Source organism: Dendropsophus ebraccatus, chromosome 1 (genome assembly GCF_027789765.1).
Source record: "Dendropsophus ebraccatus isolate aDenEbr1 chromosome 1, aDenEbr1.pat, whole genome shotgun sequence".
Classification (NCBI taxonomy): Eukaryota; Metazoa; Chordata; class Amphibia; order Anura; family Hylidae; genus Dendropsophus; species Dendropsophus ebraccatus.
The window spans coordinates 147,180,236-147,248,940 of NC_091454.1; the positions used below are offsets into that span (position 1 = coordinate 147,180,236).

Genomic DNA, 68,705 nt, shown 5'->3' on the forward strand with positions numbered 1-68,705 from the left:
TCAGCCTCACTGCTCAATGTTGTTATATCAGATCCATCACAAGGCAAAGGGGACAACACATCATTACTATCTGCTATTTCTTCTGAGTTTGGCTGGGATATTGCAGACTGATCATTCTCATTTGTCATAGAATTTAAGCTGACTTGATTAATTTCATTTTCAAATGAATCAGAAAGCACTTGAAGACCAGCAGCAGATGTAGCAAGGTTTGAGAGGGAACCATCATTGACTTTCTGGTCAGTTTGCATTATTGGTGAGTGACGTGAAGGTGTCATGCAAACTCTGGTGTTAGCAGACAGCTGATATGCTGAGTCTTCTTCTTCCCTATCTTTCTCTTCAAACACAGGAAAAGATGGACTAGTAACTTCTTGGGATTCAGGGTTAGCGATATCATCCTTAAGATCATTGTTACTGTCCATAGAAATCAGTTCAATTGTAACATTATGCATCTTCTTGTGATCATCATCGATGTCCTACAACAACCAAGCACATTATTCATGAGAGATATCAAGTTGTACTACATTTTCTCAAAACTAGCAGGTTCCATTACAAAGGACCATGTCAAACAATGTAATCCTCTTGTCTTAAATGCAATACACAAATGTTCTTTTTTCTTAATCTCTTTTCATTTCTTGATTGTATTTTTTTTTACTTCATCTTTTATACATTACTACGGGGAAAGCCATTTTGCCCGAGCTGTTTTTGGTAGCTTTTTGAGATATGCTTTACAGCAAGCCCCATTGCCATGAAAGGGAAATGTTACTGGGCACATTCTGTGACTTTTGATAAGGTAATATAACAGGAAGGCGGAGTTGCTGTGGTCTTATACTGGTGCTATCTATATAGTGGTACCATCTTTTACTGTAATGCTGTACAGATCACTTTACAGAAGTCTCCTCCTTATCAACACAGACAGAACAGGAGCTCTCAGCTTAGGTTTAGTCTTAGTGATGAGAAGATTTAAGGATTATTTTAAAATATAGATAGATGGAAATATTGAATCAATGGCATTTGGATGCCTGAATATCCAGAGCAAAATTTCCCCTTTGGACTGTCATACTGACATACATACACACACTGGATATATTTTAATCTTAATTTTTTTTATTTATTTTTTTTACCAGAGAAATGTATATCCCCTAAAAATACCCACCCTTTATCAGATATATCAATGAATGCTAAATATGTGCAGTTTGCTCCACCTGCTCCACCTAAAAGTCCTAATTTTTACTGTAGGCATGGAGTCAGATAGAGTTGGAGCTATGAAGACAAAATATAGTGACAGATAATTTTGATTTGATATAACATACAGAAGAATTGCACAAGCATAAGAATCTAAGTCGAATCATAGTCAAAAGTAAACTATGTTTGGTCTATTGAACCCTATGGCAACACCTCACTGCAGTACACATCAGAATACCTTTTTGATGGTATCCTAGTGTACACAGAAATCTACTTTCTATTGTCTGTTGACAGTATTATGGCAGATCACTGCTATCCTATGGACTCATGCCACTGTTTAGTTGCACGTAGGACTGTTCCCTTCCCAGCACTTCTGCAAGCCAGGCCACTCCTTCCCCAGCATTTATGTGGTATCTAGTATCAGTCAAGTATAATGCAGTAAAAAAGTCCTAAATTCCTTTCAGTTTTTTGGATACGCTGTTGTGCCATGTAGGGTGTGAAGAAAACCCAGTCATAAAGTATGAAACAGTATCTGCCAGAGACGGACCTTAAAGCGTAACTGTCATGTTTTTTTTTTATTGCAGAAATCAGTAGTATAAGCGATTTTAAGAAACTCTGTAATAGGTTTCATCAGCCAAAAAAGCCTCCTTCTGTACTCAAGAAGCAATCTCCCAGCCTCCCCCCCCCCCCCCGACTTCTTATCTGTGCATTATCAGGCAAACACGTCTTCATTACAGAGAAGCCAGTGAAGACGGGTTCTGCTCTCTCCATTCTATCCTTATGGAGGGGGGAGGGGCTGAGGGAGATGAGGGAGCAGGAAGAGGTGACATGAAGGTCAGCTGTTTGTAGACTCTCTGGGCACCTAAAACGCTGGATTCTGGGTCAGAAAGGTCAGTGCTTATCTATGAACTTACTGAGAGAAGATTGCAGGGTGTTGTGCTGTGCAGAAATCCTCCGTGCTCAGTCACTCCTAACAGCCCCTCCCGTCTCCATAGCCACATAATGGAGACAGAAATCCTGCTGCTTCTGAAGTGAGGGGGGAGGCTGGGAGATTGCTTTTTCAGTACAGAAGGAAACTCTTTTAGTACATAAAACCTATTACAGAGTTTCTTAAAATCGCTTGTACTGTTGATATTTAATGTTTTCAGAAAAATGACCCTGAAATGACAGTTACGCTTTAACATCTGAACCATAGGGAAATTACTACTTACTGTGGACTGTAGACAAGGTCTGGTGAAGGGTGCACCAAACATTTTATCTTGTGTTGATGTATCGCTTGACTTACTATCTAATTAAAAAGACTTACAGTTCCTAAAGTATCTGTGTTACTTACTTTAAGGGTTGTTTCTTCATCTGGAGCTGTTTCCATAGATTCCTCTAAGAGGTTCACTTCTTTGTTATTGACTGTAATGTCATTATCACATTCACAATCTATTATTTCCCACTATCAGGGGAAAAATAAAATATCACAAAACCATGCTTTTTGAAACAAAATGCGCCCGCATCAGAACACTACAACCATAAAGATCATCTGGCCGGTACTGCAGGGATGATCTGTGCAGATACCGGCCATTTCGGGACCCGGCCGGGGTCACGGAACGGCCGGTCGTTCACGTTGTGTGAACATAGCCTTAAAGGAGAAGTCCGGCCAAAATTTATTTTTTTATATGTTATTACTTATGGAAAGTTATACAATTTTCTAATGTACATTAATTATGGGAAATGCTCATATACTGCTATTTCCCTTAATTTAGTGTATCAGGAAGTGTTAGAATTCTCTCAGAAGCAGTGACGTCACAACGAAGGGTGTGATTCCTATGGAGTGTCCAGCAGGGGGCGCTCTATATATAGAAGTCAATGAGTACCATTGACTTCTATATATAGTGCGCCCCTGCTGGACACTCCATTGGAATTACAATGGATGTGTGTATGTAATGTAATGTACTGTACTTTGCGATTGAATACATTTATGGAATACTTTGGGGAGCAAGTGTCCTTGCTCCCCAAAGTATCCCATAAATGTATTCAATGAATACATTTGCTGGGCTCCGAGCAGGGAGGGAGAGAAGTGCTATCTACCTCCCCCCTCCCTCCCTGCTCGGTGCTGGGCACATATACAAAGTACTACTCCCCCATTATCTGCAGATAATAGGGAAGTAGTACCTGTGCTATCTTATCGACGCCCGCGCCGCCGCTCACAGAGGTGCCCTCTCCTCCTCCTCGTAACACTATGGTCGCGCTGACTCCCCGCCGCCACTCACACTATCCGGCCATCCGCCGCTCTCTGCTCCTGCAGGCCGGCCGCGTCAGCCCTCACCCACCCCGGCCGGGAGCACGGCGCTCCTGGTGCTTCCTGGTGTCCCAGGCCAAGGTGGGTGAGGGCTGACACGGCCGGCCTGCAGGAGCAGAGAGCGGCGGATGGCCGGATAGTGTGAGTGGCGGCGGGGAGTCAGCGGGACCATAGTGTTTCGAGGAGGGGGAGCGGAGGAGGAGAGGGCACTTCTGTGAGCGGCGGCGGAGCGGGCAGCCCTTGTGTGAGCGGCGGCGGCGATAAGATGGCACAGGTACGACTCCCCCATTATCTGCAGATAATGGGGGAGTAGTACTGTGTATATGTTCCCAGCACCGAGCAAGGAGGGGGGAAGTAGATGGCACTTCTCTCCCTCCCTGCTCGGTGCCCAGCAAATGTATTTATTGAATACATTTATAGGATACTTTGGGGAGCAAGGACACTTGCTCCCCAAAGTATCCCATAAATGTATTCAATCGCAAAGTACAGTACAGTACATTACATACACACATCCATTGTAATTCCAATGGAGTGTTCAGCAGGGGCGCACTATATATAGAAGTCAATGGTACTCATTGACTTCTATATATAGAGCGCCCCCTGCTGGACACTCCATAGGAATTACACCCTTCGTCGTGACGTCACTGGTTCTGAGAGAATTCTAACACTTCCTGATACACTAAATTAAGGGAAATAGTATATGAGCATTTTCCATAAATAATGTACATTAGAAAATTGTATAACTTTCCATAAGTAATAACATATAAAAAATACATTTTGGCCGGACTTCTCCTTTAATGTGCAGTTCAGGTACATAGGTAAAAATTGTTGGGTACTGACTAGAGACTACAAAAAAAATCCTGATTCATCCAAATTTTAATCTTTTGGTATTCGTTTTAGGCAAATCATTTTAAAAAGTCCCTGGACCTACAGTATATACCGACCAGTGATGTGTACACTTTATGTCACTGAGCTGACTTCGACAAGGGTCCCTGCTCAGCTGGAAATAAGCCCAAAAAAACATATGATTTATTATCACTGGAGTCATGCTCTTCAGACACCGCAAAAACAGGTTACATTTTTTTTCTTCAGATATCTCTCATGACCTATCAAAAATATGTAGATTTAATTTTTAATCAGTGAGGGTAAAGTTATAAAATTAATAATTAAAAAAAATGGTGGAAAGGCTCAGTTTGGATGGAATGGCCCAGAAGAAATTTACAAGTTTTTACTTATCACTACATTTAAAATAAAACAAATTGATGGTAATAAATGGGAACATAAATAATGTGGTAATAAACATCAATTTTTAAGAGAACAGAATATAGCTTCACTTACCTGAGTACTAGAGTCAGTAAGCTGTTCTCCTTTAAGAACCTTTTCACGTTCAGTTCTTTCCAACTGTTCAGCTTGTCTCCTAATTTCAGCCTCTAGAAGTGAGCATTGCATTTCTGCTTCCTCTTGTAGATTTTGCACACTTTTCTGGGAAAAAAATAATGTCAAATATCCAAAAGTAACCAAACTACCAAAGCTCACTGGAAGATAACCAACAACTGTATATTGCCTTGTAGTTTGTAATCCAGTAAGGATACTTGATGAGACTTCTTTCCTTGCCTAGCCAATTATAGCACAACACTCAGTTCCGGCCGACATAAGGATTATGTGGGTCCTTGAGTGACAGAACAACTCAGAGCAACTAACGCATCGGCAGTATGTGTACACTACGGAATATCCGCGGAGACATGTCCATTTCTTAGGGCGGAAGGCGGAATTCGCTGGCAAATATCATTGAGCCTATGGGACCATCTGAGCTTCAAGGCCGCCCGGTGGAATCCACTTGAAGTCTCTGCGGATATTCCGTAGTGAGCACATACCCTAAAACAGAAGAAACTACTGACACCAATTGTAATTACTGGGCACCTGCTGTAATCACACCACATCCCCTGCAGCTTTCAACCTTTTCATTACAGAATAGCTTTAATGCTAGGACATAAAACCTGCTGTATGGGTTACCTTACACTGTAGCAGCATGTGGATAAGATGTGTTACAATTTGATCCACTACACTGCTACTATCGATTACAGAAGATTAGTTGCTGCCAAATGCAGTACACCAAGACCAGTATCACCAATAATACCAGTATACAAGGGACAAATAATAGCATCATACTATACTGTTATTAAATATAGCCCTTTACTATACTAAGACCAATAACCCCCTGTACAGTGACCATCTAGTGGTAGAGTCCAGTTCTATGCAGGCTACGCAGATTGTATCATGACAGTGCTCTTATTTTTAGTCACTCACAGGTGATGTTTTCTCTGATTTCATTTGTTTAGTTTTCTTTTTCATCTGGCCAGGGCCACGATAGGGCCATGTAGAATCTCCCAGAGAAACACATTTGGTTCCTTGCTCTAGCATTTTTAATATTAGGCCTCCTCTGTGCCCCCATATAGTAATTTGGTGCCCCTGTGTCAAATATTGTAGTTGGGTCTCCTCTGTGGTTCTACATAGTAGTTAGGTCTCACCGTGCCCCCATATAGTATTTAAGTCCTCCCGATGCATATAATAATTAGGTCTCCTTTGTGCCACCATATAATAGTCATGCCCTTCTGTGCCCCCATATAGTAGTTAGGTCCTTTCTGTACCCCCAATATAGTAGTTAGGCCTCTCTGTGCAGGAAGGCTCCTAGTAGATACTAAGTTAAACTCCCTTTGTGCAATCATATAGTAGAAATGTCCCCCCTGTGCCCTTATATATGGCAGTTTGGTCCCTTTGTGCCCCCATATAGTAATTAGGCCTCTCTGTGCAAGTAGGCCCCTAGTAGATAGTATCCCCCATGAAGCTAGATCCCTGGTAGATACACCCCATGAAGCTAGATCACCGGTAGTTACACCCCGTAGTAAATAGCATTCCTCATGCAGATAATCGCCTGCGTAACCTCCGATAATGTAGACAAATCCCCTACTGTAATATTAAAAACAAAAAAACACCCATACTCACCCGACTGTAATGCAGTCTACCACTGTGTCCTTTTCCTCTTTGCTCTGCAGCACATGAGTGACCTCACTTGAGTGCCAGTGCAATCAACAACTAAAACGTTACATAAATGACTTTTTTTTTTTAACTGTGACCCTGATCTGCCAGTTTAGTCTGGTGTATTAATGGTTGGTCCAACCATATTAATGTATGTGCTCTTTTGTGGCCAATCCTTAAGAAGCTAGTTACTTTAGCTGAGACAAGCATAATAAGAAACCTTATTCCACAAGCATCTAACAAGTAGAACATTCAGTCTATTTAATCGTTGTTTCTGCTGACAGACATTTGAGTGCCCCCTAGACATAAGGTTGTCATCAAAACGCTGGTTGAATCTGTGGACTCAAAATGAATGTCGCAGGCCCGTTCTAGCATGTACTTTTTTACTTCTATAAAGCATTACATTTCTTCACTAAGTATAATTTATACAAAAACTTGGACCTCATTATTATAAAGCTAATACATCTGCATTGCAAACAGAAACTGGTGACAGAACGACCTAACTGCACAATGCACGTTATCAAACCTTTATTATAAGCTTTCTTACTAATAATAATGAAATAATATTTCTTTTACCATGTTAATACTTGGTAATAATTTAAGACGTTTGTAAATAAGGAACCTTGACCTGCTCACTGTATTTTTATTTGTTCATGTTGTAGCCAATTCTTTCTAAATATAAACTACATCCATCATAATAGAAAAAGGTTTTCACGTCTTATCTGTCTTACCCTATTCTATGCACACCTATAGTAGTGCTCCAACCAAATGAGATTACTCAGTGTGATTACATGTGTACAACCGATCATTTCATCTTGGATATTTACCTTTGTGACTTCCATTTGGCTTTTAACTTGATGAATCTCCATTACTCTAATTTCATTCTGCTTCTGAAGATCCTTCATTTGATGATCTTTTAATATTAGATCTAAATAGAATTAGAAGAGAAGGAAACTATTTAATAAACAATGTTATCGCATTAACATGGCCTTTAATTTAAAGGGAATGTACCCCTAGTATATTGCTTTGTGTTTTTTTACATGAGTAGACTCAAAGGTGTAACTAGAAATGGCTGGGCCCCATAGCACAGTGGTAGTTACGCCCCTGAGTAGACTGCAGTCTGGTTTCAATGCACGGTGCCCGTTAATTTCAAGGCACCGGCCCAGCATGAAGCACTGCAGGCGGGCCCGCCAGCCTCAGGTGTGATGATCTCCCCTCTGTGATGCGGCTCCACTGATTCTAATGGAGCAGCATCACAGAAAGTAGGGTGTTTCATCAAAGTGGGGGCGTTACCAAATGCTGCATATAAGGTCCTATTTCACAGACAGATTATCTGAGAGATCATTGAAGCCAAAGCCAGGAACAGACTATAAACAAAGAACAGGTCACAAAGGAAAGACTGAGATTTCTCCTCTTTTCAAATCCATTCCTGGCTTTGGCTTCAAGAATCTGTCAGACAAATCTTTAGGCATTGCCTAAATAAGTAATCCACCTTTCTGTAATAATAATTTAAAAAAAGCAAAACGCTGCTTACCTTCCTGTGTCTGTAGCAGATGATCAGTCAGATGTGCAATATCTTGTCTTGCTTGGTTTAACAATTTCTCTAGCTTCTTCCTGCCCCTGTAGGGCAATGACCATGTTCAGAAGTATGTAGGTAATAGTATAACATGTGTTATATCATTATCACATTTAAACACTACTGATATATTTGGATTGACCTCCACTGTGTTTGCCTTAACCTTTACAGTTAAGTTGCATACCTGTCATCCGGAGGCTTCCTATAAAACATAAGCAGGGACACAGATCTATTAATGCTTATTCCGATACAATATCACAGTTTGTTAATATGCCATGAATTGCTTGTGCAAGCTAAAATATCTACTTGTTACTGCTGAATAGTATGCCTAGTGTTAAGACTGAATGTAAATTGCCTGCATAGCACTGCACAATAATTGTTATAGCTGATTACAAATTCATTTTAAAGAGAATCTGTTGGGTCAGTACAAGGTACAGAGCTGCAGACGCACAGATAGGTGATTAGGAGATAAAACTAATGATGCCTTTGTATTTGTTTGTGGCCATTTGAAGAGTTATAAAATTGCATTTTTCTTTGTAAGCTCAAGTGCCACAGAAGTGATGCTGAGCCCCAGCAAGTATGCATCCTCCCTCTGCCACCTCTCCATTACTTGTCTAATTGACATATGCATATCTATTGTCTCTTGTGGTCAGCTCACCAATCCTTACTTCCAGTCTGGTGCTCGGAAAGACCCAGAACATGGCCCATCTATTGTTGTACAGGGCTGGAGGCTCAGCCCTGTATATCAATCATTCAAGACATGAAGGCTGTGGGAGGGAAGAGGTGTGCATGCTGTGGCACAGCATCACATCTGTATCACTTCAGCTTCCAAGGAAAAATCAAATTTTATAACTCTGCAAAACATCAGCTGCAAAGATAAAGGCACCATTAGATTAATCTAATCTATCAGCTATCTGCCTGCGTCTGCAGATTTGTTCTTGGTACAGACAGATTCCTTTGAGGTACCAGTTGGGAAATTTGCACTCGCCTAGTTCCATGAAAAGGTACATAACTACAATTTTTGAATATAGCAATTTAATATCCAGACTTATTCCTTGCATTTTTATAACACAGTCTTTAATTGAAGATGCCATATTTTGGCTGAAACTGAAGTGAAATTTCCTAATTGTAATGGGAACTATTTTTTTTCACACTGTGATCCTATGTAATGGTTTCATTGTGGTTTTCCCCCTTGCATTGTTTTATGCTTTGAAAAATGCATGTGGCTGACGTTTTACAAATGTCATCCATGTGCTGCACATTTCTTCTGCATAACGGCTGAACTGCACTGTGGATTTTTAAAACACAGAATATAATTTTTTTTCAGCAAATTTTAACTGCAGATTTTACCCTTAGGCTGGAAACACACATGGTTGTTTTATACCAAAACCAGAAAATCCAATAGAGAAGAAAAGTACAAGTTCCCCTATTATATTTTCCATCCCATTTTGAATCCACTTCTGGTTTTGGCGCAAAAACTGCAGTGACAGTTGAAAAAAAAAAACTGCCATGTGTGAAAGCAGCCTTAGAGGTGAAGTAGTAACACATGGTGTAGATTTAGGTTTTTTTCCTTTATATTTTCACCAATATTACAGCTTCATATCCCGGCCCGAACACAGGTCCAGTCTTACTACATCATAGGGATTTATTATACTTTCTGTTCAGGTCATTAAAACTGCAGTCAGCTGGAACTTGAAGCTGTGATACAAATGCAAAATATCTTCCATATTACTCTTGACAGCTTTATGATAGTCACTAACGAACTATAATTACACAATGAATCAATTGCATGTGCATTATATTTAGTGTCACAATTTATAATGTTCTGTAGACATCATTGTCATAGCAAAGTGCTTCAGGGAGACAAAGAAAAAATTGTTAATTAAATACACCAACACCTAATATACAGTCAACACCTATTATACTGTATAAAAATAAATCACAATATCTTATAATCAATAGGATCATACAGAACTGTTGCCCACTGCCCCTTAGGAGGCTACACCCTTACCGTTTAGCCTGTGATGCTGCAGATACTGCTTGACTCATTTGGTTCATAAGCACTTTGTGAAGCTCTGTAAGACGAAACATTGCAGCTTGTGCAGATCTCACTGCTCCAGTTACCTGTACACAGTGGAAGCATTCAGTTTAAAGGGGAACTCCGGATATGAAAAACTTGTTTTCTATTAAAAGTACATTAAAAGTTATATAGATGTGTCTATACAATGTATTACTGTATCTGTATGGTTCTGCCACACTGGTAGCTGATAGAAATCCAGGAAGTGAAAAAAATGGCCCCTGTGCAAATCCACATTGTCTCCTGCTCCTTCTGCTACACCCCCTTAGGAGACAAATGGTCCATGCCTCTGTCTCACATTGTGTGTGTTTGCTGAGATCAGGCTGATAATACAGACAGGGGGCAGGGCGTGATGTCACAGGAGGCTCGGCTGGATCCCCCAATTCCCTGAGTGATTCACTATCTCTGACCGGCCAGAAGCAGGTGTTGCACTGATTTCTCTGATTGTGCTGAAGTCTGCAGTGAAATTAGGGCTGTGTTCACACATGTTGGAGTGTCATTGCAGTACTGCAGCGTATTCACAAAAATGATTCAGTAACACAAGTACATGATGCTAAACGGCAGAGAGGATCAGAGCCTTATTGTGGGGCTCAACTTCAAAGATAACAGATGCTTGATCATAATATGTGTGTGGAAATGAAAAGAAAAAAAATTCAAAAAGTTCTTTACATTATTCCAATATCAGCGTTACAGGTAGAGAATACAGTGTGCTGTGTGGTGTTACAGGTAGAGAATACAGCGTGCTGTGTGGTGTTACAGGTAGAGAATACAGCGTGCTGTGTGGTGTTACAGGTAGAGAATACAGCATGCTGTGTGGTATTACAGGCAGAGAATACAGTGTGCTGTGTGGTGTTACAGGTAGAGAATACAGTGTGATGTTACAGGTACAGAATACAGCGTGCTGTGTTACAGGTAGAGAATACAGCATGCTGTGTGGTGTTACAGGTAGAGAATACAGCGGGCTGTGTGGTGTTACAGGCAGAGAATACAGCGTGCTGTGTGGTGTTACAGGTAGAGAATACAGCGTGCTGTGTGGTGTTACAGGTAGAGAATACAGTGTGCTGTGTGGTGTTACAGGTAGAGAATACAGTGTGATGTTACAGGTACAGAATACAGCGTGCTGTGTTACAGGTAGAGAATACAGCATGCTGTGTGGTGTTAAAGGTAGAGAATACAGCGGGCTGTGTGGTGTTACAGGTACAGAATACAGTGGACTGTGTGGTGTTACAGGTAGAGAATACAGCGTGCTGTGTAGTGTTACAGGTAGAGAATACAGCGTGCTGTGTGGTGTTACAGGTAGATAATACAGTGTGTTGTGTGGTGTTACAGGTACATAATACAGCGTGCTGTGTGGTGTTACAGGTAGAGAATACAGTGTGCTGTGTGGTGTTACAGGTAGAGAATACAGCGTGCTGTGTGGTGTTACAGGTAGAGAATACAGCGTGCTGTGTGGTGTTACAGGTAGAGAACACAGCGTGCTGTGTGGTGTTACAGGTAGAGAATACAGTGTGCTGTGTGGCGTTACAGGTAGAGAATAAAGCGCGTTGTGTGGTGTTACAGGTAGAGAATACAGTGTGCTGTGTGGTATTACAGGTAGAGAATACAGCATGCTGTGTGGTATTACAGGTAGAGAATACAGTGTGCTGTGTGGTGTTACAGGTAGAGAATACAGCGTGCTGTGTGGTGTTACAGGTAGAGAATACAGCATGCTGTGTGGTGTTACAGGTACATTATACAGCGTGCTGTTACAGGTAGAGAATACAGCGTGCTGTGTGGTGTTACAGGCAGAGAATACAGCGTGCTGTGTGGTGTTACAGGCAGAGAATACAGCGTGCTGTGTGGTGTTACAGGTAGAGAATACAGTGTGCTGTGTGGTGTTACAGGTAGAGAATACAGCGTGCTGTGTGGTGTTACAGGTAGAGAATACAGTGTGCTGTGTGGTGTTACAGGTAGAGAATACAGCGTGCTGTGTGGTGTTACAGGTAGAGAATACAGTGCTGTGTAGTGTTACAGGTAGAGAATACAGCGTGCTGTGTAGTGTTACAGGTAGAGAATACAGCGTGCTGTGTGGTGTTACAGGTAGAGAATACAGCGTGCTGTGTGGTGTTACAGGTAGAGAATACAGTGCAGTGTGTGGTGTTACAGGTAGAGAATACAGTGCAGTGTGTGGTGTTACAGGTAGAGAATAAAGCGCGTTGTGTGGTGTTACAGGTAGAGTTCTGGCCAGATAGAGTTCTGGCCATTCCCCATCATAGAACAACAGATTTTCTGGTGGTCTTCCAAATGTTGTTAATCTCAGCAATAGTTGTCCCTCATATCTTGCCGCTGCACAAATTCCGTGCTTTAACTTGATCCCCGTCATCACATTGATAACTAAAACATACAAATATATAATTATGAGATACACACTCGACACAAAGGACAAAGAACAAAGGTGTGTATCTCATAATTATATATTTGTATGTTTTAGTTATCAATATGATGACGGGGATCAAGTTAAAGCACAGGGTTTGTGCAGCGGCAAGATATGAGGGACAACTATTGCTGAGATTAACAACATTTGGAAGACCACCAGAAAATCTCTTGTTGTATGATGGGGAATGGCCAGAACTGTGGGGAGGATGGGATGTGTATAATATATTTACGTAAATTAGTCACAACGCACTTTATTATGAATTTATTTTTACATATGTACACAAATTAAGTGTGGTTTTTGTTATAGTGTTGTTTTATTACTTTTTATTATTATATAATATAATTGTTATAGGCACTTTAGTATATGCATATTTATGTATACTTATATATTAATAATTGAGTTTTTAGACACGTTGTTGATTTATATGAAATGTACACTAAATAATTGCTATAGGGTACAAACCCACTTGACGTATTTGCTGCGTGAATCAGTCTTAAAAACAAGCAGGCAAAACGCAGGTTGGCTTTATACAATTGTTCTGCGTTAAAATACGCAATTGCGTATTTTTGAAGCGTGAAGCTACATGCGTTTTTCGCACAGGTTGTTAACAACTGATGCTTTGCTAACAACAAGCTTCACGCTTAAAAAATACGCAATTGCGTATTTTAACGCATTCAAAAATACGCAATTGCGTATTTTAACGCATTCAAAAATACGCAATTGCGTATTTTAACGCAGAACAATTGTATAAAGCCAACCTGCGTTTTGCCTGCTTATTTTTAAGACTGATTCACGCAGCAAATACGTCAAGTGGGTTTGTACCCATAATCATTTTTTACACTTCACGTATATTTAGATTTTACTATTGTGTGATTATGGGTTTTTACCTGTTAATTGTGCACATTGGCACTTCATATTAAGAATTAGATGTGTTCGAGCGCTCACACTACCCGTCTTTGTTCAATACGAGCAGGCCCCCCATAGATGAGATAATTTATAGTGGTTTTCTTTCTAAGTCCCCATTTGCGGCTGTGCGCATGCCCTGGGATTCAGGCCAAGGACATCAGTTCCGGCCGGCCTCTGAATCGCTGTGCGCATGTCCATGTGCGTTCCACGCCATGGATGTGCGTTCCAGCGATGAGTGCCGGGAGGATGTGACGTGATTTCCGGCCCTCCCATGACACGCGCCGATACCCCGGAAGTGGTTATTTTATACGATATATAAAGCACGAAGGACAGGGTGATAGACACGCCCCCTGAGGAAGCGTAGCCACGCGAAACGTGCGTAGGGGTCAAGAACTACCACACTGCCATGGGTGAGTCAATATGATTTGATAGATTTGTGTTTACAGATAGTGGCCAGAATTATGTTTTATTCCTATTTTGGGAGGCCTTCTATTATGTACTAGAGATAGTAACACACAATTGACTCCGGACAATAGGCATTTTTAACCAAGTATTTCATGAGTAGAGGCGGTGTGTTTGTAGGACGCCATTTTGAAATCTTTTGCAATCTTTTTGAATTATGTGATATATGTTGTTTTTAAATTTTTATGTGAAAATTAAATTATGAATTTCAGCTGAAGCCTTGTTTTTGTTCTTTTTGTATACTATAATTTTTAACATAATAGGCTTTTTTATCGGATATTTTTGTATTGGGTTAAGAAAGATATGGGTATAAAGGAATAGACCCATAATTGACAATTAATTGCTGGTACCCATTGGAACGTGTGTTTCTAATAATAACACTTATGTATACTTGGAACTTAGTCAACTTCTGGTTTTGGCTCCAGAAACTAATGGATAACTGCCTGATTTCTTTCCCAAAACACCATTTCTGAAACTCCCTTTACATGCCCTGCTGCACCTCTGTGGCAGATATGCAGCAAAATAATATTTTACATGGCTACGAATGGAATTCATAAAATACATTTGCATGCGACAGGTTTACACTCCACTGTATCTGTATAGCAGAGTGAACTGATATGGTTTTAACACAACATATATAGTCAGGACAGTAAATTCTGAGCAGTCAGAACCTGGGCAGAGACACATTCAAAGACCATTTGTGGAATTTGTATGGAAGGATTATTTCTGTACTTCTATACCTTCTTTATATCTCCTTTGTTGTTTTCCTTCTTACCTAGTGGTTGGTCTTAGGGTCCTTTAACACGAGCTCATGACTGGCTGGCATGAGCGCTCACGATCAATAATCGGCTGATTCCAAAGGGCCAGTGATCAGCCAATAAATGAGAAATTAATAGTTTGTCAGCTGATCACATCTTTTGTGTGGACATTTTAACCATTGTAAGGGTGCCTTTACACAGAGAGATTCATCTGACAGATTATTGAAGCCATGAACAGGCTATAAACAGGGAACAGGTCATAAAGGAAAGATTGAGATTTCTCCTCCTTTCATATCCCTGGCTTTGGCTTCAAAAATCTGTCAGATAAATCTCTCTGTGTAAAGGCATCTTTAGTCAACTGCACATCTTGCCATGTAAATGGGAACTAGTAGCTAACTATGCTGTGGATCAGCACTTTTTGCAGCGCTGCATCCGGTCATGTAAAAGGGTCCTTACTTGTCCACTGGATATTTCAATACTTGAGCACTGCTGAGGCATCTGTTCAGGGTGAATCACATTTTCAATATCTGACCACAGGATAGGGGACAAGTAAGAGATTGCAGGGGGTCTGACCTCCATACCCTCTGGTGATCTCCATATCGGCCCCTAGCCCCAGTTGTGGGTACAGCACGTGACCTGCGACTCTATTTATTCTCTATGGAACCACCGGAAAGAGCCAAGTGCTGTACTTAGTTTTAAGTTGGAATGCCCCTTTAAGCTAATCGGGACAGGCTGATGTAAGATTTCATAGCTAAGTACAGGGTTAGCAAAAAAAAGTGTTCTGCTGCTCCAAATGAAACAAAAATCGAACAACAGGTACTTCAGATGATATGCTCTTTATTTTATTAAAGCTTATCAAAGCGACTCTTCATCCACACTCAGATTGTAGGTACCGAGTCGTTTTAAATCAATTTTTTTGTTAGAAAAGTACATCAATTATAACCCTATGGGTTTGGGGAGTTTAATTTCAATAACCCCCTGCATTTGTTTATTTCTTTGTATCTTGATGAACATTTTTCTCTAACTTTGTATGTGGTTTCTTGCACTTTTTGCATTTACTTTTTATTTCACTATATCTATTCACGTTATTTGTGCAATTCAAGAATTCATTGTAATACAACATTACACAGCAAAATAGATGTTGAATGTCAAAATCTCATGCACTTTGCTGCTAGTGTGATACACTGTGGAAGACATACACAGCGTATCGGCCATGTATGATGATTTCCTTACATTAATATTTACATTTACACCCTCACCTGCAATGCTGTCCCATCCAGATCCACACAAGATTGCCCGGAATATTGATCCCCCTCCACTTCACTCATGTTGGAATAAATACTGAAAAACTGGACAGATAATATATTTGCTTACTCATTATACCACTAATGCATCTAATACTAACCAGACATGATGATTCCAAAGTGTACATTTTTCTTGCTTTTGACATTAGGAAATACTGTAGATATTTAATTAGAATTTTCATTTAAGATCACACACACGTTATACTGAGCCATATCTAATAATTTTAATATAATATAGTTGTGACTACATTTAGTATATTCTTTAGATGTGAACATAGCCCAACACTGCTCAGTACTGCTCTATAATGTTCCCCACACTGCTGTAGAGGGTATTCTGCAGAGATATAGAGAATCAAGGTCTCCTGATTCTCTATAGTGACAGCTGAAAATTAGGGGGAAACCGATGAAAAATTCCACATACAAGTCATATAGTGGCAAGAAATAGGGGTACTCATAATGTACACACATGGCAGCTTATGCTGAAAACGTTTTTGAAAGATTAATGGCCATTTACTACTTTCAATTACCTCTTGTAATTGGGTCAGGAGAGTCCTCTGCTGTCCACAGTTCTCTTGAAATCCCATAATAAAGACAGTCAACTTTTGCTGATATTTTCTCTTCTGGTTCTGATCATTCAAGATGTTCTCTAGCTCACCCTGTTCACAAGATACAGCATAACACAGCAGAAAGGTCAAGTTACCCATGGGATAACAAGTAATGCCTAGTTTGGGCATTACAGTTTAAAAAAAAAAAATTTAAAGGAGAAGTCTGGCCATTTGAAAAATTTTACAGCTGGCAGGGGGGAACATAAACTATCCAAACTCACCTCTCACCGTGCCACAGCTGTACGGGACTATCCCTCTGGGCTCGGGGATTGCCTGCACTGCCGACGTCACAACCCGGTTGATGGACAGCTTGCTCAGCCAGTCACTAGGGCAGGACATGGCTGCAGTCACTGATATGCTGAAGAATGCATTCTGGTGGAGGTCCTGGAGCTTGTATACCCGCGTTGCGTGGGCAGGAGGAGAGGTAAGTAATGATTGTTATGTTCCCCCTGGCGGCTGTGTAATTTTTCAAATTGCCAGACTTGTCCTTTAAAGTTCTCTATAGTATACTGCCCACACAGTAATGGAAGCTGAATAGTAGCAACAATACAGAAAATCAACCAAACAAATCCCTTATAAAAGTGTGTCAGTGTAAAATACAGCTGATGTTGTATTAATGCTCATGGAGTAGTCCCATGTTGAAAAAGCCCAATGTAATGCACACTGCAAAAGAACTCTAGAATATGTGCCAATCACAACAACACCTGTATAAGTGTACAAACCATATATCATCCTGTTACAGTTGTAACCCCAAAAAAGTCATTTGTAGAGTTAGCTAGCTTTTTATTTTACAGAGTCAGTGCCAGGAATCCTGAATGCGTGAGAGGCATGTAATGTCAGGTGTTCTTAGCAATAGATATAGTCAACATGATGGCTTGGTAAAAAGCTCAACCTTAGGCAGGCATGCCATTTCATGCTCTGGTGCACATAATAGTTCTGCTCAATATTGGTCCTTGGATACTACTCCTGGTACCTGTGATGCTATTCCTGGTCCAGATTCTTAGCTACTACTATGTTCTGGCTCTGGGTTTCTATCTTGTCTTAATCCTTGGTCTTTGGCTTACTCACTACTCTCTGGTGATGAGAGGAGTCAGGGAATCATTCCTGACCACAGCCAGCTCCTGGATTCTATGTTGTTTTCCTGGTACCCCCTGCTTTTGTCTATGACCTTGTTCTTGCCATTGCTTCTGATACTCCCTGATTCTATTTAAGACTAAGCTATAGTCACTTTTCATTTATCTTCTAGTTCCATTTGGGGCCTTGTTCCTTGATGATGCTCCGGGTATCTCCTGATTCTGACCCTGGTTTTGATCCTAGCCTGTCCCTAGACCATGTTCCTTGTATCTCCTTGTTTCATCTCCCAGCTTGTTCTTGGAGTCCATACTCCTGTCCTTGACCATGTCCAAGTCTTTTGACCATGTTCCTCGGCTGTGACCACATTTCAGTGTCATGACTGCCTGATTTATATCTTCTTTGTTGTTTTCCTTCTTACCTAGTGGTTGGTCTTAGGGTCCTTTAACACGGGCTGATGACTGGCTGGCATGAGCGCTCACGATCAATAATCGGCTGATTCCGAAGGGCCAGTGATCAGCCAATAAATGAGAAATTAATAGTTTGTCAGCTGATCACATCTTTTGTGTGGACATTTTAAGCCAGGAACAGACTATAAACAGGGAAAAGGTCATAAAGGAAAGATTGAGATTTCTCCTCCTCTCATATCCCTGGCTTTGGCTTCAAAAATCTGTCCTTGGTCTTTGGCTTACTCACTACTCTCTGGTGATGAGAGGAGTCAGGGAATCATTCCTGACCACAGCCAGCTCCTGGATTCTATGTTGTTTTCCTGGTACCCCCTGCTTTTGTCTATGACCTTGTTCTTGCCATTGCTTCTGATACTCTGATTCTATTTAAGACTAAGCTATAGTCACTTTTCATTTATCTTCTAGTTCCATTTGGGGCCTTGTTCCTTGATGATGCTTCAGGTATCTCCTGATTCCGACCCTGGTTTTGATCCTAGCCTGTCCCTAGACCATGTTCCTTGTATCTCCTTGTTTCATCTCCCAGCTTGTTCCTGGAGTCCATACTCCTGCCCTTGACCATGTCCAAGTCTTTTGACCATGTTCCTCGGCTGTGACCACATTTCAGTGTCATGACCATGCCCAATCATCAATACTGCCTCCAACTATCAACTTATCTGGGGACTGTATCCTGGGTATCACTGTACAGCAAAATCCAAACCTGCTTTGTGTGTGTGTGTGTGTGTAATCTCAGAGGAAGACAGTGGAAGACAAAAGTATACTTCTCGCTCCTCAAGTTCACGACCACCTGACTGATGTCTCAGCACACCCACTACTCTAAAAGCAGGGAACCTGGGCAATGAGCTATCACTACGGGTAGAAAAGAAAGCCAAGCTTCAAGAGAAAGCAATTTAGCTAAGGCAACCCATTTTGCTTTCTTTTGCATTCCCTATCACCTAAAGATTATGAAAATACCCCTTTAATATTACTAAATCATACTTTAGTCTTTCCAAATGGACTATTACTCACCATATTTTCAATTATTTCCACATCAGGCCCTTGACTGCTTCTTACAACTCCATGGGTTCTTTCAAAAGTATGAATGATCTGATTGAGGATAAAACATGATATGCTTGTATTGTATTGTATTTGCTTCTTATTGTTTCTGTGTTGTCTATGCAAGCGGGTTGTCATGTAAGCAAAATGAGTTACCAAAACTGTTAACACATAATTAACGGTAGAGAATGGCATATGGCTAGAAGTTGCTGAGTGCCAAACCAATATCTGCCATCAGTTGACAGGTAAGCAAACAATACTTGGCAACTGGATGCACATTAATTTTGAATGCATTCACTCACCATGATCTTGGCTTCTGACCACTATATACTTACATATTGCCCTATCAAATGGTAAAATGTTATCACTCTTAGTTGCATAGTTTACATAATACATAATTCTCTTCTTTTATTATGTCTACATATTACAGTGGATCCTTACTGAGAAAACTTACTCTGTCCACCCTCTGTTTTATCTTGGTCACTTCCTCTGCGATCTGATTAGCTCTTCGTGCCATTTTGGATACATTGTTAGATACTAGAACAGCTACTGCTGGTTCATCAACACCATCCATCCAGTCAGGTCTGTAATCCATTCCAATGTGATCTATTTAACACATAAACACAACTACATTCTACACAACATTTTACACTAAGCTGAACATCTACCAGACGTTGCTACTGAGGAGGCAGTGGCACTTGGATGAGCACTGCAGCCAATTCAAGCAGCTGATCTGTGTGTGTGTGTGTGTGTGTGGAGGGGGGGGGGGCTCACTATTATAAAACCACTTTAATGTCAGATGCCAGTTTATTAAAATGATGCTATTATAATTTGGAAGCTGCATTTCATAAATGATAGGTCTTAAGCAGAATAAAACATGAAAAACATTATACTGTACTAGCATTTCAATAATCAATTATGAGAAGATAATAAAAAAGGTAAAAGTTATGATTTTGTTTCAAGTAAGAGTGAGAGTTGGGTGCTTGATGATATAAGCATGATCTCATCTTCCCATTACTACTGCATAAAGATTGGAAAGAATAGTTTAGAAGAGAGCTCTTCCTCAGCACTTACCTGTGGATGTGCATCTGTGAATAGGAAAGCTGTGCCCTGCACGTTACTATAAACAGGTTTGTTGTAACCTTGCTATTCTGTCAACTAGCGGCTTTTATCCAACACACACCCTCAACTGTATGATTCATGATAGGGCATCGGTTCATAGGGAGTCTTAATTTAGAGAAGCAGCCAAAGTAGATTGTTCAGTAATAACACTTAGCGGAAGTGGACACCTTTATCATACATTGGTGGTTACCTTAGTTAAAAAGTTGCATTAAGTTTGAGTTTGTAATCTTTATGTCTTCATTCATTTGTAGACCCCCTGATATGCAGTTTGTAACCTGCTCCTAGTTTCAGACTTTTCTCATCTGGTTGTCTCCCTTCAAATAAGACATGCCGATGTGAGATCTTTGCTTCCAGGACGCTGCTGCCATCACTAGTGGGGTGGCAATTGTATCTTAGCTAGGGGGGCCCACAAATCACCCAAGACATATGTTGAACTGTATTCCATTTTATTAGTGTCCCGAAAAGGGTACATGAAGTGCCTCTTGCCCTGCCTACTCCCCTCCCACAGAATTCCTGCCAGTTCCCTGTCCAGAACATCTCATTTCACAACAGACTATTTGCACAGTCAGTGATGTTGCAGCACCTGCTGTATTCACTCAATTTGCTTTTTATATGACAGGGAGATAGTGGTATAGGCTGGAGGGGCTGGTCAGAGATGATGACATCAGTCAGGGAGAGGGGCTAGAGCTCAGAGACAAGATTCAGCCAAGCTAGAAGCTTTATTGTCTTGGGACAAAGGGAGGAGCCAGGGGAGTAAGAGACAATATAACCATGTGTAGTTTTACCATTATCAACTTCCTGTCAGTGTTAAAGTGACTCTGTACCCACAATCTGCCCCCCGAAAACCGCTTGTACCTTCGGATAGCTGCTTTGAATCCAAGATCTGTTCTGGTGTCTGCTTGGCAGATGATGCAGTTATTGTCCCAAAAAAACAACTTTTAAACTTGCAGCCCTGTGGCCTAGTGTCTGTGGATTAGACTGAACACTGCACAGGTGAAGGATCGTTAAGGCACCTCTGTGCAGTGTTCAGACAGGTAATGAATAGAAAAAAACCTGTCATGGGGCACTCCTAATGGTGAAGAGGGCAGGGAGGAGGGACAGAGGGGTGGTGCAAGCCTAGGGCATAGACACTCTAGGCCACGCCAATTTTGCACAGGGCTGCAAGTTTAAAGGTTGTTTTATTTAAAGGGGTTGTCCGGCGATAAAAAATTATTCACAGAATAACACACATTACAAAGTTATACAACTTTGTAATGTATGTTATGTCTGTGAATGGCCCCCTTCCCCGTGTTCCCCGACCCCCGCCCGTGTACCCGGAAGTGTGGTGCGCTATACATACCTGTCACGTGCCGACCACGGTTTCCGATCCTCAGCAGTGACGTCTTCTTCGGGCGGCCAGCGGATCTTCCCGAGTGCTGGCCGCCCTCTGCAGCGTCATCCGAAGCTCAGCCGCGATTGGCTGAGCATAACTGCCAATCGCGGCTGATGACGCGGCCACGTCAGTATGGAAGTCAGTCATACCTTCTGAACGTCCTCTATATTTTATATTGCATTTGTATTGTATTTTTTTTTTTTGAAAATTGCCAGATGCCATAGCATACAGAATGCTGAAAACATAGTTTTCTTATCTTAATCGCTAAATCTTCATTTTAATATGTAATTTTTGCAGTTTGGTGATTTATCATACTTTGCAATGACAGACTTAATTTTTGCATAAAATATGCTGCCAAACTAGAAAAATTATATGTGTGGTGAAATTGAAAATAAAACAGATTTTTTTACGTGTTTACGCCATTCACCCTATGGTAAAACTGACATGTTATACATGTTCCTCAAGTTGTTCCGATTACAATGATATGCAACTTACATAGCTTTTATTTTATCTGACTGCTCTTAAAAAATTAAAATCTTTAAAAAAAAAAAATGTTCCTTAAAATTGCTCTATTCCCATCCTTATACCACTTTTAACCTTTGGTCTATGGGGCTATGTGAGGTTTTATTTTTTTTATGCCATGACCTGTACTTTCCATCGGTACCTTGTTTGCATATATACAACTTTTTGATCCCTTATTACAATTTTTCTGGATTTGATGTCACCAAAAATGCGCATTTTTCAACTTCAGAATTTTTTTGTGTTTACGCCATTTACTGTGAAAGATCAGGAATGGTATAATTTAATAGGTCAGGTTATTACGGACGTGGCGATACCAATTTTTACCAAATTTTATTTTTTATTTATTAAATAGGAAAAGAAGGGCGATTTAAATTTATTAGGGGATGGGATTTTTTTTTTATTAATAAATAAACTTTTAATTAATACATTTTATTTTTCAACATTCATTTTAATTAGAAGTCCCCTTGGGGACTTCTATATACACAGCACTGATCTCTCATAAAGATCAATGCTGTGTATATAATAGAGCACTGATCAATTAGATCAGTGCTTTATTACTCTGGTCCCCCACTAGACCACCATGGAGGGGCTACAGCAGGGCATTTAAAGGGAACCAATCACTTAAAAACGCATGTAAAGCTATGGGAATGTGCTGTAGCAGCACCCAGCACACTTCCCAAACATGCTTTTATACCCCCCGTCCCTGCAATGTACAAGACAAAAACGTACTTTATAAACTCGGTGCCCTGTATGTAAATTACCCCCAAGTAGTCCTCTGGGCGGGGAGCTGCGGGCAAGTAGTCACGGTCCCTGGGCGTTCTGCAGTGCTAATCACGCCCCTCTGGCCGTGATTAGCCTGCATAATTGTGGCGGCGTCATCGGAGGCGCGCTGTCTCTAACGTTAGCACGCCTATGTTCTTGCTGTGACGCTCATGCGCAGTACAGCAGGTCCGGTCTGCGCCGTACTGCGCACGTGCAGAAAGCCTCAAACTCATTGCTGGAGATCCGGCAATGAGTTCGAGGCTATTTTGCACCTGGGCAGTACGGCGCAGACCGGACCCGCTGTACTGCGCATGAGCGGCACAGAAAGAACGTAGGCGTGCTGACGTTAGAGACAGCGCGCCTCCGATGACGCCGCCAATTATGCAGGCTAATCACGCCTAGAGGGGCGTGATTAGCACTGCAGAACGCTCAGGGACCGTGACTACTTGCCCGCAGCTCCCCGCCCAGAGGACTACTTGGGGGTAATTTACATACAGGGCGCCGATTTTATAAAGTACGTTTTTGTCTTGTACATTGCAGGGACGGGTGGTATAAAAGCATGTTTGGGAAGTGTGCTGGGTGCTGCTACAGCACATTCCCATAGTTTTACATGCGTTTTTTAAGTGATTGGTTCCCTTTAAATGGGTATGTCTGACAGTGCATTTAAGTGCCCTTACTAGCAGCCCCAGCGATCAGCCACACCCGCTAATAGCCGTGGTCCCGAGCTGCACAAAGCAGCCGGGATCACAGCAGTTCAGAGCGGGGGCAGTTCAAGCTTTCGTGTCAACCATGGGTGCGATGTGCAGCCATTTCTGTCTTGTGCATATTTTATGTATTGTCCCTTTTTCATTTTGGCCAGCACTCATGCTTTGCAAAACCAATGTGATCCAAATTAACAGGAAGCACCTGTGTACATATGGGGAGGACCTCATAGTGTCCTCCCATTCTACCTGCAGGAGCAATGGAGAGAGGTAAGAGCCTGTTCACATTTGTGTCGCTTGGCGTCCACTCTCTGCCGGCGGTGCCTGCAGGGTTCAGGGGGGGGCGCTTAGGTGTTTGGTCCTATGACATTGGGGTTGCAGGGCCATTCTTTGGCCCCTCTTCTCTGCTTATGCACGCTTTGCAGGGATTGTGTTCACTGACTGGCAGTGTGATGTTTTTTTGTTAGGGACTCATGTGTTTCAGAGACCTGCACGTTAGTACATGAGGAAATATGGTTTGATCAAATTATATACTAACTTCTGATGTTGGTTTTCAAATGTAGCTGAACAAGCTTTCGTGTTAACCATGGGTGCGATGTACAGCCATTTCTGTCTTTTTGGCTTGTGCATATATACTTGGTGTACTATCATTTTTACCCCCTTTGCAAATTAGGCCACTCCAGAAGTTTACATTACTACAAATTAAGGTTTATGGACCAGGCAAGCCAGGGTCCCCAAAAGGTGCACCAGAGGGTAAGTTCTCTTCTGGAACACTTCAGGGCCTATAAAGTCTCTACACAGCTTTTGGCACTCTTCTATAACTGCATTCATCTCCTTTAGGTTTTCCTTACTGGATTATTGATTTGAACATGTGTCATGTATACCCTTAGGCTGCATTCCCACGTTCCATGATCCTGACGGATCACGGACGTGGAATCCATGTACCGGAGTCCCCCCGCGGCCGGACAGCATCTGTAATTAGATGCTGGGAGCGGGGGAGACTGTATTCATAAGTGCTGTGCTGTAGTAACAGCATTGCACGGCTGATTCATTACAGCGTGGCGCTTATGAATACAGTCTCCCCGCTCCCAGCATCTAATTACAGATGCTGTCCGGGTGCGGGGGGACTCCGGTACATGCATTCCACGTCCGTGATCCGTCAGGATCACAGAACGTGGGAATGCAGCCTAACACATCTCCTCCAACTGGACCCACAGAACAAGTTATACATCAACAGGTATTTATTTAGTGATGTGATTTCCATAGGACCCCCTTTAATATTTTAAAATGATACTTCTAAAGCCCCATGCATACATTTTTTGCAATCTGCAGTCACAGGACCCATTGTCCGCAAGCTTTCTGTACAGCATACAGACGGTAAACCATTGTGCCATCCCCATTTTTCATAGACTATTGACTCCTCTTTTCTGCAAATATGAACCATATAAACGTAAATCCTTTTTTTACAAAACCAGATCTACAAAAAAAAATGAATAGAAATGCATGGGCACATTGATAAATGTGGGCCTGTATGCAGACCCATTAATGTCTGTCAAAAATGTGACATTTTTGTCTCAAATCACAACAAATCACAGCTCAGTAGACTGATTGACATTTGACAATTTGACATTTTTCCAGGTTGATAAATCTGGCCCACTGTCTACAAACAAACAGAATACAGACTCAGTTGAGCATGAGGTTCAACTGTACTATAACCAGAAGGAATTTCTTCATGTGAGCAGAAAACTGTATCGTGTACAGGGTACATGTAGATGGCAGAAAGAACAGCAAGCTTGTGAGGTCTAGCTTTAATTACTAGTAGATACTGCAGAATTTATGTCAGAAAGGGGAGCCTTAGGTGCGCTAGGACTTCCATAGAGGTATGCGCCTCTGTATAAACCTGGCATGCATGTGTGCTAGCAAAAGAGATGTGACTCTTCGCATATGTGGTACAAACTACAAATCACAGTGCAAAGAATAAGCCCCCCCACATAGCTCCAAAGGTCCAAAAAGTTATAGGGGTGAAAGCATGGTAATGCTTTTTTTACCCATTCTTTTTAATAGTAAAACAAGAAGCTATCCAAGCTTGATACTGTTTGATTCATACAGACATGTAGAAATTCATCATATTGTGAGAACCTAAGGTGTCCCACAAGTTTGTGTAATTGCCCTACAAATAGTTTTCTGCCTTAATAAATGGTAAAGTAAAAATACATCTTTACAAAATATTTTTCCACTGACCTTATTAAGTCCCTCCATAATATCTACGTTGCTACATTGCACTCTGAAATTTCGCTTAATATATTTAGGTGTAAATTACTGCAGTCACGATTGCATCTAAGTGCCTAGACAGAGTAATGTTGCTTACCGTTGAATTATATAGGCTTTTATAAAATGCAAAAAAATTTAAAATGCCGAAAAACTACATAGTGGTCCCCCTTTCAATAAGATCAGTAACTAGAGATGAGTGAATTTACAGTACATACAAGAAAATCACTTCATTAGCTTGGCAATCTGCTTATCAGCCACTTTATGCTGATTCATCCCAGGTGCCTGGAAAAGTTGGATCCAGTCCTGGGAAACTTCTTGGACTGAATCAGGCTTTTCCAATTACCTGGAACAGAGCAGTACAGACTTTAAAGGGAGCAGGCTGATAGACTGCCAAGCTAATGCAGGGATTGGCTATGTACTGTAAATTCATTCATTTCTATCAGTAACTTAACTGAGCACTTGTGCTTTAAACATACTGAAGCAGATGTCTTTCAACCTGTATTTAGCATCCATTAACAGTGTTAGCTTACTGAAGCGCTGGAACCGTTCTACCTTTTGCTTGTTCTGTAACAATGGTAGTCAGTGTGTCTTGAAGAATTTCAGAGTAAAACTTTTCAGGGTTCAAGAAGAGTAAAGAAGCCACTTGCACAAGCATTTGGTTTTCCCAAGTTTATTGGAAATTGTATGATACAAACATTTAAACAGCCCCCCGTGGCGTTTTGAAGTTCATCCCAACAGTGGGCTGGGTCACCTGCAGATTGGACAGGCCGCCAAAGTCCTGGAATTTAGAAAGAGGGGGAGAAAAAAAGAAAAAAAGTTAAACATGCATTAAACTTCAGCGTGCATTTTGGCAAATACCTTTTCCTCCTGAAACACCCACCTCTAAACAGTTCCAGCAGTAATAATTTTAAACGGTCGTGACTTAATGTAAGGGCCCATTTACACTGAGCAAACGTAGCGAAATTTCAAGCAAAGCCTGCGCTGTGGACACCACTTAAAATTCTGCTTGTCCCATTGATTCAATGGGATTCTCGCGTGCCTCCGCTCAAAGTATTGACATGTCAATTCTTTAGGTGAGAGAAGAGGCGCACAATATATCCCATTGAAACAATGTGACTGGCAGAATTTCAAGCGACAGCTGCAGCACAGGCTCCGCTTTAAATTGCACCACTTTTGCTTAGTGAGAACGGGCCCTTAAGGGAACAGAGAATTCAATTCATGAGATACACAGATCAGGCATTTATAGAGAGGGCTGAGAAAAAGATATGGTTTCCCTGGTTTACAAATAAAAACAAGGGTAAGTATTAACCTTTTCACCAAACATAAAAAGATGACTGCTGTAAGGAAACTATACATACAAGTTCTATAAAAGTGTGTACATGCATAGTGTTTTAGCTCTTGGAACATATGTTTGAAAAGGTCAAGTGAGATCATAGCCACACTGCTAGTGGGCTTGGGCAATAAAATCATGCACTATATTTTCTATACCAGGCTCAAATACGTCAAGTGTTTAACAGAGTTTAGCATGGATTCCAGATTGTAGCCTGCCTCCCACATCCAAAATTACTACACCGTTTTAGTTCATATCACAAAGCCTAAAAAAACTTATGACTACAGAGACCTCAGAGTTTGCATGTTTTTTTTCATGCTGTTTGAAAGGAACAGGGTTTGGGATGTACAGTGACAGCCAAACACGGGAAAATCTTTCATATGCTTTCCCTGCAGTATCAATGACTGGGTCACTGATCAAACCACAATCACTTTCGATGCAGGTGCTGGGGTGGATTCTTTGGAAAATCTGCACAAATGCCTACCAGCAGCTTCAGCATTTCCTTGGTGTCAGGGTCAACCTCAATGATCTCTTGGTCCAGGGCTGAAACCTAAAAAATAAAAATTAAGGTTACAAATCTGTTAAACTGTATTCTTCAAAAAATACTTTTTGTATAGTTTAAGTCTTTCAAGCACAGTAAACTAAGTACCCATTAATCCAAATTCAATAACATGTAGCCAATTACTACCATCACTAAGCATGCTGGCAATTCTCTGAGTGTACCAACCAGGGCTGTGGAGTCAGACCTAGTTTTGGCTAGAGTCCCCAGCTCTGTCACTACAGTGTCGGCAGATTCAAACAGTTTTCCTGCTCCCGGCATGATATGGTTACATCACGTTGCGTGGGGAAACAGTCCATGACAGGCATTTACCATCCTAGTTGTCTGCGATTCATTCACTTTGATGGGACGGGGGTGGCTGAGGAAAAAGACGTCCACTCACCTCCCCGGTTCCAGCGGCGGGTCCCACATCACGGCGCTTCGGTCCCCGGCCGCTTCCTGGTGTCTGACGCTGCCCGAGACGCTATGTCTCAGGTCCGCTCAGTGAATGAGGCGGGATCCGTGTCAAGTCTGCTCAGATCCCGCCTCCTTCACTGAATGGCTGAGCAGACCCGAGACGTAGCGTCTCGGGTGGCGTCAGACACCAGGAAGCGGCCGGGAACCAGGGACCAGAGCGCCGCAATGGGGGACCCACCGCTGCAACCGGGGAGGTGAGTGGACGTCTTTTTCCTTAGCCACCCCCTCCCCGGTCCCATCAAAAAAGTGCACCCCACCGGAGTACCCCTTTAAGAACAGATGGCAATGACAAGCTGATAATGTGAAGAGGAAAACAAAATTCCCCTTGCAGAACTCAATCCCATTTTGGAGCAGTCACATGGAATGATAAGGACATGTTAATAAAATCTTATTAACTCTGCCACACAGATCTAATTAACTGGCAAACTGGAAAGAAACCGCAGCAAGACATCCAGGAGGTATGGAAAAAACAGGAATATGGACTGGTGCCACAGCTACAAACCCACAGTTATAGTGGACTTAGTCATCTACTCAAACACTTTGCCAATTAAAAAGGTTTTATAACATAGTTGCCTTTAAAAATCAGTAGCGCAAAGTGAAGGGACAGAAGAGTTGAGACTGTCAGAAACAGAGGCACAACACTTGAGTGATCCTGTCAGTGTGGACCAGCAGCTGGGGCCCCATTACCCAAAACATCTGACATCAATTTTATTAAATGAGGGCCACACTTTAAAGGCATTTCCCCATGAACATCTAAACCCAGTAAGACCCACATTATTCTGTAAAAAAAAAAGTGGGTCCCAATGCACTACCAAATTGATAGGCACGATCAAGGGGACCCCATCTATTAAGGGCCTTTTACATGGGCTGATAACTGTCCAGGAGCGTCACTAGAATCGCTCCTGCGGCCGTTAATCAGCCTTTGTAAAAGTGACCGTGATAAGCTGAAGATTAGATAAACTCGATTATCGGCCAATCTGTTTAGAACATGCTTTAAAATGTATCTTTATCTGCCACACGTGTAAACAGGGGTTTGCGTAGCCTATAAATATAAAGGGAAACTGACAGCACAGATATGTATCCATACTTACCATCCACTGCTTGTGATACAGCATCTGGCTTCTCTAGAAGGAGGCGGGGCCTGAGGACACAGTCGGCAGCAAGAGAATTTGGAGAAGCCGGATACCGGATCACAAGCAGCATGTTAAGTATAGACTGCTTGTTATCTGAAAACTGACAGCACTGATATATACATATCTGTGGTGTCAATTTATTGAGCTGTACAAACAATACAAGGATTGTCTGTGCAGCCCAGCCCGCTCGATTTGTTATGCAGTGTAAAGGCACAGCAAACGAACTGCCAATCTCACTGATCATCCCTCGTTTGTGGCCGCGTGGCAGACAAATCTGTAGGTATTAAAGGACCCTTAGTCTGTTGTGAGCAGGTTCCATGTGTGCCATTAACTGCTTTTATATTGATTCTAACTTTGCATCAATATTATATTTTACTCTCATATACATATGGCCGTGATTTGGTTCGGTACAATCACTACCTGTTAGAAAGGTCACTTGGTGATAAGCTGATCACAAAGTTCCCGCCACTGGGAAACTGCTGATTAGCTGTAACCTGTTTTGAAAACTGGCAGTAAGGGTAAATTTACCTGCGGCACTAACTTAAGGCACACAAAGCATCACAGAGTGCCTATCTGTATCAACAGGTTGTCTGTAATGGACAAGGCAAGTCCTAACTGAGATTTGTAAACTCAACCACTGTAAACCACCATTAACAGTATTGGACCGGGTACACTCTGACACTTCACTGACAAGGAGAATAGTAACACTCAGTTACCAAATAAATGATCAGAAGAGACTGTGCATTTTAGTCTCCAGTGTGCAAAAAAAAAACAAAAAAAAAAAACACAAAAAAAAACACTGCAGGCTCAGATTCAAGACAACCAATACACAAGGCCCATGTTGAAGCAAGACAAATGTTTGTGTCCCCTTTCAATGGCATGATCTTACCTCTGGGACGTAATTGTCCCTTCTCTCCCTCTCCTCCTCCTGCAGTTTGATAGAGATGCCTCTGACAGGGCCTCTCTGGATACGCTTCATTAGATGTGTGACATACCTGCAAAGAAATTTACAGTACACAATTTAACAATGCACACCAAGTCGATAAACACATGATCCAAAATTAAGTGCTGTGTGAACGTTACAGGGTTTGAAAAGGTACCACATAACCCACAAACACGGGAAATCGTTCACTTTACTTTTCCTGCATTATCAATGACTGGGTCACAAGCAGAGCCACAGTCACTTTCGAGGCAGGTTGTACAATATGTGGCATTAGGAAAAATAAAATTAAACTTGAGTCACATTGTAAATTTCAGATGCTTCCTGCATGGGTAGTTCTAAACAGTTTTACTAATGACCCTAAAAAAAGGTGTGGACCTGTGGAAGACACTTCTAAGGGGCCACACTGTGCAATGTCAGAATGGGTGGGAGATGCATTATTGTCACCAACTTTTGACATGTCAGGCATGTTATGTCATCCACTGTAATGAAGCCAAGGAGAAAGCACTGAATTCCTCTCCTGAGCAGTCAATAAAATCAGACACTTTATCATGGTCTATGTAGGGAAAGCAGGATGTTTGGTCAGACAAATCAATAATTATGACATGCGATTGGCAATGCGACTCGTGATCATTTACCATCTTCACTTTTAGATTGCAAAACGGATCCTTCCCCTTTCAACTCTGCTAGCAATGCCATGATACATCTGCACAGCATCATCTCTGCCTACTGGAAGGTCATTGTAATAGCCCTAATTTATATATCTCAAAATAAGCTGTGAAACTATAGGTATGACTGTCAGGAAGGCTGAACGGGCATCAAGTGTGTTATAACTATGTGATGGGAACTGCATAATCATGAGTAACTAATGGGAGTTTGTCTTCCCCCATGTGAAGAGCTTGTGTGGAACAGTCCCTACAGCATGACAACATAAGCTGCTCTGGCAGAAACTGTGACCCCAGTGAGTACAAAAAGACATGTATATACCAGGGGGGTCACAATGAGATCACATGACCCAACTACAGGAAAGGACTGCGATTATATCTTGGCTGACTAACTGCATAATGAGTAATAAACAAAATAGTGGGACTGTTTCTTTATCATCAGGCCCTCACAACTGCAATTATTGGAAGAGCCTCCCTTCTACAGTGTACTAGTTGTCATCTTCCCCATCCAGTAGGTGGGACCAGTGCATCATCCCAACACATGGATCTACAAGAGACCCCAGATCAAGTGTCATCACATCAAGACACTTCATTACTTATCTTGAACAGCTGTGAAGATTATCGATTAAAAACAAATGCAACATGAAACTTCAGATTTTCTTTTTTTATCCAGCTTCCCCTTGGTGCCGGGCTTATAAAGTCACATGACAAAAACTGCTGTTATTGAACAGAGCTCAAAACCACCAATATGAAACTAAATGTCCAATTTACAGCTTCCCCCCCACTTGTTCACATTTGAAGTTTGCCTCTCGGCAGCAGCTCTTACCCAGCGATCTTGTTGCGCAACTTTTTACTAGGGATGATGGCGATCTCCTCACACACGCGCTTGTTGGTGTGGAAGTCATTGCCCAGCCGGGTGTAGTACTTTTCAATGATGACCCGAGCGGCCTTCTTCACGGTCTTTGTTCTGACGCGTCCCTAAATTAAGAGGCAAAAGTTAATAAAAGATATATTTAAGGGTTTCTTCACCTGTCCAATTCTGTTGGGATGCAGCACAGAGGCAACACAGATGTGAACAAAGTGAAACACAAGGGCACTGTGCAATACAAGACAGTGACTACATCCAATGGATGCAATTTACCACCTGCAGATACTACAGGCCACAAACAGCCCAGAAGCTATACAGGGTGTGTGAAAGTCACAGGGTTTGGCAGCTATTGTGAACAGTCTCCAAACACGGGAAAAGCTTTCACAGGATTCTCTACCTGCAGTATCAATGACCGGGCCACCAACAGAACCACAATCACTTTCGATGCAGGATTGTTGAGAGAAAATTGCAGTTTACAACCCGTACTGACAAAGCTAGGGACACATACATTACATACACTGCTCAGGTAGCTCAAGGGGCAATCAAGAGCTCATAATATTTAGGAATATGGCCGGACAAAGGAATTTATAGGACTGTATCCCCAGAAGCCACATAGCAAACCCTAACGGACATACCTGATCCAAGCATACAGGCCAGCGCTGTAAGCAGCACTCCATAGCTGTATAGGCCACCGCATCATAAGCCACATACAGTGTACAGCACAAGGAGCCACATACAGTATACAGCACAGTCCTCATACACAACACAAGGAGCCGCATACAGGGTGTACAGCACAGCCCTCATACACAGCACTAGGAGCTGTACAGTATACAGCACACCCCTCTTACACAGCACTAGGAGCCACATAGTGTACAGCACAGCCCTCATACACAGCACTAGAAGCCACATACAGTATACAGCACAGCCCTCATACACAGCACTAGGAGCCGCATACAGGGTTTACAGCACAGCCCTCATACACAGCACTAGAAGCCACATACAGTATACAGCACACCCCTCATACACAGCACTAGGAGCCACATAGTGTACAGCACAGCCCTCATACACAGCACTAGGAGCCACATACAGTATACAGCACAGCCCTCATACACAGCACTAGGAGCCACATAGTGTACAGCACAGCCCTCATACACAGCACTAGAAGCCACATAGTGTACAGCACAGCCCTCATACACAGCACTAGAAGCCACATAGTGTACAGCACAGCCCTCATACACAGCACTAGGAGCCACATAGTGTACAGCACAGCCCTCATACACAGCACTAGAAGCCACATAGTGTACAGCACAGCCCTCATACACAGCACTAGGAGCCGCATACAGGGTGTACAGCACAGCCCTCATACACAGTACACCCCTCATACACAGTATACAGCACAAGGAGCCCTCATACACAGTACACCCCTCATACACAGTATACAGCACAAGGAGCCCTCATACACAGTATACAGCACAGCCCTCATACACAGTATACAGCACAGCCCTCACACACAGTATACACAAGGAGCCGCATACACCGCACAAGGAGCCGCATACAGGGTGTAGGCCACAAGCCCCGGCCTGTGCTGCAGCCACGACCCGGAAAAGCTCTTCACACCGCCGCCCGGAGGACACCGCCTCACCGAGGTGACCGACATTCCGGCATCACCAATAACTAACAAGCGGCTTTACTGCGCGCCAGCGGCCGGAGCCCTGAGACGACAAGCGGGCCTCCGTGACACCCTCACAGGCTCGGGCACCAATGCAGGTAAGCTCCGCCAGGATCGGCAGAGGCGGCTAATATCCGATGCCGCCACATCATGAGGGCGTCTAGCTGCCTGCGCTGGGTCGAACAGGGTGATAACCACAGAACAAGGAGAGGATGATGAAAGATTGTACGGGAGACAGACTAAGATTATAGACCCACCATGTTGGACCGAGCTGGTAGAAGAGGGCAAAGGATGCCGGGAGCGAGGCTATAAACAGGCGGAAGCGAGACTCGGGAGGACTCTGACGCTGGCGGCCTCTAGCGGCTTGGAGGGAAATTGCAGCTATAATTGATTGCAATACAAGACGATAGAAAGGCGAGATACAGGGTGTGCAGTGTGGCCTTTTTCTTTTCTCGTGGACTATTGTTTCACTGTTGTAAAATCTACAGTATGTACATAGACACAGTTGGACTGAACTAGATGCAACTGCTTGTAGTGGGGTGGGACATTTCTCCTAGATCTTCCATAGAAGCTGTGACTGCTAATGTGTTTAGGAGCACAGCAACTCAGTCAGCAAGTGGAGACCACATAAAGTTACACAATGGGGTGACATAAAACGGTGTATTAGAAGCTTAAGGGTGCGTTCACACCTACAGGATCTGCAGCAGATTTGATGCTGTGTTCAGTTATTTAAATGAAATCTGCTGCAGAAAATCAGCTGCAGATCCTGTAGGTGTGAACGCACCATAAGGGTGCCTTCACACCTACCGTAACCGCAGCGGATCTCACTTCTGCGAATTCGGAGCGAGATCCACTGCGGATCCGGTACCATTCACCCTAATGATAGCACATACCCGCAGCGGGATTGACATCCCGCTGTGAGTATAAGCTTTAACCCCCTGGTGCCCGCATCACACTACGTATATTTCAGTCAGTATTGTGGTCCTCATATTGCAACCAAAACCAGGAGTGGATTAAAAACACAGAAAGACTCTGTTCACACAATGTTGAAATTGAGTGGATGGCCGCCATATAACAGTAAATAACTGCCATTATATCAATATAACAGCCGTTGTTCTAAAATAACAGCAAATATTTGCCAAATATTAAATGGCGGCCATCCACTCAATTACAACATTGTGTGAACAGATCCTTTCTGTGTTTTCAATCCACTCCTGGTTTTGGTTGCAATACTGACTGAAATATACTGACTGAAATATACATATACTGACTGAAATATACGTAGTGTGAACGCAGCCTCAAGGGGTATTCCACTCAAACATGACTTTTAATATGTTGCTGCCCATGGTGAGACTAACAGTTCATTCATTTCTTGTTCTCATTGGTGGAAAATGCAAGGCATTATGACATCACAGCCATCTTATTGTAGTTATATTTGGACAGTGCTTGCTGCTTTCTGATTGGTGGAAAATGCAGGGCATTATGACATCACAGCCATCTTATTGTAGTTATATTTGGGCAGTGCTTGCTGCTTTCTGATTGGTGGAAAATGCAGGGCATCACTATATGACCTCATGGCAGATCTATGCGGGCAGAGCTTGCTGTGATTTATTAATATTGTGTCTTTTTGTTTTATTGGGTAAGACATTAGTTGTGTCAAACAACGGCAGATGTTCTCAGACGGTGTGAACATGGCCTTATTGTGCGAAACATCTTGCCCACATAGTTAAGTGGACAGGGACATGTTAACTGGTAGATTACTCCTTCTGTGGAACAGTTTGCAATACTCCTCATTTTAAGCTCTTCACCTGTACTAGCGCTTACAAATATTTTTCCAACCGACATGTACTTGCACATAGTGCACTTACCACATTTGTGCATGCCCAGGCCCCTCTTTTTTTCTCCACTGGGGGAGGGGGGTAAATGGCTATGAGTCAAGTGATCCTTCAGGTTGCGTCTTCTACGATAAGTTACGAGTGGACGTTCAGACATCACACGAGAGATCGCATGGTCCAATATTAACACTTCCCAGTAGAGTTAGAGTATCTTTTTCACCTCCCATGATTTGACATCATAGGTGACCAGCTAGTATCCCCAATTTCAAGGGCTTTAGGTGACAGCTATGCCATTTCAATAAGGAGTTGTTTCCTTTAGATGGATTATGATCATAAGCCCTAGGTCCTCAGCGACCCAGATTTTTTGGTCCAGGAATACTATCTTGCTGGCACCTATGGTCTCGGTAAACTTTAAACCAAAGTAATTTTTATTAAGTGCATCAACAATTAGGTCAAATTTCTCCACAGTTGAGGTCCAGATGAGCAGCACGTCAGCCATGAACCTCAACCATAGATGAACACAGCTTGTCCACTCCGACTTCTCCTCCCTGAAGATGACCCCATCCTTTCAGCAGCCAACGTACAGGTTAGCATAAGTTCGGGTGCAGGGACTCCCATCGATGTGCCCCGCTGCTGGTGAATGAAGTCATCTCTGAACAGGAAACAATTTCTGGTGAGCCACAAAATCCAATTACTGCAGCACAAACTATTATGGGCTTGATATTGGTTGCCCTGCATACCCAAATAATGTTTAACTGCCTGTTTACTGCCTTCACATGGATTAGATGAGTATAGCGACTCCACATTTAGTGACGCCAGATAGGCCCCTTCCTTCAGATGAAGCTTGTCAATTCTTTATAAGACAACGGAGGTATCCCTCACATAGGATGGGAGCGCTTCCACAAAGACCTTAAAATGGTTTCCACATATTTGCTCACATTTTAAGTTAAATCGTTAATTCTGGCCACTACAGGACAACCTTGAGGGGTTACCCTTATGCACTTTCAGAGTTCTATAAAAGTTCGCTATTTTAGTGTTGTCAGGTCTCAAATACATATACTCCACCATATCTATCAGTTTTGACGTATTTGCTTCATCCAGTATCTCCACACGCGACTTACTGAATATCTCTGTGGGCTCCGCCTTTAATATTTTGTAGTACTTAAAGGAGAAGTCTGTCAAAATTTTTTATTAAAGCATTGTATTGCCCCCCCCCCCCCAAAGTTATACAAATCCCCAATATACACTTATTACGGGAAATGCTTATAAATTGCTTTTTTCCCTGCACTTACTACTGCATCAAGGCTTCACTTCCTGGATAAAATGGTGATGTCACTTACTGGATAACATGGTGATGTCACAACCCGACTCCCAGAGCTGTGCGGGCTGTGGCTGCTGGAGAGGATGATGGCAGAGGGATGCTCAGTGTCCCTCCAGTGCCCTGTGTCCCTCAGTGTCCCCCTGCCATCATCCTCTCCAGCAGCCACAGCCCGCACAGCTCTGGGAGTCGGGTTGTGACATCACCATGTTATCCAGTAAGTGACATCACCATTTTATCCAGGAAGTGAAGCCTTGATGCAGTAGTAAGTGCAGGGAAAAAAGTACTTTATAAGCACTTTCCCTAATAAGTGTATATTGGGGATTTGTATAACTTTTGGGGAGCAATACAATACTTAAATAAAATTTTTCGCCAGACTTCTCCTTTAATGTCCTTTAGGAGGTCCAGACATACACAGTCATATTCCTCCCTGGCCATCAAAACAATATTACCCCCTTTGTCAAAGGGTTTGATGACCAGGGAGGAATCCTGCTCCAAGGACACCAATGCTTCCCTTTCTTCAGCGACTAGTTTCTGTTCTCTTAATATTTTTTCTTCCAGATGTCAAAGGGCCTATGTAAGTAGGTCAACAAACAGGTCTATATGTGCATAGTCACCTACTGGTATTTTAAAGGAGAACTCTGGCCAAAATCTATTTTTAATGTGCTGTTTCCTAAACAAATGTACACTAATTATGGAAAATCCACATATAATGCTATTTCCCTCAATATAGTAGTTTAGGCAGTCTTCAATTCCCCTGGAGAAAAAGTGACATCTCAACCTCCTCCATATACCTGAAGTGTCCAGCAGGGGGTACAGTATATGTAGGGATTACATGGTAAATTCAGCTACTGTGCCCCCTTCCCCTGACAGGAGCCCCATAGTGCAAACATTCCCCCCCAAAGACCCCCCAACTGCCGCTTTTCCACCAGGCCGCCCGATCTCATCTCAAGTACCAGCAGCCCCGTCCTATGTGCAGTGTATGCTGTGTGATGTGGTTGGGGCGGCCCAGGGGGGGGTCTTTGGGGGGGAATGTTTGCACTACAGGGTTCCTGTCAGGGCAGAGCAGGTTGGGAGGGGGGCCACGGTATCTACATTTTGTGACTAAAGCACAGGAAAGGCCCCAGTTGTTTTTACCATGTAGTGTCTACATATACTGCACCCCCAATTATTACCTCTATGCACAGCTCTCTAAGGCCCCCTTCACATGACCAGAAAATCCTGGTAATAAATGCTGATAGATTTCCGGACCCATAGGGTTATATTAGTCGCAGAAACCCTTCAGGGTGTCTGCTCTGAAAAATAGGTCTGGTTTTATAGATCCTGTCCTATTTTTGTCCGGAATTCCAGCACGGATACCCCCTAGAAGTTTATGGGAGTGTCCGGTATTCCTCACACTTTCCTGATGCACATCAGGAAAGTGTCCGGAATTCTGAATTAGCTGCCATCAGTTTTTCTCTGAGGAAGGAAAGGAAGGCCTTGCTCACTGCCTCCAGCTGTCCGCCTGGGATCTCTGAGTGGCAACTCGCAAACCTTACTATATCTGTATCCTATACTATGGAGGGGGGGATGCTGCACAGAGGAGACCTATACATCTATACTATAGGGGGGATGCTGCACAGAGGAGACCTATACATCTATACTATAGGGGGGAGGCTGCACAGAGAAGACCTATATAAGGGAGGAGAGATTATTATGCATACCACTGGAATTATGCATATGGTATACTAACTGCTGGTACACGTGTGGTGGTCAATGCAGATATGTATCAGGAAATCCTGATGGCAATTCCTGAAGATTTCCTGAACATATGAAGTGATTACTGTCAGGAAATCCTTATGGTTTAGTAAAGCCTTTTCAGGCCTCCTGCTCAGGATTTCCTGACAGAAAAAATTGACATGGTTGTGTAAAGGGGCCCTAAGGGCCCTATTATATGGGGCAGTAATCTGCAGAATCAGGCCAATTCAGCTGATCATTGCTCCATGTAATAAAGACAACAATCAGCAGATGACAATGATCATTGGCTCATTGTGTCTTTTGATTCTGCAATAAATTAATCTGCCGCTGACCGTGCATTGCTACATATAATAGCAATGCGTGGCTGACGGCTGATGAATGTGTAAAAAATAAATAAATAAATAAAAACTTATACATACCTTTCCATGCTCCCTGATGTCCTGCTAGCTTTGGCCCACTCCCAGCAGTGTCTGAAGTGCACAGGCCCCTCAGCCAATCACTGGCCGCGGCACTGTCACAGTGATTGGCTGAGTGGCTTTCAGACACTGCCGGGAGGGGCCGCAGCTAGCAGGAAATCAGGGACCACGGACAGGTATGTATGGTTTAATATTTTACAAGGGCTGTATGATTATCAGGCTGTATATAGGGATGAGCGAACCGGCCGAGGTTCGTATGAACCTGAACTATTGGCTTCTGATCCCCGCTGTCTGCCCACTCTGTGGATAGGGTGGATACAGCCTAAGGACCGCCTAGAAAACTGGGACACAGCCTATGGCTATGGCTCAGAAGCAAGCACCGATCTAGCAAATACACCAAGTCATGGGGCTTTATAATACTCCCCTTAGTATGCTTTCCATCCTTTGGGGGCAATAATTACACAAAAGAAAGAAGTATTGAGGTTATTCCTGCAGGCGGCAAGAGTTATCTCTACACAATGGAAATCCATTGTATAATGGTTTAATAAATTTGCATATGGAGGAACTATATAATAACTTGGTGAAAGAGAGAAAGTATGATGTCACTTAGAGGGAATGAGTTCTATTCAAAGGAATATTAGAGTATTATGATGGCTTGCTGGTTTGAACAGCTGTCCTGTGGGTGATTCTGACTGTGTTGCACTATTTCTTTTGTTGTTCATGGCCCTCACTATACCCTATTGGGGAGAGTATAATATCTACAACTGTAGTTTAAATACCATGTGTAATGTTAACTATACTACAACACAGAGCTGGCATATTGCTGTAATCCCTACTGTGTGGTGTTCTAAATTGATCAATGGAAGCAGATTAAACATAAAATTCAGATTTTAATGGACAAGTTCTATAAGCAAAATGGAACTGATATGTCTTATCATTTGTAACACATGCTTCTTCCTATATTGGTAGATAATGTTTAATTGAACCATATGCAGTCTTGTGTTTAGCTGGAATCGCATGTCCCGACGTTACTCTATAAGTGGCTTATGATCAGGACTTCTCACTACAGACCATTCATGGGCCTCTTCTGAGGATATATGACAAGGGATTCTGGACTGCTGTTGGCGTCTATTTCTGAGAGCTCTGGGCTCTTATTTTTTGTCTCTTCTTCATCATCATCATAGTTAGTTTTCTTGGATCCTGGAAGTGACATATCCTGGCTACTATATACATTTTGCCTATCTGAAACATCTTCTCTGAGGAAGGATGTTACTGGTGTATGTGAATGCCTTACTGCTGTTGGGCTTATACTAGATTCTTGAGAAGAAGGGTTATGGCCTCGATATACGGTCTGTGTATTTGATATCTTTAGTTTGTGTGAGGATCCTACTGGACCCTCTACACTTCTTAGCGATGTTGAGCTAGCACTTGCCATCCTTGTTTTGAGGTTAATGCTTACACTTGACAGAGTTTCTGACATTGCTGAAGAGAGTGAGGAACAGGAAGAGTTCTCCTTAAAGCTTTTGAATGAATAGCAAGAACTGGTATCGGACTCCTCCTGAATACTGTTTAAGGTTTCAGCTGAATTTTCATAGGTCATCAGTGTTTTCCTTGAATTTTTCGGTTTTGTTCCTTGTTCATCACCTGGGTGGGATTTTTTGCTTTTACTTTCTTCCTGAGAGCTGTCCTTTTGTTCTGTAAAATCATCTTGCTCTCTTCCTCCATAGATCTCTTCAGCCAAACATTTTGCACAGGTTTTGGATTTACTAAAGGACTTGTGATCTGATGGATATTTTGCCTGATCTATATAGTTAGTTTTCCCCAATGTTGTGGTGATGACTGTATCTTTTTTACAGTACCGGTATGAACACCCCTGTGTGCAATAAGCTTTATCTTCAAATTCAGCCTCGGCTAGCTTTTCAGTCTGTATTGGAGTCAGTCCTTTACTGATATCTATGAGATTTGAGTGTTCTTTTTTCCTATGATGATATGTTCTTTTTGGGATGCTGTCAAGTTTTACTGTGGATCCTACAGAAATAACAATAAACAATTCATATCACCACATAACCAATAAATAATCATATACTGACAAATAATCAATAGTTCCACTATGGGTTACTAGGTGTGGCAGAGCTGCAACCCCCATCATATCCTGCTGACAGTTCACAATGGCAGTTGTAGTTTTGCAACCTGTGGCTCTCCAAGTTGCAGACCTACAGCCGTTATCATGTCCTGCTGACAGTTCATGATGGGAGCTGTAGTTTTGCAACATCTAGAGAGCCACAGATTTGGAAACAATGATTAGTAGACAGTGGCACGGTACATTATAGGGAACAGTGGCACAGTACATTGAAGGGGACAATGGCACAGTATATAAGAGGGGACAATGGCACAGTACATTAAAGGGGACAGTAGCACAGTATATTAGAGGGGACATTGGCATAGGTTATTTGGGCATGGTTGCACAGTACATTAGGGGACAGTGGCTCCATTCATTAGGACACAGTGGCTCAGTAGGAGGGCACTGGCATCATTAAAAGAGTACAGTGGAACAATGAAGAGATAAAGGGAGGTTAAGTGGCACAATTGGTTTCTTCGGTATGCCATCCTTACCTTTTTTATCCCCACCATGTCCAGTGCTCCCACCCAGGTCCTCTATGCCACCTTTGTTTGCTTCCCTACAGATATTACCTGCCCAGACACTGGCTTCATGTGTCTTGTGCCATCTACTGCCGAGGCCAGTGACTGACTACAGGGTACATAGGCATATCACCTTTGCACGGAAGTAAACAAAGGTGTCAAAGAGCAGCGTAATTGCAGCACTGGACATAGTGGAGATAAGACATGTGAGAATACCATTTTTTTTATTTTCTCACAATAACAGAAATATTGGCATAAAGGCATTCTGTGATAATAGCACAAGATAGTATAGAGACGCTGCATAGATGAGATGTGGCCAGAAGAAGTCTTTATGGCAGCCTGAGCCAGATGGAGAAGAAAGCTAAAATCCAATTAGAGGAGGAGATATCACCTGTGAGTCACTGGATATTAAATTTTGTTTTCTCTGTTGATTGGAGGGGGGGGGGGGGGGGGCAATTTGAAAATTTTCACCAGGGCCCACAAGCCTTTTCCTCTGGGGAAGCTTTTACACTACATGTATGATCATCCTGTAGTTACTCACTGCTTTGTGTGCTGGCTGTCTCACTTCCCTCAAACAGATTATGGATGTCTGCACTTCTCTTATCATCTGTAAATGTGACTCTGTGCTGTCCAGCCTGTACAATAAAAAATGCCACATATTTAGAAACGTATACATTGATCAGCTACAACATTAACACCACTTACAGGTGGATTAAATAACATAGTTTTTCATAGTGACACGTTCAAGGAGCGGGATATATTAGGCATCAGGTCATCCAGTTGATGTGTTGGATTGGATTGCATTCAATAAGCTGCATAATATACAGATTTTTCCCCCCAGATCTATGTCAATCCGTCAACCAAAAATGTAAAAAATATTGGATAGCAGGGGGGGGGGGGGGGGGGGAATTAAAATACTTCTGCCCAAACTGGCTATGGTGCTAAGGGATTATAGGAAACATACAGTTTAATCTAACTTTTTACTTGATGAACGAGCATTTGCTTGTTCGCTGGCTGATCGCTCGCATATTACACAGTTGGCTGATGACTGCCCCATATAATAGGGCCTTTAAAGGAGAAGTCCCACAAAAATAAAAAATCACAGGCAGGCAGGGGGGGCACTGCTGCAGTCACTGACTGGCTGAGCAGGTAATCCATCAGTGGGCCATGATGTTGCAGCAGCAGGAGCAGTCACAAACCAGGAAGCTGGGAGAAAATTACATCCGGCTGCTGTCCGAGAGCAGCGCTACAGGGGTGGGTAAGTATACATTCTTTTTTATGTTCCTGTACCCCTCCTGCCTGCCAGTGTTTGTTTGTTTTTCCTTGACTTCTTCTTTAACTTGAGAGTGGAAACCATTTGCATCCATAATATTGCTGGAGATACACAGAATAACATCCTTGTAACTTGAAACATAGGAATCAATTACTAATTGCTGTTTGACTGTGACTGTGCACTAGAATTAATAAATAATGCATGCCTCTCATATATCTCTTTTGTATGAGACGGAGGTGAAGATTCTTTTAAATGAAAAACAAAAATCTTGAGCTCTCTGTATATCTATTGTTTTCCTTTTGAAAGTTCACATCAGTGTACCCACAGACACAATGCCTTTGCCTCTTACCCAAGTAACTTGTGGATATCGGGATATATTTGCTTGAATCCGTTTCACCTTTTCCCACTCTGTCTCCCACCTTCCGTATTCAGACTCTCGTTTCAGGATCCTCTCTAATATTTTTCCATTCTCATAGGAAATCTTGTTTAAAGCTTGATGTTGTTGGGCAGCATTAAGGCTGCTCATGTAAAAATGCAAAAGACACAATTAAAAAATAAAGTCAAATTTGAAGCTGAATATTTCAATAAGTAGTTTATTCCTCTTGTTTTGGATTCTCCTTCTGTTGGAGGTAATGGGTACTCTAATGCAATAGGCTCATGGAAACATCATGATAGCCAGAGGTCACATTAAGGTATAATAAACCATCCACGCTTTGCACAATATGTAAAAATGTAAAGCATAAGTGCTAACTTCAGTAGTTTACAATAACATCAGCTAAAAAAATGAGAAATAGCATAATCCAGGGTTAAAAATGCCTAAAGCTGGCCACATATTGTACACTTGTTGCTGGCATCCTTTAACAATTTAAAGCCAGTCATAGATAGGATAGCTGCATAGAGCATGCATGTGTTCTGAATAGGGAAAGAGGAAAATTCTACTTCCAAGCATCTCTGGCAATGGCTTAAAGCGACTCTGTACCCACAATCTGACCCCCCAAACCACTTGTACCTTCAGATAGCTGCTTTTAATCCAAGATCTGTCCTGCGGTCTGTTCGGCAGGTGATGCAGTTATTGTCATAAAAATTTACTTTTAAAATTGCAGCCCTGTGCCCTATGGGCATATCTGTGCCCTATCTTTGCACCACCCCTCCGCCCCTCCTCCCTACCCTCCTCATTATTAGGAATGCTCCAGGCAGATTGCTTCGTATTCCCCACCTGTGTTACCACAACACATGGGCTGGATCATTAAGACACCTGTGCAAGGTTCAAACAGAAGTAAATGATCCAGTGGCATTCCTAATGATGAAGAGGGTGGGGAAGAGGGACGGAGGGGTGGTGCAAAGTTAGGGCACAGATATGCCCATAGGGCACAGGGCTGCATTTTAAAAGTAAATTTTTATGACAATAACTGCATCACCTGCTGAACGGACCGCAGGACAGATCTTGGATTAAAAGCAGCTATCTGAAGGTACAAGTGGTTGGGGGGGGGGGGGTCAGATTGTGGATACAGAGTCGCTTTAATGTGTCACTGTCATTATAACTTTCAAACTATAAATCAACAGTAGATGTGATATAAAGCAAGTCTGCAATTTACATTATTTATTTTGTTTTTATCATGGAAAAAATGGCACTTCCTGTGTTCTGACTCTTTTTTTTCCCAAAGAGTCTAAAACAGGAAGTTTTGTGTTTCCATGGTCAGCTGAGCACTTACAGAGAAGGCAGTCATGTGATTGATGGACACATTGAGCCGTGACTCTCTGTACTGGCCGGAATTACTGTGTTCAGTCTCTTTTATTTAACCAGCAAAAGTCAGAAAATCTGCCTCGTGGAGACTGGACCTGGATTTCTGGTAAGTTCAGCTTTGTTTTACAGCATGATGACACCAAAAATAATGAATGTATTTTGCAAACTTGCTTTATTTCACATCTACTGTGGATTTAGATTTTGATAGTTATAATGACAGTGACACTTTAAAGCGACTCTGTACCCACAATCTGCCCCCCCCCCCCAAACAAAGTACCTTCAGTTAGTTGTTCGGCAGGTGATGCAGTTATTGTCCTAAAAAACAACTTTTAAACTTGCAGGCCTGTGTCAAACTGGCGTGGCCTAGAGTACCCATGCCCTAGGATTGCGACACCCCTCTGTCCCTCCTCCCCGCCCTCTTCATCATTAGGAATGCCCCTAGAACTATTTCTCCTATTCATCACCTGTGTGAACACTGCACATGAGCTGGATCATTAAGGCACCTGTGCAGTGTTCAGACAGGTGATGAATAGGAAAAATCCTGCTTATGGGCGTTCCTAGTGGCAAGCAGGGCGGGGAGGAGGGACAGAGGGGCGTTGCTATCCTAGAGCGCACACACTCTAGGCCATGGCAATTTGACACAGAGCTGCAAGTTTAAGAGTTTTTAGGACAATAATTGCATCACCTGCCGAATGGACCCCAGGACAGATCTTGGATTAAAAGAAGCTATGCGACAGTACAAGTGGTTTGGGGGGGGGGGGGCAGATTGTGGGTACAGACTCGCTTTAAGGCCATTTTACAAGGGGTGATTATTGCTAAAAAGCATTCCTAGGATCACTTAATCAGCCAATAACTGGCCTGTAGAAAAAAAAGGGCCAGTGATCAGCCGGCGAGTGAGCAAATGCCGGTTAGTCGGCTGATTTAATCTTCTGTGCGTCCATTAAAATCAATGTTATCGGCCACACATTTTTCTGTGTAAACGTGTGGCCAATAAGGGCCCTATCACATGAAAAGATTATCGTGCAAAAAATCGTCATGGTTCAAGTGTAAGTGATTATCTTATATGCAGGCAAACAACTAATAAAAATCTGTTCGTAGGATGTTGACGGCATCTTTTAAGCTGATCATAAAATCATTGCTAATCGTTTGCAAATCTTTCAGTGTATGTGCACATCGTTTGTTCATTATTACGATCATTTGTGAATTAGAGTATACAAACCATCCTAACTAACGACTATCGTTTAGTGTATTATGATTTCAGATCGTTCGCAAAAACACTCATTTGCAATGATTTATTAATCAGAGAAAACAAAAAAAATGCTTAGCCTGATAGGACTCTAGCACTGCAGGTTAATTACTGCATGAACAATACAGCAATAATTCATGTGGCCCAGCCGCGCAATTAATTGCGTCTTATAAAGACACTTCAAAAAATTGCCAACCTGGTTGACCGGCACTTGTTTGCCGCTGCACACTGCTAGAGGACAAAGAGATTGGGTATTTGAAATCCAATATGCCTGATCCTTCTCACCAAACACATTAGATGGTTGGCAAGTCCTGCTGGTTTCAGCAGGTTTGACCAATACTTTTGTTATGTTTGTAGGCAGTTTAATGTGAATCAGGGCAGACCAGCTGTAAACTAAAGTGGCAGGAGTTTATGACCCTTGCCAACAACAAATATTATTTACCCAACACCCCCTCCTGTTACGTTATAATGCCTTTATACTTACAAAGTTGTTACAAAAAAAAATTATTTTCATTTCTGTGTGGCCCTTAGCCACAATACTTAGGTACCTGCGCTGATGGTAGAAATTCCAGTTGTCTAGCCGTCCTTGAGATTGACGTATAGCATTGAGTTTACTCGAATGAATAAGGTTTTGCTTCTCTATAAGTGCTTGTAGTTCTCTGTTCATCTGGGTTATAATCAAACATGTCAAGCATAAAAGCAAGTTCTTTTGTTGGACAAATAAAAAGCAGTGCATGCAAAGACCCAACACACAGCAAGACTTCAGGAGAACAACAGTGGAAGTGAGAAAGGTAAGTATATGTTTAAACAAATAAAAATCTTGGATTACCCCTTTAATCTACATGGTTTAGAATGGTGGCATTTAAAATTGGATCCAGTTTATATTTTGCATATTTACATGGCACTTTCAATTTATTCTACGTACCAGAGCAAAACTATTTTTTGGTCAAATCTGTATTTTATTGAATTTCTTAGAAACAGATATAGTGCAAACACAAAACTATTTTTACTTTTACTTACTTACTATAACATTAATTTACTTCACTGCAAATATTAAAAATGCATTTACTGTTTTTTTTTCTGGTGATCAAACTTAGAGATGAGCAAATTTACAATAATAACAAAGCAAATCCTTTCATTATCTCTACAATCTGCTCATCAGCCTGCTGCCTTCTAAAGGTGCCTTTACACAGAGAGATGTATCTGACAGATTTTTGAAGCCAAAGCCAGGAATGGATTTGAAAAGAGGAGAAATCTAAGTCTCTCCTTTATGACCTGTTCCCTGTTTATAATCTATTCCTGGCTTTGGCCTGAAAAATCTGTCAGATAAATCTCTCTGTGCAAATGCACCCTTACTCACTGCTGCTCAGTGCCGCTCCTCCGCCATGGGTGCTGGGAAAAGCTGGATCCAGTTCTGGGAAACATCTCCCAGTTGCCCAGGACTGGATCCAGCTTTTCCCAGCACCCAGGGTGGAGCAGCAGCTAGTTAGAAGGCAGCAGGCTGATGAGCAGATTGTGGAGATAATGAAAGGATTTGCTTTGTTATTATTGTAAATTTGAACTGATATGTAATACAGTGGTCCCTCAACATACGATATTGATTGGTTGCAGGACGATCATTGTATGTTGAAGACATTGTATGTTGAGACCAAAACTCTATGGAAAACTGGTAATTGGTACTGAGCCCCCGAAACGTCACCCCAAAATGAGAAAAAAAAAAAAAAAATTTAAGGAAAATAAGCAGATAACTAATATGGATACAGCAAGTCCTTACATAACAGTCAGAAAGCGCTACTAGAAGCTGGAAATTACTTTCTATGTAGAAGACTGGAGCATTTTCAGGGTTCGTACACCTCACACATGGTCCCAGAAAAATAAAATGAAGCCGCCCTCACCTGGTGCCCAAAGGAGCAGCTCATCCTGGCCAAGAAACAGAGCAGCACAGGACATGTAGGATGACACTATACTGTAGAAAGGAGAAACCAGACAGCCAACCAGTGCAGTACAGGACATGTAGTATCACACTGTACTGTAGAGCAGTGTTTCTTAACTTTCTCAAGACAAGTACCCTCATGTGATAAGATGCTTCAGCCGTGTACCCCCAAGGTACCCCGATTAGAAACATTGCCTTAACAAGGCCAAGATCACACTGCCGCTATATGCTCTGTATAAAGTCTCTGTCAGCAATTAATTCCCAGATCAGATACTCCCATAACAATGTGACAAGTAATGTCACATAATAATGCCCCCTGTAGCCATTTTAACCCCTTTCCCCTTCGCAATAATAACATCACCTGTGGCCAGTAATAATGCCCACCCAGTAGCTAGATGCAATGATTCCTGTACCCAGACATGCCCCCTATAGACAGAAAGGCCCCCAGTAGCCAGGTGTGCGTCTTGCAGCCACATGTGCCCCCCTAGGTATGACACATACAGCCAAGTACCCTCCCCCCCTGCAGCCAGATAAGTTCCTTGTTGCCAGCTATACCCTGCAGTCACATTTGCCTCTTTCTGCTAGGTATGTCCCTTCCAGTCAGATATGTCCCATGGAGCCAAATATGCCTCTTGCAAAAGCATATGTCCCCTGCAGCCAGATGTTCACCTAGCCAGGTATGCCACCTTGCAACCACATATGTCCCCTGGAGTGGGATATGCCCCTTGCAGCCAGGTAAGTCCCCATGTAGCCAGCTACCTCCTCCTTGCAAATAGATACATGTCCCCTTGCAGCCATATACATCCTCCTTATAGCCAGACACATGTTCCCTTACAGCCATATACCCTCCCCCCTTTGCAGCCAGATATAAGTCTCTTTGCTGCTAGATACTTTCCCCTTGTACTTGGATACATGTCCCCTTACTGCCATATACCCCCCCCCCCTTCAGCCAGATACATGTCCCTTGTAAGTAGATACGTTTTTCTTTGCCAAAGTTGCGCAGCAGGTGCTAAAGTAGGAAGGATGAGCCTGGTGGTAGGAGCTACCAGAGGGCGGCTCTGAGCCGTCATTGAGGACCAATCAGTGACGCTTCTGAGGCCATGCCCCGCTCCCCTTCCTTCCCCCTGTGACATCACCCCGCCCCCTGTACAGGTGAGCTGCTGCTGGGGAAAGGAAGGTGGAGCAGTGGCGATTGGCGTCAGGACATTGCTGAATGATAGCAATGTTACGGCACCAAAAGCAAAAGATTTTCTATTTTTTTGCACCTCCCACATACCCCTTCAATCTGCCAATCTGTAAAAAAGTTACTTTACCTGTTGAAATGTTGAGTGTTTCAGACCCCCCCTCCCCCCACTCCTTATTAGTTTATACAATAGACTCATTGTTTTTATCCTTCATATCAGCACATACTATGATTGTGTCCCAATGTTTATATCAGCACTGATACTATCTATGTGCACAACTTCTATGCACTGTTAGCCATTTATACATTTATTCATTTATGAATATGGATGGATGTTATTTAGTTTGCACCCTATAAATATGGACCGTTGACCATCATGCATTGATAGAAAATTGCTGAGATTAAGGGGAGATTAATCGCACAGTCTTACAGTAGGAATATCCTTTGTCGCCCATAGCAACCAATCACAGCTGAGCACTAATGTCCTTTGTTGCCCATAGCAACCAATGACAGCTGAGCACTTATCACTGATTGTAAGCTTGATACATAAACAACAGTGGCAGTTATGATGACATCACAAGCACAAGGCTCATGATGTCACACATGGTGTGGAATATACAGTTGTAGCCGAGGCTTCTGCTGTTATTTACAGGCTGGCAGCTTGAAGAAGACACGTCCAGGTAGGGAGCTCTTCAGTTAGGCCTTGTTCACACATGGAGCTAAAATGAGTTTAGTAAACACCCCATCTGGGAACATGTGTGAACATGGTCCTAAAGGGTTTTTCAAGAAAAGTTGAGTTATGGTCTATGCACAGAATTGGCCATCATTCCCTGGAAAACCCTTTTAAAATGGCTGTTCTTATGTAGACAGCCCACTCTCTGTTTTATGTCTGCTGTGTGGTAGGTTGTATATTAGATTGTAAGCTCCTGCGGGGAGCAGGGCCTCTACACATGTAGCTTGTGTTACCATGAAATGCTTTGTCACGTTCATGTTAACACTGGTGACATCTGTACCGTACATTGCAGTGCAAGCTCTTAGGAGTGGGGTATTGTAGTGTACATTAGATTGTAAGCTCCTCGGGGCAGACATGTAGTCATGTACTAAATATAAGCCTGTAAGCTCTTAAGAGGAGCGCCTGTGTTACTCTGTGAGCTCTTAGGAGACTTTATTATATATTAGATTGGAAGCTCTGTGAGCAGGACATGTACTGTATATTAGATTGGAAGCTCTGTGAGCAAGACATGTATTGTGAATATTAGCGTGTAAACTTTTAAGGGCAGGTCTCCTGATCTATATAGATTGTAAGCTGTTAGGGGCAGGACATGTATTGTATATAATATTGATGTATATATAATAATAATAGTTATTTCTATAGGGACAACATATTGTGCAGCATTAACGTCTCTGTCTTTCATTTCTTACAGGGAGGAGTCTCCTCATCCTATATAATCTATACAGTTGTATGCAGCAGGCTAGTTGTGATCCAGGGAGATCAGATCCGATCGCCACTTGTGGGGTCAGGAAGGAATTTTTTTCCCCCTTGAGGTAAAACTCTCCGGGGGGTTTCTTCGCCTTCCTCTGGATCTTTAGGTCTGGTGACTCTCAGACCAGGAAAATAGTGGACGGGTGGGAATGACTGCAGCACGTTCTGTGGTCTCCACCAGACCTGACCTGGGAGTCACCGGATCAACTATTCAAGAGCCGGTAATATTTCATTACAATGTTGCATATTGAATAAAAAATTTGAATTTATGTTTGTGTTGCTTCGTTTTTTGTCTGCATATCTCTTTACTATATTGACCATGATCAGAGAGCTGGATGCCTCTCGGCTTCAGAATAAGTATAATAACCTGGATTTAGATGATGATTATTATTATTGTTAATAATAATATTAGGGCTATTTTTAAGGTTTTTAGTTTTTTTATGTGTGAATATACTCATGTACAGATTAATACTACTAATAATACCATAATATGAGAAAACCATCAGACTACACACAGGTGGTTCCGTGGTTCACAGGTTTTGTGGTGGGCGCAGTACAGATAGTGGTGGGTATACCTGCATACGTGCTGCGGAATCTGAGTGCACTATACAAATAAAAAGCATATATTTAATATGTTTAATAGGGAATTTGCTGTGATCTGTAGTCGCGGGTGAATCAAGCCACTCTGCTGCCTGAGGTGAACTACAAAAAGCCTCCACAGAAAGCCATATAGGCTAATATTTGAAACAGAGGTGACTTTAATTATTTTATAATTAGAGATGAGCAAACCGGGTTCGGGTTCGAGTCCATCCGAACCCGAACGTTCGGCATTTGATTAGCTGGGGCTGCTGAACTTGGATAAAGCTCTAAGGTTGTCTGGAAAACATGGATACAGCCAATGACTATATCCATGTTTTCCACATAGCCTTAGGGCTTTATCCAACTTCAGCAGCCACCACTAATCAAATGCCAAAAGTTCGGGTTCGGATCGACTCGAGCATGCTCCAGGTTCACTCATCTCTATTTATAATCTATAGAAGAAAACTTTTTCACAAATACTACTGACTGTAATCTCAGAGAAGTACCTAACCTGCTAATATGCCACTATAGCGCACGGGGTGCTAAGGATGTGGGTTATTTTCTTTTTTCTAGTCATTATGCATACAATGGGTTAAACCGCCAGGATTGGCAGCATATAGCATGGGAGTCCAGCTGTCATGTCATCACTTTAAATGCAGCAGCCAAGCTAAAGAAGCCTTAGTGGTTGCCATTAAGAGCGTTTTGCAAGAAGAGCTCACAGTTTTTCAAAATTGTAATTTTATTTTAAGAACATTGCTTTGGTTTAAAATCTCCCTTTACTGAGTGTGAGGGCAAGTGGGGGAGGGGCATGGATTGCACAGCGGGGTCTACAACCCTGTACTCTGACCCAGGAAGTTTCCGTGGCCTTTCAAATCATAGCAGATTCAATTCAGGCTGGGGCTTGCATCAAGGGACAGGACTGTGGAGGTAATCTCTTCATAGCTGTAAACACCTCTCTCTCTCTCTGGATAGAGAATGCTGCATGTATGTGGCCACATCTGCCCTGCTCAGTCCTTCATGCTCCCTGCAGTCTCTGTCAGCCCTTGTGATTCCTATCCTTTCCATTCCTGCTATAATTGGCTTGCACTTACACTAAGCTATACACACTGCTGCTATAATGTATTCTGTCACTGTCCTCCCGCACAGCTCTGTGATTCTCACTTCCTGATTGGTCCATGCTGAGCACTTACCCTTTCCCCATTGCAGTCATGTGACCACACAGACCTCTGACAGCAGCCTCGCTTCTCTATTCTAGCCTGTTGTTCCATCCTGTATCTACAAGCTGCTGATATTTATCAGGTTTATGCTCTTACTATATATAATACTTCACATACTCATTGTTATACTGTACAATAACTTACAATATAACATATTCAGCTGTTTCTGAATGTTTGTTTCATGTGTTTAACATGTTATTCAGGATAAAAATTCATTATTTGGGGGGGGGGGGGGGGGGGGGGCGGGGAACAAATTTTCTGCATTTCTTTGATTTCTTATGGGAAAATTTGCTTTGGTTTTAGAGAGATTTGGATTACAAGCACGGTGCCAGAACGAATTATGCTTGTAATCCAAGGCACCACTGTATTATGAATTGCTGCTATGTGTTATATTGATAATGTTAGTAACATCCTCCGGGACAGCCACAGTCTTTTAATATATGGTTTTTTTTACATTTTTATGTAATATATGTACCTAATAAAGATTGGTTTGCTACTGTAAACTCAACATTTGCTTTTTATTGATATAATAGTTGAGGAAGCATTGCGGCTAGTGCACACATATTAGGAAGCTGCGCATTTTGATCTTGTGATCAGCATATCAATGTAATTTTCCGGTGCAGGTAGGCAAATGTGCTTGGTTCTGTACAATTAGAGTCTATGGCCTTGCAGTGGATTTTAATTCCGCTTTAATAATGTAGTGAAAAACAAGGTTTAACTGTGGTAATTCGCTGCCGGGCTGGAGTTTGTAAACTATTTCCTCTACACCCGGTTCACAACATAGACACCTCATAAGCTCAGTTGAGCTCAGCTATGTCATCTTGGAGTCACATGAAGCAATTGCTTTGTGGTCCGTTCCAGGCACCAATGCTTCTTTTATTTCCATAAATTCTTCCTTTTCTTAGAAAGAAAATAAAGAGGGTATATATTGCTTCTTTCCTACAGAAATCTGCTGTGATATCACTATCTCCGCTATGAGCTTAGTAACATGAGTACTTTGTTCAAGATCAGGATTCCTTTTTGGAGGCTTGACTTGTCTGAATGGGGTTCAGTTTATGAGAATGCTGAGACTCAGTATAAGTACAGTCTGTTCATAGCAAGTAAAGAAAAATGGCTGGGTTGTTATCTGCAGAAAGTTGACATCTCAACAGTAACATTATTATTATGTTCACACACTGTACTAAAAAAAATGGCCGTTCCTGGCATGGTGGGAATTGTGGATTCGGAACAGTTGGAGAGCTGAAGTTTGGAGACCCATGCTCTACAACAATCTGCTAGATTTACGGTTTACATTATGTAATCTCTTGTTCACTACATCTTACCTGCATTTTTTTCATATTCACAAGGAAATGTGTAGGTATATCAGAGCCTTTGGTGTCCACTGCAGGAACAGCCATTGCTACCTATAACAAGAAATGTAATTTAAATGAGTAATACAAACTGACACTTTAATTAAACATTTACTCAACACTAAATTTGCATATACTTAAAGAATAAAGACAAATAGACCTGGATGGAGTTAAACTTGGCCACGGCCTCTTTATTAAAACACATCCTAAATTCATACAGCCTAACTAACTGGCTGTTAGGTAACCATAAATATAACTAATAGATAAAGTGTCCATTCAAAGAGCGACATTACGCCAAAGAAGCATGGCCTACAGTAATACAGTAAATGGGGTGGGAGGGTGGGGCACAGCTCCCACAGGTGACTACAGATCTTCTCTCTTACAGGAACTCTAAAGCTGACTAAAAAAAAAAACACTATTTGGATCACCTGACCAAAAACTACTATTTGGATCACCTGATCGGCCCGAGTACCAAACAGCGCCCGTTGCCCCTTAAAACCAGGCCATAGACACTGCCATAGACATTGCCATAGCAAACATAGCAAACTGCCATAGGCCCCATAGCAAACTTTTGATTCGGCCCCCCTTCTCGACTGACCACTAAGTTGTCAAGTCTAGTCAGGAGATCTTGCAGAACCCTGGAGGCCTGCTTGGCCACCTGGTGCTCCAAATGATGACAGCTCAGGTGACTCAGCTTATTGCAAGAGCAAGCAATGGGGCCCCCTGATGTGGTGGTTACACCCCTGGCCCAATCAGCCAATGACAGCTGTCTCTGGCATAAGTCCCCAGAAGTTGGGAGAAAAATTCGTAAACAAAGCTCACCCCCACATGAGAGGTCATGTAAGGGTCAGCTGTAGCCCCATGCAGACCCCTTTCTAAAGGTCCAGGTCCTGTACAAGGCTTTTAGTGTTTTTTGTTTTTTTGCTTTATTTTGTCACATTCTCTATGTTTGCTTCTACCTAAATTGGTTGTTTGGTGATAATTTGTTTTATTTATGGCTAGGAGCTTTACATAATGTATAAGTCGTACTCACCTACCCTGATTCCCCACAGCAGCTGTTAAGATGGCTTCTGGTCATCACCACTTGTTCCAGTGGTGGCTGTTGACTCCAGTGATGCATCATTTCCATAGGAACTGCCTGCTAATTCATGGTGTGTTCACACCTACAGGATCTGCAGCTGATTTTCTGCAGCAGATTTCATTTAAATAACTGAACACAGCATCAAATCTGCTGCAGATCTGCTGCAGATCCTGTAGGTGTGAACGCACCCTAAATCACTTTTTTTTTTAAAGCACTTCAAGCCAAATTTTATATATATATATATATATATATATATATATATATATATATATATATATATATATAGTGGCATGGTGGGGCTGTAAGAGGCAGTTCTATGCCTCTGGAGTGGGAATTGGAGTTCAGATGAAGCTCCTGGTCCAGATACTCCACTCCAGTCCAAGAGCTAATGAGGCTCTGAAACCACCTGGTGGAGCTCTATTAGACACTCCAGAGCTTCCCAGGTGATGGCTCCCAGGTGAAGACTCACAGGGTGGGAGAACACAGGCAGCGCTAGGCCTGTGGGAGCTGCAGACAAGAAGTCTGGGTGAGACCAGTGGAGCTGGTGATATTGAGCATTAGGCTCATAAGTGACAGCTAGGGAAGCTGTGGTGTTAGTCAGTGGCTAGACGGCCTAGGTTTTATTTTATTGGCAGTGTTGCCTATGTCTTGTGTTTTTTGAACGGATAAATAAAGCTGACTGAGGTCAGTATAAAGCATACAGCACTGACTGGACTGCAATTTGTGATGTGCCAACCGTCTCAGGCCCAGGAGATGGCGATCCCAGCGAGTGAGTAACCCCCAGATTGTCACAATATATATATATATATATATATATATATATATATATAAATAATCTCTGAACAACCCCTTAACGACAAGGGGCGTATATTTACGCCCCCGCAGCCTGGCCCTTGGTGCAAACGAGCGTAAATGTACGCCGCGCCGGGGTACCGGGCTCACCCTCAATGGTGGGCTGCTGCGATCGCGCGGCCACCCGCTGTCAACCCCTTAAACGCTGCGAGCGGCGTTTAAGTGTAAGGGTATGTGCACACTGAGCAATTCTTGAGGAATTAAAGCAAAAAGTTTTCAGGCAAAATTCAAGCAGAATTTAAGCCCCCCATTGACTTCTATAGGATTCCTCTTGCAGATCTACAGCAGAAAATTCTGCTCGGATATTCTACAGTGTGAACAACAGAACAGAAAACCCATTGAGCATCTCAGGTCACTTACCGATTGGGACCCCTGAAGCATGTCTGCAGGGGTCCTGATCGTACTGCCCAACTACCGGAGGTATACTCCTTACCTTCATGCAGTCTGATCTTCAATCTTCTGATTTATCAGAAGATCGCAGATAACACTGATCCCTGCTATGCTATGGCATAGCAGTGATCAGTGTGAGCAATCAAATGTATGTATGTAAAAGTCCCCTAAGGGGACTATGAAAGTGTAAAAAACAGCAATAAAAATGTTAAAAAATGTCCCAAAGCCCCTCGCCCAATAAAAGTGAAAATCACTCCCCCTTCCCTTTTTATACATAAAACACATAAAAAAAATAAAGCTAATTAAGTAACATATAATATACCCTAGCGTGCGTAATCATCCGATCTATTAAAATAAAACAATATTGTTCCCTGATGGTGAACGGCGCAAACAAAAAGTGAAACGCAGAAATTGCTTTTTTTAAATTACATTTTATGTATAAAAAAATTAATAAAAAGCGATCAATGCGTCTGATCTAGGATAAAATGTGACTAATAAAAACTAGAGATCATGGCGCAGAAAATTACACCCCAGATGACCCCAAAGGTGAAAGCTATAAGGTAAAAGACGCTTTAAGAGTCACAATAGGGCCATTCTAAATACACCTATTTGCAAAAAATAAGTTTTACTGCTAATAAAAATTGTAAAACGTTACAAAAACCTAGTAAACATGCATATCGCTGTGTTCAGACTGACCTATAGAATAAAGAAAAAATGTCAGTTTTACCACAAAGTGCATTACGTAAACATGGACCCCCCCCCCCCCCCCCAAAAAAAAAAAAATCGCATTTTTTGACCCAAATTACCTCATAAATGATATTTTGGGGGTTCCGTCATTCATTTTATGGCAGATTGAAAGATGCCGTTACAAAATACACCTGTTCCTGAAAAAAACAAGACCTAACATGGCCCTGTAGATCGAAAAGTATAAGAGTTTTGGGTCTTAGAAGGCGAGGAGGAAAAAAAAAACGAAAACACAAAAGTAACAATTGGCCCGATCCTTAAGGAAATAATGATTTATCTTTTTTTTTATGTGAACCCATGAAAATTTATAACCATGTACTAAGCTAAAAAAAAAAGAAATTTGAATATTCTTTTAACACTCCCCCAGTGGGAGGAACCTCCACCCCTCTATGACGGGGTTCAATTGATTCTAATGGTGCCGTGTCACAAAGGGGAGGGGATTTTATCCCACTGGGGGTGGGGCGGCTCGCCTCCAGTGCTATTGCCTGGGCTGTTGCTTAGTAATAGACCGGCACCGTGTGTGGGAACCAGGCCACGGTTCGAAAACAGAGCCGCGGCACCAGCTTCCCCACGCAGTTCTATTCATGGGTGACACTTAAAGTGAATGTACCTCATAGTACATTCGCTTTAAGGACTCCCCTGTCTCTTCTGGTCTGTCTGTACAGATTCCAGAGGTGGTGGGGATATCAAAAACAGATGAACCCGGCGAGATACACAGATATATAGATATAACCCCCATTGACTTTACATGCTACACCATTTATGTAACTCCAGGAGTTATGCAAACAAAAAAGGCCACAAGGCTACACCTTTTGTGCAACACCCATTAAAGTAAATTAGAGTTACGAAAATTGTGTGACTGTTTTCAGCTTAATGGCCACTAATGGACACGACCAATGAGCTCTCAATCCGAAGACAGGTCCGGGTTCCAGAGGTGGAACCCGCATCTAGTGGACAGTTATGGCATATCACATTGATAGGGAACCTTTTCAGCTTGGTGTATGAAAATTCAGCAAAAAAACAAGGAATAACTTGGGTGGTATGCCACTTCAACAACAAAAACATAATTTCACAATATTTATAGTTTAAATAAAAATATATACCCCCAGTCCCCCTGACCCCTCATCGCTTTACCAGCACACACCCCTTGAAAGGCCCCATCCTTTCACCAGCGAACACACCCCAGTCTCCCTGCCCCCCCCCATCCCTTCATCCAGAAACCTCTCCCCCACCCCCGCATACTCACTGACTTGCAGAATGGTCTGGTCCGTTCTTTAGGAGGAAATGCTCTGCTTGCGTAGGAGCGTGGCGCTGGGTAACATGGAGCATGCGTCCAGCGGTACGTGGGGCAAGCAAGGCTGCGGCATCTGTCATTGTCATCTAATGTATGTGGGGGTTTCCCAGCACTTCCCACATGGCAGATGTCAGTAGAGAGGGAATGGTTTGGGGCATCAAATTTAAACACTCTCCATCCTTTTATTGCATACAGATATAACATAAACCAAATATGTGTGATTTTGCTGCATTAGCATATTATTAATTCAGTTGGGCAATGAGCTGAAAATCTGTCATCCACATTTACACAGTGCATATTTAAAATACTTTATTTCTAGATTTTCTTTTAACTGTTGGCAAGAAAAGGCTTAGTTTTCTTTTAGTACATTTTGCTCCTGGACTGAATCTAAATGATTGAGGGTATCTCATCACACATTGAAGTTTTATTGCGTTAATGCAATGAAGGACGTCTGGACGGCAATTAAATGAATAATTGCTGCAATGAAATCATCAATTACTGCAATTAAATGTTGCATTTATATCATTTTTATTGTGGTACTGCATGTGTGAATACAGCTTATAGAGTGAATGTCCTATCAGACCCGAGCTGAAGTACTGGAGGTAGGCCGACCCACCCCCAGTGGGAGAAAACCCCTTCCCTCTGTGACGCGGCACCATTAGAATCAGTGGAGCTGTATCATAGAGGGGCAGGGGTTTCCTCCCACTGGGGGTGGGTCGGTCCGTCTCCAGTGCTTCAGCCCAGGCCTGATGGTACATTCACTTTAACTACGATGTTAACAAAATAAAGAAGTTATACTTACCTATCCCCGTGCCCCTGCAGAGCAGTGTCACCACTCATGGACTCCTGCCAGCCTCTGGTCCGATGGCGTCATGGCCCAGCCCAGTAACTGACTGGCTGAGCAGGTAGTTCCTGCCGGGTCATGACAAAACAAGAGCTGGGAAATAATTGGAGACCAGAGGCTGAGATCTAGCTGGTGGCCCTTTACTGCGGGGGGCAGGGGTGGGTAAGTATAACTTTTATTTTGTTATGTCTCTCCACCCCCCTGGCCCTGGATTTTGACTTTTTGCTGGAGATCTCCTTTATTGGAGCAGATTTTGGTGCATATTGCACATTAACAGTTGAATCAAAAAGTTTGCCAACATGTTTACATTTGTCTACTTACTCCTAACAATTGCAACCTACTGGAAATTTGGGGGGTGTCAAGCAAATACTTTTAATTTATTTATTAGATGCAAAGGTTAAAAAGATGTAAATTAGTGTTGCAAATGTACGACTGCTCCTACCAGTCCTAAATCATTTCAGGCAAATGCCCCAGATCTATTAAGAGACAAGCACTATTATTAATAACTGGCCGTTGTGTTTTTCACTCTAGACCATTTTCAACATATTTGCTTCCTGTCAGTAAATGAAAACACGGTTACTTTCAGGTGCTGCAAGTTAGTCTTGCTTCCAGCTGCGAATATTTTATCCAGACAAACCTCTGTGAGCTAAAAAGTAAACTCACAGTCAACATAGTCAACGTTTTGGGAGCCTACCTACTATTCTGAAAAAATAATCTAAAAATGTACAAACAACGGGAGATTTTGACAACTGTAGCTGTTGTTTTTAGCTTGCAGGCTTACCTATGTACATGTTTGCAGTAGAGATAAGTGAATTTAGAGTATGAACAAAGCAAAGCTCTTTGTTAGCTCGGCAGTCAGCGTATAAGCTTTGCCGCTCCACTCCAGGTGCCTGGAAAAGCTGGGAAGTATTCTGAATTGTAAATTGCATATTTTTTCATTCAGGCCAGATGAACCCAACATCCTGCTAATTTTATTGGAAAAAGTTGGTGTACATGTAAGGTGGCATGAGGAAGAAAGTGTTCAGTAGTATTCATAATGCCACATATTATTAACATCATAAAATATATCTTACAATGATATTAATACATTCCCCCACCCCCGGTGGCTGTTACAGTTCTGACGCACCTTAGTAGCCCACTGAATGACAGCACCAAATTAGGCCCCAATAAAAGTGTTATTTCCCACACACCGAGCTCCTTACCTTTTTTCTGTGTGTTTCATATTTATTTCTGTCCCATTTATCCTGCAGGTACAGGTTTGCTGTTGGTAAAATGGGCTGATATGCTCTGTACATTGTGGACATACAAGAGGCAACTGAATAGGTTTTGCAGAATAATCATCAAAGCCTTTGGTCACATGACAGAGGTGGGATTATGTGTCATGGAACAAAGATATAACAGCATAAAGGAAATCAAGTGCTGAAGCACAGTGCATTCGATATCTTACAATAGTCAAGTGTACTTTATGTGACCTAGCTGCTAATGTTACTACTCGCTAAATAGTTAAATAGCTACTGAGCACTGGTTAACAACTATAAAGTAAATAGACGGCGCACTGATAACTCAGCAACCAATAACATTTTAGAATGCAACAGAAGAAAAATAGAGGGCAACCACCGTCCTGTGCAACTTCTTTATTCAACAAACAACATCCTTAAAACGTCCAGGTATGCTGGAGCGGGCGAGGGCACTAGACAGTTCATTAACGTAGCAGCTGCTACATTAATGCATGTGTGAATGCAATGCTGATATATGTGATGTAAGTTCCATAAGGTATTCTGCAATATATGTTCCCCCATATAAAATACAATTATTTTTATTAATAACAATATCCAAAAATAAAAAAAAACACAGAGGCAAACATGAAAATACCAGACTGTATGAAAAGACCACACAAAAATGGTCCAGAGAAAATGGCTATACGCAATATATTATGTAAAAAATATTTAAGGGCAGTACTTCCGATGAACAAATATATATTTAAAGGACAACTTCAGTAAAAAGCTTTTAAACAGTAATTGAAACACATTACAAAGTTTTATAACTTTGTAATATGCTTCAATTACCTATCTGCCCCCTTCCCTATCTTTTCCCCCCAATTTCCCACCTGGAAGTGTAGTAAAGTCATTCTTACCTAATGACTGTTGACCCCTGGCTGCTCTGTGGCAGCCATTTTGTGACAATGACATCATCAAGAGGGAGGTGGGTCTAAGCCCTGTTAGGCCAACCTCCCTTTGTCAGATGACTCAGGTTGCTCTTACAGTTTTACAGTCAGTTAGACCTCACAGGAGACAAAAAGCATCATGGGAAAGCCCAAACCAGGAAGTGAAAAAAAATGAAGACACAAACTGGAGCTTCAGTTCAGTTTATTTTATCAGCGCTGTTGTCTTTTAATTTAATTGGGACACTCAGTAAAGCTGTGGGTCATACATATAGCCAGGGCCATATTTACAACTAGGCTCCCATGGTCTGGTGCCTAGGGCAGCACCTTGCAGGGGGGCAGCACCAGGGAGAAGGAAAGAACGTTTTTTAGTCTCCCACCTCCTGTTTAGACTTGCCAGTAAATCTGGTAAGTCTTTTTTTCTGGTGGTGGTGGCGGGGTGTTATGGCTATGTTGTTCAGCTCTTGTGTAGCGGTTGTCGGTGTTACTCAATCACAGTATGGCAGTGTTGCTCAGGTCTGGTGTGGCAGTGTTATCCCGTCAGAGTATGGTCGTATTAGTCAGGTCTGGTGACCTCTTGATGTCTGGAGCTATTACCTACCAATCCTGTGTTGAGAATTCCTTCAGACAATATGCAGACTGCTCTAATCATTACTTCAATGTGAATAATTGTTTTTGTTTTAAGCAGTTAAAAACCATGAAAAACACAATTCAGACAATGTTTCTCCATGTAGAGAAATGCATGTGGCCAAAACCAGGCTCCCATGTCTTCCTCAGTAGTCATGCACTGTTACCAAGATTATTAGCCATGTGCTTTATTGGTTACCGCATGAGGGTCTGGTTTTGGCTGCATGTGGTGAAGTACAGTAAATGCGGGAATGTCGCCTAAGACTGATCAGATATCAATATGATGTTCAGAAACTAGATTATGATGCTAATTGGTGAATGAAGATGGGGCGTCTTCAGGTTAAGTGCCTAGGGCAGCAGCAGCTGGTCATCCGGCTCTGCACACAGCCATTATATACGGCTTTTAGTAAGATGTCTCATAATTAACACTTACTATATCCCTTGCCCATGAGCTTATCTCCTAATTCAATTTCTAGAGCCCAAAAGTACCAATATACTATTGCACAAGCCCAAGTAAACAATCACATCTTACCCATATTCAGTGCAGTCTGGTTAAATTCCCAACGTACATTTTGTGATCAAATGTCCATCATTTGCTTCCTCAGCGGTACGCCATGGATAAAGTAAATGATATTTGTATATATACAGGATTGCTGTGGTTACTATTAGGATAGTGATTTTAACAGCATTGGCATGAGGATAATGGTATTGCAGTAGAGTTGCAGTGGAGCCTGGAGCGTGTAGATCCTGCATACTTGTAGGTTGCTATAGCTCACCAGGAAGAGATCTATACTATCTGATAATTATAATTTGCTTTCTAGGAAGCCTCATGACAACACCGCTCAGATTGACAACTGGGACTGGTTTAGGGGTGCTGTCATGGAAACTTCATAGAATCAAACTATCACTGTTTCCTGCATCATCTCCATAGCAGCAACCTGAGAAGGTACCAACAAATATTTTGGGAGGGATAACAGCCTTGCGGTCAATGGCCATAGCCTCATAGGATAGTACAGTACATCCAATCTACAATGTCTGGAAATGTATAGAAGGAGGACACAGCTGAACTGGAGCAGGTGCAGAGGAGGGCGACAAAGTCATTAAGGGAATGGGTGGGTTACAGTACCAGGACAGGTTATCTACGCTTAGGGTAGCTTAGGGTTATTTACGCTAGAAAAAAAGACGTCTTAGGGGCAATCTGATTACAATGTACAAATATATTAATGGACAGCACAGAGGTCTTTGTAGTGTTCTTTTTACTCCTAGGTCTGTAACCATGACAAGGGGGCATCCTCTATGCCTAGAGGAAAGAAGATTTCACCATCGACGCGGATTCTTTAGTGTACAAGCGGTAAGACTGTGGAACTCTCTGCCACATGACGTTGTCATGGCCGATTCATTAAATAAGTTCAAGGGAGGCCTGGATACTTTTCTTGAACAATAGAATATTACAAGTTATGGGCATTAGATTTCTAGCAACTTTATTTCCATTCTCTTTACACTGTGCCCTCCATATAGTAATAATGCCTCCTGCTGTGCCCTCCTTAGTATTAATGCGCCTATTACAGTGCCATTCATGGTAATAATGCCTCCCATGCTGTTCCCCTCAGTAATAATGCCCCCCATGCTGTGGCCTCTATAGTAATAATGCTCTCCATGCTGTGCCACTCATAATACTAAGCCTCCCCATGCTGTGCCACTCATAATACTATGCCCCCCCCTATGCTATGCCACTCATAATACTAAGCCCCTCCTATGCCACCCATAATACTAAGCACCCCCCCATGCTATGCCACTCATAATACTAAGCCCCCCCACCCACTTTGCATCAATAAAAAAAAAAACAAAGAACCTTATACTCACCTAATCCGGGTGCAGGGAACAGCTTTTCTGCTTCTTCTGGCTGCATCCTGTGCGTCGCAGGGACAAATCCTCCGGCAGGCGTGATGACATCACATCATTCTACTTGCTGCAGAGGTGATGTCCCAGCTTCCCTGGCTGCAGGCAGGAAGTGCCACGGCCTATGGAATTGAATGTAGGAGCAGGACGCTGACAGTTCCTGCTCCTACATTCTGTTCACTTTAATGTTCCGCCTGCTCATTGTGCGGGCAGATCATCAAAGTGATCGGTGACAGGGTCATAATTCCCACCGGGATCCCGTGGCACTCCTGGCAGGTTCTTGCGGCACCCTGGTTGGGAATTGCTGATATAAGTCAATCCAGTCATCTTGCTCACACAGGGTAGGGGATAATAACACACTGCAGCTCTGTCAACCCCTTGCTGGTTCTACTGATCAGTTGCAGCCTGAACACGCAGACTCAACTTTGACATGTCAAAAGTTTTTTTGTAATATCATTTTTTATTGTTTTTTAACCAAAAACATTTTACAAATATCTGTCAAAACAGCGGAAAACACTCCCGCCAAGAGATCTATGCAATAGTTACCACATATATGTAAAGAAAAAACAATGATACAACATAGAAGATAAAACCGAGTAATAGGAGAAACTCTCTCCCCAAACCCCCCCCCCCAGTCACCCACCCACTCACTCACTCACGGTCTCGAAGTAATCACATGGCTACGTATACGCATCTGGTGCTAATGCCTTAAGGCCCTATTCCACCAACAGATCTGACAACAGATTATCTGCCAAAGATTTGAAGCCAAACCCAGGAACAGACTATAAACAGAGAATGGGTCATAAAGGAAAGACTGGATTTCTCTTCTTTTCAACTCCACTCCTGGGTTTGGCTTCAAATCTTTGGCAGATAATCTGTCGTCAGATCTGTTGGTGGAATAGGGCCTTTAGTGTACCATAACCTCAAGATGTCACCTTAAGTTTTCCTAAAGTTCCAGCAACATCTTTTTGAGGTACCACAGGGTATCTACAAATGGCAACATTAGCTGTCTAATATCAGAATAGGAAAGAAAACAACAAATGAAGGTTTTCCATTTCTTAAAAAACCTATTAGTGGATTTTTCCTTGTCCCTAAGCACCTCCAGTTAATCATGATGCTTTACCTAGAGCAACATATCATCTATCGTTGGCATACGCGCTACCAACCAGTTGGCTAAGAGACATCTCTTTGCTACTAGGAGAAAGACATGAGTAAGTTGGGTCAACGTACCCTCTGATTGCGGAATATGAAACAAAAGCTGCAGTGGGTCTAACGACAAAGTAATATGTAGTTTAGCTATAGGAAGATTCTGCAGTTGCACCCAGAAATGTCTTGTCAAAGGACAAGTGACTAGGCCATGTACCAGGTCTGTGCCTCGGGCATTACAGTTCGGGCAAGCCTCAATCCGATCAGGCCTGTCAACGGTTTTAGGCAGGGTAAAGCCATACGTGGCATTATGGATTAACTTAAATTGTGTTTCCCGCCAAGTTTCATTTACAAAAGTTTTGTTTTTAAATGACAGGCATCCTATAAGCCAAAGGACCCGTTCAGCACTGTTTGATAAGATGGAAGTGTAAGATGCCAACTAAACCGCTTCAGTTAAGGCATCTACCAAAAAACTTGCGGTGGTCTTAAAGAGTGATTCCAACATCTTTTCTCTTTGAGTTTTACTTTGTAAATGTAATTTTAATCCAGTCTTACCAGACTCCCAAGGTTCTACTTACATATGTGGAAGGCGTGATGGGCCTAAGCAAAGCAACCACTGCCTTGCACTTTTATTTTAAGTCTCTTCATTTATGTCTGTAGGGTCTTTAGGCTGGGTGGTATCCTTGAAAGGTAGGGAAATAAATCTAGCTCCAGAATATCTTAATTTGTGTACAGTAACTAATGCTGCGTTTACACTGAACTATTATCATTCGAATTTTCGCAATAACGATCACATTTGAGCGATAATCGACTCGTGTAAACAAAGCAAACGATCAAGCGACGAGCAGGAAATCGTGCATTTTGATCTTTTAGCATGTTCTCAAATCGTCGTTGGTCGTCACTAAAAATTTGCAGATCGCTTCGTGTAAACAGTCTTTCACAGATTCACCCTATGTGAAAAATGGGCTTAAGCAATCTATAAAATCCAAATCACTGCTTCAAAATCGCTAAACGATCGATTGGGCGAATTATCGCTCTGTGTAAATGCAGCATAAATCTGCCCCATCTTCTACCTCAAACGCGTAGCATCTTTTAAGACCACTGAGAATAAATGCATTACCTCTAATAATGTTGTGTAGGTTTTCATGAACAACAAAACCAAGTATTTCCCTATCACCCAAGCCAATTTGTCCTAGAGAGATTTTGATTCCTTGACTTTCTCAAAATTAAAAGTAGAACGAACAAACATTAATACTTATTTTAGCATTATGAAGAGCTGTGACTGTCGGATGCCTCCCCTGCAAGAAAAAAAAGCAGACCTAAAACTTTTCAGTTTCTGAGGAAAGTGGTTTGGTATTTGATTGAGGAGAATTGAGTGTTCCACTAAAGAGGAAGGAGTGTTTTTTTTTAAATAATTATTCATCTTTCAAAATGTATTACATTAGGACAATGAAACACAAATGGTGTTACAGTATATAAAAGACAATGACTTACATAGATGAAACATTGTTCAGTTTTATTGTCCTGTACTATATAACAAACCAATTGAGTGAGGTTACCATGAAACCAAACGCTTAAGAACATTTAGTACATGTTTATTAGAGAATCTTGAATATATTCCCAAAAGATAAAACACTGTCATGAGAATCCTTGGGCGTCTCCACATTTACATTTAATCCTGACCATATGGAAGAAATGGGGTTTTAAAATTAATACCGCCCCTTACCCTCACTTAATTTAGTCAGTGAACAGTGGCACCTAGGTGGGCTTCACAGCAGTTGGGTCCCATCTCCCTGTTGGCTAAAAGGCCCAACTGCAATGAAGCCTGTTAAGGTTAAATTTATATGTTGACCTCTCTCTATGGAGAGAAGCCAAAAACCCAGGTAAAGGATGGTTTTTTTAATTATATCTAGAGGTGGAACCTGCAGTGTTCCCACTCGTTACTTATACGTCATGGACACAGATAAGACAATGTATCATGATTATAAGCCTGGAGAAAATGGCCCAAGTTTTATTATGGTAATCACATTTTATAGACAGATAGAATATAGGGTGGCAACAAATGCTAATAAGGCATAGATGAGGCGGTGCTAGTGATTTAGATATTCAGTCATGCGCAATGGCATCTATATTAGTATTCATTATTATTATTCAAAAAGGTTAGAACAATACATTCTTTGCAGTGATACTTTCACATTATTCCCACTGTAACAGACAGGCAGCTTTCCTCTGAGAATGGCCTTGAACGCTGATAAAGATGTCTCTGAGGGAAATAGTTCTTGAGACAAAACATTCTTTCTAGTGTCATATCAGAAGTTTTCCAAGGTAAGAAATGGTCCAACTATAAGTTAACCCTATCAGGGACTCTCTAATGTGCTGGAGCTTCTGAGCAAGAGGCGTATATATATGTAGTCATACAGGTACGGTGCAGGTAGGTAAAATCGTATCGCTGGCCTTATCATTCCCCCATTTGACATCCGTGGAGCATGGATATGGTTCATCACTGGTGGTTGGGTCGTAGCCGGAGGTTTTAAGGACTCTACCCTCAGCCGCAGGTTGATCAAGGGACCACAGGTGAAAACATCCTCCAAGTACTAGTACAGCATCCAACCTCCAGAAATGTCCAAGCGGCACAGATTCAAGAGAACCGATAAGAGAAAGAAAGCATAGTAACGTTAGTCTCTTATATGAGGGTGAAGCTTCTTCCTGTTTGTCGAGGTTTTATACGAGAGAAAATACACATGAACACTTTTACTGAAAAACAGATCAGTATTATCCATAAGACCACTTGGAAGAGACCCTGAAGGACTCCCATTAGTTTATGGGCATCACCATAGGATAGACAAAAATAGTACCATACGGTTTATTGAAAGTTAAAGATAGCGGAACAAACTTACAGCAGATGAGGTAGGAAGATCTGCAATAACCGAAAGAAAATACTAAACAATGGGTGAGTCTGTACAGTATACATCAATATACAGCTTAGTTACAACAAAACAAATAAAAGCTTATTATCAATACCCAAACTAATATATGTATGTGACAAATACCTCTCTGGATTTTATCAAAATAACCAAACATTATTGTCTCATCACTCCTGTCCCTAAGATTTGTCCCTAATCTTGACTACAGATGTAGCCCCCTTCTCTAGGTCCCTTTACCGTAGGACTGCTTTAAAGGTAAGACAATCCTCCGTCCCGAACCTAACTAGTCTCCTGTCACTCCTACGTCTCCCTGTGACACTGAGTGATCAGACAATAAGTTCTTCACTGTATATAACAGACGTGACTCTATCACAAGGACTCTACCACTTAGGCATCATGTGGGTATTGGAAAGTCACAACAACTAACTTTAAAAAGTTTCTGAAAAAGAAAAGTTTAGATGTGAACAAATCTTATCTCATGGCAAAAGCAAAAATAAAAGTTCATTGATACATAAACCAAAAACAGCATAACAGGTAAATGCAATAAAATCTCCACAATGTGACCTACTATGTAACCACTAGATTCACTTATAATAACCAATTAGTGAATTCACAATCTTTAGTACCGGATTCTCAAAATTTCCACTTCTTTTTAGTCTTTTTACTTCATTTTGTACCTAGAAAACGTCTTTATGATTAGATCACACAGGTCTAATGACTGGTCGCATGGTCACATCTCTTCCTGTAAATAATCATATAATATAATACATACACCAATAATATGAAGTAACTGGGCGTTTATTACCGATATAATATTTGGATCCTACTGAATTGTCTCTTGTCTGACTGAGATCATCACATATTACACATAAGATAACCACCATAGAAATAAAAGCAAAGTGTAAACCATACATCACCTAAAGTTTCAAAGCCTTTTTATGAGAATAATATATCATATGATCCTTTTTGTAATAGTAGCATTGGTATGGATCCTTTATCCTTAAACCCATCTTTTGACTGACAGGCCTCTTTACAGACACTTGGACTCTTGGCCTCAGTTATATCGCTTCTTTTAAGGCCACTAGTATCACCTCAGACATTGGCTTTGTTCTCTCCCATAGTTTTGTCTGACCTGTAAAGAAGACACCAGTACAGACAAGGACATACCTATATAGGCCACCTGTTAGGACATACCTATATAGACCACCTGTGGCAGCTGGATGACGTCCACTTACATT

The 68,705-nt window shown here is 42.0% G+C and overlaps 2 protein-coding genes, 1 long non-coding RNA gene and 3 other non-coding genes across 7 annotated transcripts; 1 reads left to right on the top strand and 5 right to left on the bottom strand.

Moving 5' to 3' along the window:
* Window positions 1-26,586: 26,586 nt before the first annotated feature.
* RPS17 (ribosomal protein S17) lies at window positions 26,587-33,909 on the bottom strand. Its single transcript, XM_069956451.1, has 5 exons — window positions 33,810-33,909; window positions 31,842-31,993; window positions 30,300-30,405; window positions 27,747-27,812; window positions 26,587-26,710 (listed from the first exon to the last, which is right to left on the bottom strand). The coding sequence occupies exons 1-5, from the start codon at window positions 33,810-33,812 to the stop codon at window positions 26,630-26,632; spliced, it is 408 nt and encodes a 135-aa protein (XP_069812552.1). The 5' UTR covers window positions 33,813-33,909; the 3' UTR covers window positions 26,587-26,629.
* Window positions 27,582-27,706, bottom strand: LOC138781820 (small nucleolar RNA SNORA71). The gene has a single exon (XR_011361540.1). It is a non-coding gene; the product is annotated as a small nucleolar RNA SNORA71 (small nucleolar RNA).
* Window positions 30,480-30,607, bottom strand: LOC138781824 (small nucleolar RNA SNORA71). The gene has a single exon (XR_011361543.1). It is a non-coding gene; the product is annotated as a small nucleolar RNA SNORA71 (small nucleolar RNA).
* Window positions 32,204-32,335, bottom strand: LOC138781821 (small nucleolar RNA SNORA71). The gene has a single exon (XR_011361541.1). It is a non-coding gene; the product is annotated as a small nucleolar RNA SNORA71 (small nucleolar RNA).
* Window positions 33,910-39,728: 5,819 nt separating the features above from the next.
* Window positions 39,729-60,081, bottom strand: LOC138799897 (uro-adherence factor A-like). Of its 2 annotated transcripts, XM_069981644.1 has the most exons (6): window positions 59,913-60,081; window positions 53,479-53,559; window positions 46,310-46,428; window positions 43,121-43,289; window positions 42,040-42,133; window positions 39,729-40,886 (listed from the first exon to the last, which is right to left on the bottom strand). In XM_069981644.1, exons 1-6 carry the CDS (start codon window positions 60,012-60,014, stop codon window positions 39,922-39,924), a joined length of 1,530 nt encoding a protein of 509 aa, XP_069837745.1. In that variant the 5' UTR covers window positions 60,015-60,081; the 3' UTR covers window positions 39,729-39,921. The 2 variants fall into 2 exon arrangements, with proteins under 2 accessions (XP_069837745.1, XP_069837754.1); XM_069981653.1 differs by lacking the exons at window positions 53,479-53,559; window positions 59,913-60,081 and adding an exon at window positions 49,008-49,077.
* LOC138799906 (uncharacterized) lies at window positions 48,700-50,629 on the top strand. Its single transcript, XR_011364329.1, has 2 exons — window positions 48,700-49,557; window positions 50,302-50,629. It is a non-coding gene; the product is annotated as an uncharacterized lncRNA (long non-coding RNA).
* Window positions 60,082-68,705: the final 8,624 nt, after the last annotated feature.

What these genes read in the sequence shown, in the direction of transcription:
- RPS17 (XM_069956451.1), bottom strand. An exon ending in GGGACAATTACGTCCCAGAG is followed by an intron (nt 27,813 to 30,299) that starts GTAAGATCATGC and finishes TTTATTTTTTAG; the next exon opens with GTTTCAGCCCTGGACCAAGA. An exon ending in AGGAAATGCTGAAGCTGCTG is followed by an intron (nt 26,711 to 27,746) that starts GTAGGCATTTGT and finishes TCTAAATTCCAG; the next exon opens with GACTTTGGCGGCCTGTCCAA.
- LOC138799897 (XM_069981644.1), bottom strand. Translation starts at nt 60,014, where the DNA reads ATGTCCACAATGTACAGAGCATATCAGCCCATTTTACCAACAGCAAAC. An exon ending in ATGAAACACACAGAAAAAAG is followed by an intron (nt 53,560 to 59,912) that starts GTAAGGAGCTCG and finishes TTCTTGTTATAG; the next exon opens with GTAGCAATGGCTGTTCCTGC. An exon ending in TGAATATGAAAAAAATGCAG is followed by an intron (nt 46,429 to 53,478) that starts GTAAGATGTAGT and finishes ATTATAACCCAG; the next exon opens with ATGAACAGAGAACTACAAGC.